Raw genomic sequence first — 72,089 nt, forward strand, 5'->3', positions numbered from 1 at the left:
ACTTAAAAATTAAGAAAAATATTACTATCTAATTTTTACAGCTCTCCTCCCCTACTTTTTTTAATAACAAAATCTGTCTTACATTTCAAGTAACAGCATGTTGAAAAAAAGATAACCCTCCACCGCACACCATCACCACAAACACACACCATATTTTTTACCACTCAGGGACATCTGAAGATCTCTGGTTTCTTGTTTTTGGAAATGCAAAAATATATTTTTCCTTGTATTTATCATTCTTTGCCCTTGAAATTAATATTAGCTTTCAGTTTGAAAAGTCTTTTAAAAAGTACGATGATTTTTTTTTTCTTTTCATAGCAATCTGTGGTTAGGTAATTACTTCTTAGACTAAGTATCTACAAAAATATATGAGAAATTTAATTTCATGTGCAGTTTGGACCATTATTAAGTGGGAATATCATTATTAAATATTATTAAACCAAACCCATTTCTTTCCTCAAATCTTATGTAATATAATCAGATTTATATCTGATTTAATATTATAATATAACAAAATATTAGACATAAATATATAATCTATATAACAATAAATACATGATAGAAATTTATTGTCAGAGAAAGATAAGAGGTTTTTATCAATATCATTTTCTGTAACATTTGTTTATATTACTATATTTTATATATAATATAAATAGTGGTAGAAAATTATACTTACATAAAATATGTAAATATATATTCTATATAAAATATAGAATATGTAATAGTATAATCAATAATAATGTATCTTAAAGTGTTGGATATCCCAATTACCCTGATTTGATCATTACACATTGCATGTGTCTATCAAAATAGCACATGTACTCCATAAATGTACAACTATTGTCTATCCATAATAATTAAAAATTTTTTTAAAGAAATAAACAAATTTTGTCTGCTTATTTCATGCCAGGCATTATGCCTCAGAGCTTTAAATACACTATTTTTAAAAAATACTTATAATATCACCATAAGGTAGGTTTTTCTTATTTCTCTTCTACCTGTCAACTAAGACAGAAAATTTAAGAAATTCACTCAGCTAGTTGCCGTGTCTCCTACTATCCTACAAAACTCTCTAAGATAATGGTTGTCTCAGTCTCTTCACATCACCTCAACAGATTTTTAAAGAACCCAGAATTTTCAGAGTGAGACAGTAATCTCACTCACAAATTCATATTCTCAGAGTGAAACAGTAATTAAGATTCTTATTTTAATTAGAAAATAGCCAATGTCTATTACAATAAAGTAATACGTATCTAAATATCACCACTACATATATTATCATTTTGTGAAAGTTATAGCCTCCCAGTTTCAGAAATGGACATTACTGTAATAGCTCATGAATAGGAAATGTTTGGAAAGTGAAAGGGTTATGAACAACAATGAAAAGAGGAGTGTAGACTTTATGTAATGTTCTATTTGTACATGAAATGTTTTTAGCTAAAGGAGCTAATTAATTGAGTAATAGTGAAATGAAACAGCTTTTTACAAGCAAGTTTTAAAACCAATAGTAAATGACAACAATTAGATTCTTGATAAACAAAGGTGTTATTTACAAAACCTAATTTTTATGCCACCTGTAGTATTCAATTAATGCATAAAAATGTGAAAATATATAGCGCTAATTAATTATGTTCATATAGATCTAATGTGTAATTCACAGAAATACATTCTAAACAATGGTATCTGTTATAGAAAGCTGCATGTATCTTCCAGGCTTTTAAAAATAGGATTTAAAAGTTTATGTTATAGTTTTTCAATTTTCTAACAGAAAAGTTTTCATTATTACTAAGAGGCTTGTAAAGTAAAGCATGTTTACAAGACATGAAGGAAACAAATTTCGATAATTATTGCCTAGAGCAAAGAATCCTGTAATCTATTGGAATAGAAGAATAACACTGAACAACTACTCTCTGTAGTACAAATTTTTTCTAAAATAAAATATGTATTAAAGTAATATTGACAAAAAAGCTCTTGTCCTTCTATGACATCTTATTCTAGAGTTAATGTTGTATTGTTCCTACAGTTACTAAATATGGTACAGAAATGACAGTTAGGGAAGCTTAGTTTTGCTTATTTCGTACTTTTTCTTCCACTTCTTCAAACCTTTCTTTTTTCTTATTGAATCATTATTCATTACAGAAACTTCCACAGAAATAACTAAAATTATAAATATAAACAGGATGACATTCAGATTAGCCTACATCTTCAGGCAAAGAAAATTTAAAAATGGTCTATCTTAGGGATTTTCCAGAAAAAAGAAATGGACTGACAGATAGAAAATGATTACCATAACATATAGATAGATTTACTGATGAATAACTAGATATAGCAACCAATGAATCAATGGCAAGTTAATCAACACCCCACTCTTAACTCTGGAATATACACTCTGCTCATTGTATTGAAGAGAGAAGATAATGATTGCAGTGAAAAGACCCATTTGGGAAGGAAAAAATCAAATGGGAAGCATCATGAATGCAGGATGTGGGCAAACTCACGCTGTGCCTGCCACCAGAAGGTTTGCTGAGGGCGATCAGTCCCTGGCGCTGGGCTCCTTGAGGTTGTCTACTGAGACCTCTAGAGCCTATTGTTAGACGAATGCAGTCTTGCAAGCCTACTCTGGACCCAGCAGCTGATTTCTTCTTCCACTCCCTCTTCTAGCTATCTCTTTTACCAATAGATACAAAGGGCTGTGGAAAGTCTGGGCCCTTGTCCACTAGAGGCAAAGTGCCCCCGACCCCTTCTTCCAAATACACTCTTTTGTCTTTGTCTTTATTCCCATGTTCACCCCCACTTTGTTCAGTCCACCAGGGATCGAGGACAGTAACAAGTGGCGCCCCAGAACAGGGACTCCAAGGATGTCAACATCCTACAAAAGGGGCAAGTGTTTTAGTTTCTTATTGCTGCCATAATGTGTTACCATGAATTTAGTGATTAAAGAAGACACAAATGTACTCTCTTACAGTTCTGGAGGTTGCATGTCCAAAATGCGTTTCAGTGGACAATAATCAAGATATTGTATTCCCAATTAGGGATGCTATGGGGGATAATTGATTCCTTACCTTTTTCAGCTTCTGAGGCTGCCCCCATTTCTTTGTTTTCTCCCCCTTCTACCCTCAAAGGCAGCAAGGAATGGTTTGTTTACAACTAATCACTCTGACACTCACCCTTCTGCCACCCTCCTTAAAGTACTTTTGTGATTACCTTGGCCTACTTGGATAATCCAGAATAATCTCCTTATTTTAAGGTCAGCTAATTAGCAAACTTAATTTGATGCCCTGAATTTCCCCCTGCATGTACTTAACACATTCACAGTTTCCTAGGATTAGAATATGGACATCTTTGGGCTGTTGGTGGTTAATTATTTGGGGATTGCTCTTAAATATAATGACTAATTGGCAATTTTATATTGGCCCATCTGTATCTAAATGTACCCTGTAGCAAGATGAATATTTTGTGTAAAGTCTCAGACGCCTGCATTAAAAAGAAAAGGCAAGAAACTATTTAGTTCTGATATTGTCCATTACATTCCTTTCCTTGCATATCTCAGATCCCCTTGTGCCCCCACAATATGTTTATTCTATTCTATCACTGATCTGTCAGTATCCAGTAATAATTTATCAGCAATCCTATGACAAAAAGAACAAAGCCAGAGGCATCACATTACCTGATGTCAAACTATACTACAAAGCTACAGTGACCAAAACAGCATGGTACTGGTACAAAAATAGACATATAGACCAATGGAACAGAATAGAGAACCCAGAAATAAAACTCCACACTTAAAGCCATCTAAACTTCAAAAAACTCAACAAAATAAGCAATAAAGAAGGGACTTCTTATTCCATAAATTGTTCTGGGATATCTGGTTAATCATATGCAGAAGAATAAAACTGAAACTTTACTGTTCACAATGTACAGATAACTCAAGATGAATTAAAGATTTAAATTTAAGACCTCAAACCATAAAAATCCTAGAAGAAAACCTGGGAAATAGTGTTCTGGACATCAATGTTAGAATTTATGCCTATGGTCTCAAAAGCAATTGTAACAAAACCAAAAACTGACAAGTAGAATATAATTAAACTAACGAGCTTCTGCACAGGAAAATAAACTATCAAGAGAGTAAACAAATGACCTACAGAATGGGAGAAAATATTTACAAACCATGCATCCAAAAAACGTTTAATATGCAGAATCTATAAGGAACATAAAAAATTAAACAAGTAAAAAAATTAAAAATGGGCAAAAAACATGAACAGACACTTCTCAAAAAAAGACATGCAAGCAGCCAGCAAACATGAAAAAAAGGCTTAACATCACTAATTACAGAGAAAGGCAAATCAAAATCACAATGAGATATCATCTCATATCAGTCGTAATGGCTATTGTTAAAAAGTCAAAAAACAATGGATGCTGGCAAGGCTGCAGAGAAAAGAGAACACTTAGACAATTTTGGTGAGAATGCAAATTAGTTCAGTCCAAAACAGTTGGAGATATCTCAAAGAACCTAAAACAGAAGTACCAATTGACCTAGAAATCCTATTCTTGGGTATTTATCCAAAAGAAAATAAATCATTCTACTGAAAAGACATATGCACCTGCATATTCATTGCAGCATTATTCACAGTAGCAAAGACATGGAATCAACGTAATTGCCCATCAATGATGAATTAAATAAAGAAAATGTGGTACATATACACCATAGAGCACTATGCAGCCATAAGAAGTAACAAAATCATGCCGTATTCAGCAACATGGATGCAGCTGGAGGCCATTATTCTAAGTGAATTGATGCAGGAACAGAAAGATAAATACTGCAAATTCTCACTTATAAATGAGAGCTAAATATTATGTACTTGTGAACATAAAGATGGCAATAATAGGCACTGGAGACTACTGGGGGTGAGGAAAGGAGGGGCCAAGGGTTGAAAACTAATTGTTGGACACTATGCTCAGGGCCTGGGTGCTGGGATGATTCATACCCCAAACCTCAGCATCGTGCAATATACCCAGGTAACAAACATGCACCAGTACATTCTGAATCTAAAATAAAAGTTGAAAAAGAAAAAAGAAGACTTACAAAAGAAAAATTAGAGACAAAGTGTACAGGTACAGACACCATTGATCTAGTTGTTTCCAGAAACCAGCATTTATAAACATCCTCCCTTCTCTACAACACATTTTAGATTTCCACTCACACCACTACTTTTTCTAGTATAGATTGGTCTTCTCATGTAAGTAACCCAGAATTCTATCCCTGAGGAATTTGGCCTGTGGCTATTGTTTGCTTGTCAGGATGTGGCTGCTGCATTTGCCTGTTAATGATTATTCTTGAACACAAAACACCAGGAGGCATGTACTTAGTGAATGCCCTGAATTTTAGAGTTAAGTCTTCTGCTCCCATTATGAGTTCACTACCTATTTCCTTATGAAACTCGCATTTGGTTTTTCCTGCCTCTACAGTGACAGGTTTCAATCCTTACTGGTCCACAGGCATAAAAACTGCAAAATCATCAGATGGTAATCCTAACTTTAGATTTGGTGGAAACTTTACTGCCAACCAATGGTGCACCAAGGTGAAGGATGTAGAGTGCTCTTGTTTATTTCTGGGTTCAAGCAATAAGAGGGTGCATTGTATAGAATTAAAAAACAATAATAAACTATCTATATTTAGTCTACTTTTATTATCAAAATGTACCAGCATTTCTAAGCAATGTCAGTAATAAAATACTCTTTTCTTTTGGAATGAAAGCTTCTACCACTCTCCCCCAACATTCTACACCATCCTTCCACAACCACTGCTGTTGCAGGGTTGAAGTTTCTGTACCCCAGCTCCTAATCCCCCCTCCAAGATCCAGAACATATAATTCAATAAAATTGGTTCTAGTACAAATTGTCTAAGTGGGTTATTGAGATTAATGTTTAAGAGAGCCACACAAAATTCTACCTTTTAATATTTTTTCTGGACAAGTATATTTTAGTTGGTGGAGTCATAGCACCATATACTAGACATTGTCTCTCTCTCTCTCTCTCTGTGTGTATATATACACATATATACATGTATATATGTGTATATATATGCGTGTATACATATATGTATATATTTGTGTATATATGTATATATGTGTGTATATATATACATATATACACTATATATATACACACATATATATACATACACATATATATATATATACACACACACCTTCTCAATCATGCAAAGTGTCACCCCCAGGCTTGTACATCAGCTGCCTGCCCCTTTAAGTGTCCATTAGAATGTTTTTCAGGCTTTCATCTTCCAGATAAAGCAAACTATAGTCTTCTTAAATGAAAAAATAATTTTTGTACATTGATTTTATATTCTTAACCTTTGCCGAAGTTGTTTCTCAGTTCCAGCTGCCTTTTGGTGAAATCCTTAGGGTTTCCTATATATAAAATTATATTATATGTAAAGAGAGATTGTTTGACTTCTTTTATTCCTATTTGTTTTCTTTTTATTTCTTTTCCTTCCCTGGCTAGCACTTCCAGTACTACATTGAATAGAAGTGGTGAGGGTGAGCATTCTTGTCTTGTTCCAGTTCTCAAGGAGAATGTTTTCAGATTTTGCCTGTTGAGTATGATGTTGGCTACGGGTTTGTCATAGAAGGTTTTTATTATTCTGAGGTATGCTCCTTCAATGCCTAGTTTATTGATTTTTTTTTTATCATGAAGAGATGTTGGATTTTATTGAAAGCTTTTTCTTTATATATTGTGATGATCATATGGTTTTGTTATTAATTCTATTTATGTGATGAATCACATTTATTGATCTGTGTATGTTGAATAAACCTTGCATCCCAGGAATAAAGCTTACTTAATTATAGTAAATTATCTTTTTGATGTATTATGGGATTTTGTTTGCTAGTATTTTGCTGATGATCTTTGTATGTGCTCATAAAGAATATTGGCCTATAGTCTTCTTTCTTTATTGTATCATTGCCAGGTTTTGTATCAGGGTGGTACAGGTTCCTTACAACAAGATAGGGAGGAGTCCCTCCTTGATTTTTGGAATAGTTTCAGTAGAACTGGTACCAGCTCTTCATTATACATCTTATAGAATTTGGCTGTGAACTAGTCTGGTCTAGGGCCCTCTTTGGTTGTTAGGTTTTCTATTACTGTTTCAGTTTTTGAACTTGATATTGGTCTGTTCAGTTTCACTTTATTCCTTATTCAATCCCGGAAGATCGTATGTTTCCAGGAATTTATTCAATTCTTCTAGATTGTCTAGTTTGTGTAGTTCATAGTTATTTCTGAGGACCTTTTGTATGTCTGTGAAATTGGTTGTAATGTCATCTTTGTCATTTCTGATTATGCTTATTTGGATTTTCTCTCTGTTTTCTTTGTTAATTTATTGATCTTGTTTATCTTTCTATACACCAATAACATTCAAGCTGAGAATAAAATCAAGAATGCAATCCCATTCACAATAGTTACAAAAATAAAATATTAGAAATATATCTAACCAAGGATGTGAAAGATCTTTAAAGGAGAAATATGAAACACTGCTGAAAGAAATAAGACATGACACAAACAAATGAAAAAACATATTTCCTGCTCATGGACTGGAAAAATCAATATCATTAAAAGGTCCGTAATGCCCAATCTACAGATTTAGTGCAATCCCTATCAAAATACCAATGTAATTTTTCACAGAATTAGAAAAAACTTTTCTAAAATGGAGAAAATATTCACAAACCATGCATCCAAAAAAGGTCTAATATCTAGAAATTATAAGGAACCTAAACAATTAAACAAGAAAAAACAAATAACCCCATTCATAAATGGGAAAAAACATGAACAAACAATTCTCGTTAAAAAGTCCGTGGATGAAGCTGGAAGCCATTATCCTCAGCAAGCTAACATGAAAACAGAAAACCAAACACGGCATGTTCTCTTTTTTTTTGAGACAGAGTCTTGCTCTGTAGCCCAGGCTGGAGTGCAGTGGCACGATCTCAGCTCACTGCAAGCTCCACCTCCCGGGTTCACACCATTCTCCAGCCTCAGCCTCCGGAGTAGCTGGGACTACAGGCGCCCACCACCACGCTGGGCTAATTTTTTTTGTATTTTTAGTAGAGATGAGGTTTACACCGTGTTAGCCAGGATGGTCTCGATCTCCTGACCTCGTGATCCGTTCGTCTCGGCCTCCTAAAGTGCTGGCATTACAGGCGTGAGCCACCATGCCCAGCCAGCATGTTCTCACTTATAAGCAGAAGCTGAACAATGAGAACACATACACACAGGGAGGGGAACAACACATACTGGAGCCTGTCGGGGGAGAATGGGGTCAGGGGAGAGAGCATCAGGAAAAATAGCCAATGCATGCCAAGTTTAATACCTAGGTGACTGGCTGATAGGTGCAGCAAACCACCATGGCACACATTTACCTATGTAATAAATCTGCGCATCCTGCACATGTACCCCAGAACTTAAATTAAATTTAAAAAGTCATACAAGTAGCCAGTAAACATATAAGAAAAATGCTCAGCATTTCTAATTATCAGAGAGAGGCAAATCAATACCACAATGAGATGTCATCTCACACCAGTCAGAATGGCTGTTATAAAAAGGAGAAAAACAACAGGTGCTGGCGAGTGTGTGGAGAAAAGGGAATGACCAGACACTGTTGGTGGAAATGTAAATTAGTTCAGTCACTGTGGAAAGCAGTTTGAAGATTTCTCAAAGAACCTAAAACAGAACTATCATTCAGTGCAGCAATCCCATTTCTGGGTATATATGCAAAAGAAAATAAATTTTTCTGCCAAAAAGACATGTGCACTTGCATATTCATTGCAGAAAGCTTTACAATAGCAAAGATATGGAATAAATGTAGGCACCCATCACTGGAGGACTGGATAAAGAAAATGTGGTACATATACACCGTGGACCACTATGCAGCCATAAAAAAAATAATGAAATAATCCATCAACATGGATGCATCTGGAGGCCATTATCCTAAGTGAACTGACACAGGAATAGAAAACCAAATGTGGCATGTTCTCACTTATAATTGGGAGCTAAACACTGGGTACTCATGAACGTAACGATGGAAATAATAGAAACTGGGAACTGCTAGTGGGGTTGTGGGCCAGCAATGATACCATTGAAAAACTATTGGGTACTATACTCAGTACCTTGGTCATGCGATCAATCATACCCCAAACCTCAGCATCATGCAATATACCCAGGTAACCATCCTGCACATGTACCCACTGAATCTAAAAGTTGAAATTATATACATATACATATACATATACATATACATATACATATACATATACATACACATATACATATATATAGAAATCCAGATGACAGAAGCCAATTGTCACATTTCATCTGTCTTATTTCCTTTATTCAAAGTGTTTTTATGTAACATTTTATGTCATTAAATAAGACACTCTAAGAGTTTCATAGAATGCTAAAGCCAGATAAAAAGGAAAAGCTAAATCTAGAATATCCCAGTAAAAATGAAACCCTGCCTTCTCCATGATAGACAAGGTATAGTAAAATTAACTTCACACCAAGAGCTGATTGGTCTCCTAAGAAATGGTACCACATCAAAGACTCAGAAGTAGATTCTGGTCCTGACAGAAGGTGATGGATTTGCTGTGGCTCTCTAGCATGAAAACTGACTTAGCTACTGTCACAGCTGAAAAAGCAATGCCTCATGGACTCTGATAAGTGACGCAGGAGTTTACTATATTTGTGCTAATTTCTATGGGTCCATCCTCAAAACTCCTCCCAGACCTCTTTGCTTTTGGTTTCCTGACAATCTAATAAGGCAACATCCCCCTAATCAGTAGTTAACAGATATACTTCTTCTAGACTACTCCTGTCTCCCTGAAAGATGATGACCAACTGTGTAGCTGAAAGATTTGGAGAAGTTTTCCCTCACACTTAGCCTTTTGGGGCCAAACACTTAGCCTTTTGGGGCCAAACACTGAGTGAAAGGTGTAAAGGAACAGCAATCCATTTTCAGTTCACTTTGGTACATTGAGAACCAACCTCAGGCTTCTCCTTTTCTGGTTGTAGGAAATTCTACAAAGGCAACAGTTACTACCAGAATAGAGGCATTTGTTCAACAGGGATAGGCATCATGGGATCTGGGCTTCTTATTTCTGAAGCTTAATTATGTCTTTGAATCTGCTTGATTTCGACTCTGAATACACCAATTCCATTTTGCAAGAAATTGATGCTATTTGTACTCTATTTTATGAAATGGTGTGTCTTACAATATGCAGCTCACGATGGCCAACTCTGGTACATAGTCAAATGACCTGTGAAGGTCAGAGTCTCTACTATGGCCAAATATTAGGTTGGTGAGAAAGTAATTGCAGTTATTGCCATTCCACTTGGCCTTTTTTATTGTGATAGGTTTTAGTTCACAGGTCAGGGAGCTCATGTAAGGAATCTGTTGTTAAGTATAAATATTTCTATTATAAAATCAGGGTCTGGAGAAATAATTACCAGGTGTTTCAGTAAACCCATAGGCTCTATGGTGAGATAGATGTGTGTATTGACTCTATTGCCTGGATTTTATAGGGAAGGGGCATTGTGTTTTGTCCCTCAGTTAACATTGTCAAGGCATATTCTGCGTCTAATAATCCATGAAAGTTCTGAATATTTTCCTTTTCCCATATTTTCCTACTCTTAAAATTAGGCTTATCTCCCTTTGAGGGATAGTTTAGAAGAATAGTGATTATATATACTTGTTGTGACATTTTTGTGTTAATATTTCCTCAAAAGTCCCTGGGTTCCATTTCAATCAGTGGACTCTAGGCTGAAAAATGGTTTAAGTCTGGAAAACGTTTGATAAATTGTGATTTTTTATTATGATGTTTAAACATCAGCCTTCACTCTTCATTCACTTTCTTCACATTCATTCACCTGTCATCTTTTATGGTTGTTTATGTCAAGCAATAACTTCATTGAGTTCTCATCTATTTTGCCACTAGAAGAGACAACATAGTCTCTTAGCTTGTGTCAGTAACGCCTATAGTTAAAGTCTGCATGATTGTCATTCTGGTCTTGCTGCTGATTATTTTATTAAGTTCATCTTACACCTAGTGAGCTTATATACTGACCCCTAAATTCTGCTTTCCCAGAATCCTAATATCTCTGTAGACATTAGGTAGACACATTTCAGGCTGTATATCTTACCATCAGTCTTTGCCCAAGAGGACAGCCCCCACTAAGTTCCTCAGATATATCAATACCTCCTTTGCTAGTGCATTTCTTGTCTTGTTGTGAAGGAGTGCCTTCTGGGTCATCTTGAACATCATTCTCAGCCACTGGGTTCTCTAGTCTTACATAACAAATTCACTCCACATGCACACACCTCAAATGCATTTGAACCCCTAATTATCCACCTATTTTGTTCTGGCAGCTCCAACTCATTTACTGTAAACCATCATGTTTCCCAAAGTTCAAATAGTTATTCCATATACATATTCCAGATACTTCAGGCCTTGCCAATAAGTTAAATTTTGAGTCATGGGAGAGTGGCCCCATATTGATAAACTTTCTGTCTTCCAGTCTTACATTATTCCTTCTCTGGTCTAGTCCCATTAAGATTCTTACCCAGGCATTATCTTGCAGTTCCTGTCTATACCTATCAACCACACTCCTTAGCTATTTGTTAAATGTTTTCTCTTCTTATAACTGGAACAGCACTTTAGGGCCTGATGATGCTGAAGCTTCATTCTTCATTAATGAAGAAATAAGGAAGGCAGTGGAAAATCTTGAAGAGGATAAATATAATCGTGCAAGGCATCTTTCTCAGATGAAAACTTTGCATAGTCTTCAGGCAATGAGAGGCTTCCTCTAGCAAGGGGGAAAGAGCTATTTCTGCTAATTCAGAAGATTCAGAGAATTTGTGACTTTGAGATTCTCAAGCACTTCCCACAAAATACCAATTCTAGGTCTCTGAGTTCTCCTTTTTTCTACGAGGTGTTAGCATGAAAATCTTGCCAGAGATTTGACTTTAGCTTTCTTTATAATTCCACAACTTTCACTATTAAATTCTGGGCCAGATTTCCATCATAGTCTCCCACCTGCCTCCAGGAGATGAGCGTCAGTTTAAACAGTGCAATCGTGGTCTTTTAGCTTTCACAGTGCATCCTGGATTGATAGTTTGCTGACTGCAGACTGTTACTTTCTTCCTTTGAAGTTTAAAAACCTGGCCATTAACAACTGTCAAACAATTTATCAATGCTTATAATTACCAGTCCCCCATAACTGTCAAGTTCTCAATCTACTGCATAAAATGATGCATCCTCTTCTGTATTTAATCTTCTCCTCAAGCAAAAGTCTTAATAAATGGTGATGCTTATGTATATTAGGGATTATCATCACCCCAGTTATAAAAGGCAATGGGTTCCTTATTATCATTTGATCAGTAAGTAATCTAGTTCTACAATTTCTTTGTAAGAGTCTAGCTTCTAAAGGCACTTCTCTTCCTAAGTGTCTTGGGCAAATCCTTCAATCCCAATAAAGGGAAAAAAGAGAAAGATCTTAAACACTTATCTGAAAACACTGAGTACATGAATAAGTGCAACTGAGGCTCAGTCCTACTTGTACTCTATGGAAGACAGCAAATTACACCTCAGAGTTGTGTGTCTAAATGGTGAGGAGGCTGGGATATATTCCTCTTCTAGGCACAATAATTCCCCCCACAGCCAATCCCAGAAAAGCTCAAGTCGTAACCCTATAATCTGTGAATATTTTAAGTTACACGAAAAAGAATTAAAATTGCAGATGAAATTAAATCACATTACTTTAAATTAGGAAGATCATTTTGGATTATGCAGATGTGTCCAGTGTAATCAATTACCAGGATTCTTAGAAGTAGTAGAGGCAGGCAGAAGAGGACAGTCAGGTCAGAGTTATGAGATGTAAGAAGGACATAATCCACTCTTGCTAGATTTGAAGATGAGGCACAGAGGACATAAGCTGAGGAATGTAGGCAACCCACAGAAGCTGGAAAGGCAAAGAAATAGATTAGTCCCATAGTCTCCAGAAAGGGCATAATACTGCCAGCACATTGATTTTAGCACAGTTAGACTGTGTCGGGCTTCTGACCTGCATAAGTGTAAAATAATATATTTGTATTGTTTAAGTCACTACATTTGAAGTATTTTGATATAGAAACAATAGGAAAATAATACAATCCCCAATACTTACGTTCTTCTCTGCACGATGACTGTACTGATTTCTGCAGCCACAGAAAGCTCTCACGCAGAGTTTCAGGTCCTTCCAGAAAAAAAGCTTATCATAGATAGGGTGACAACAGTATCTGCTATAATATGAATGCCTGTAATTATTTTTATGAGGTAACATTATTTTGTAATAACAGTTAAAATGGTTAAACAGGAGGAAATAATGAAAAAGGCAAACTCATTAGTTTTTATTTTGACTGTTACATAATAATTGTGCATATATCTATGGAGTACATATTATATTTTTATATAGGCATAAAATGTATAATGATCAAACCTTTGTTATTTAGCATGTCTATCACCTCCAACATTTATTATTGCTTTGTGTTGGGAATATTTTGAATCTTCTTTTCTAGCTATTTTGAAATATACAATATGTTTTAAACTATAGTCACCCTACTGTGATATTGAACGCTAGAACTTATTCCTTCTAACTGTATGTTTTAATCTAACATTAGATTAATGTGTAATCTAACTATAAGGTTTAATTTAACACCAACCAATCTCTCTTCAGCCCTTTCCCCTGAGTCTTTGGTAACCATCATTCTACTCTTCATCTTCATAGGATCAAATATTTTTAGCTCCCATATGTGAGTAAGAACATGTGGCAAATTCATTCTTATCTGCAGATGATATGTTTGTGTACCTGAAAATCTAAAGAAAAAGAAATTTAATTGTTTTTGCTCATTATGAGGTGATTAAGAGAAATAATTGGGCACAAAAATGGGCCCTGGAAATAAGTAACAAATAACAGCCTCTTCAAAGATAAAATGGATGGACATTCCTGTGTTAGTTTTCTACTGCTGCATAACAAATTAACACAAACTTTATGGCTAATGATGACACCCACTTATTAGTTCACACTTCTGTTTGTTAGTCCGGCATAACATGGCTGGCTTCCCTGCTCAGACTAAAATCAAGGGGTCAGCTGTCTCCATTCTCATTTAAAGCTCAGGATCCTTGTGCAAGCTTATTCCTGTTATTGGCAGAGTTCAATTCCTTGCAGTTGCCTTATAAAAGTCCCTCTGCTCCTGCTGGCTTTTGGCCAGAAACCACTTTCAGTTCCTCATCATTACCTGATGAGCCATTTCATCTTGAAACCAGCAACACAGTGCCAAATCCTGATACTTCAAATGTCTGACTTCCCCTTTTGTGACAGCTAGAGAAAACTCCCTGCTTTTCAAGGGCTCATCTGATCAGTCAGGCCTTCTCTCCTAGGTTAATCTCTCTTTTGCCATATAATGTAATAAAATCATGATGGTAACGACTCATCATATTCACATGCTCCACACAGGAGGTGAGAAGGGATTATACAAAGTAGAAGGTAATCGTGATCATCTTAGAATGCTGCTTAACACAATGCTTATTTACAAGAAGAAATGTTAAAATTTCTAAGAATAACTTTAAAACATTTGTAATAGCATTATAAAGAGTCTTTAACATGCTACTGTGTAGAACAGAAAGAATATTTTTAAGAGGAGAAAAGTCTACCCTTCTGTTGGAAAAAAAAAAATACAGACTCATAAAATAAATGTGTAAAATACTTTTAAAATTACTACTTAGTGTTAAGATTGATTAGCGTTAAGAAACATTAAGAGATTCCAATAAAAACACCTATACTCTTTCCGCCTCAGAGCCCATAGAGTCTCATGGGCTTTGCTGTGGAAACACGCCTGTTCCCGCACCTCCCTTCTTAGCTAAGGGAATGTGAACATTGACTGTTTAAGACCAATCACTGCTCTCCAGAGAAATGGCGGAGTGGGAAGACACCACCGAGTCATATGGACAGCTTTCCAAAGGCATTTTTGGGAGTGACTTCACCAACGTTAAGTCAGAAAACTAAGAAAAGTAGGCTAAAGGATGTGAAATTTTTGAAAAATAGCCCTGGTTATGAAGAAATGCTTCATGGACATAAACTAGAAGTCTACATCAGGACTTAGCCAGGCTAACAGAGAGTTTCAGATTTCGTCACGTATGGTTGCCCTTTGGAAACGTTTTTATTGAATAAAATATAAATCTCCTTAACATCTTATTGAGAGAAGTTATAAGAAAAGCAACATTGTAATCTTGCTGTTAAAGGCATTGCTAATTAAAAGCATCTTTTTTAGTAGGTAACTTTGAGAAAAAAATAATTTCTCACCTTAAAATGAGCAGTTGGTTTATGCTTCGCAGTCATTGGACATTATCACTGCTCAGTTTCTCATTTTGCTGTGATTTCTAACACCTACAGGCAAATCTGTGGTCCATTTTATATATTGAATTTTATTATGCATTTGTTACTGTCCTGATTGATGCCCCACTTTTTAAAACACCTCCTCTTCTTTGTATGATTGTCTTATGTTAGCTGTATCTTTAAATATTTTATGATCAACCTTATAGGGGAATGCGAGATGCAAGAACAAAGTTAAAGTATAGGCTGTCAGAAATATAAGATGTTCTATTGAATTTGGACTAATTTTAGGGGATATTTTAATATTCTATCACTCTGGGTCACATGCATCTCACCTTCCATTGTAGCTCAGAAGGCTAGACTATTACTCAAGGGCTCTGTGTCTAACCCAAGATTATTGAACTGAATGAGCAATGATAGATTTTTCTCATCGCTCTAGACATTCTAAAAGTCTGAAAATATGTTTTTTCTACAATAATTTCACAAAAGACAAAGGCTAAAATAATAAAAAATCCAGGGCCTTCAAATTTATTTCCAAACTAACATTATTTACTTTTCAAGATCCAGCATTTTGTGAAATATATAAAAAGATGCCTTCAATTCAGTAATGAATACATAGGTACATACATACGCACATGCATATATCCATTTGTATTTGGGTCCGCTGTGTGTGTGCATATATATATATATGAAATTTCAATTAGAATGTTTTTGTAAACATCATAAAACCAGGTATGTAAGTGGCAGAATTTAAAGTACTTCAATGCAAATTATACCAATCTCATCTTATTTTAGATGATAGAGCATATTACTACTATTCATCAAATAGTAATAGTTAACTGAGATGCAATCACACATCTTCACATTAAGTTAGCTGTCAAAATACCTATGGCTGCATTTATACAATTTGCAAGTGTAAAGAGAAAGCATATGAAAACCCGTTGCACAACACAGTTGTAGAATATGTGCTGTGCTTGTTTTTGCTGTGTAACATTTGGGTTCTTAACAATAAAACTAAAATATATGAAGCTTATTACTATTATGTTTTGTTACAAAACATAAATAACATGCTATATTGTAATTACTAGAGATTGGGAGAAGGAGAGCAATGATCAAGATAAAGCAATAATAGATAAAATGTTGCCTCTATGTTAAAAAACCTTGCTTATTTATTCCATTGCATGAATAAGCAAAAACAGAAAAAAATTAATAAAGTGAAATGCAGAGGATTTAGATTTATAACACAGTGAATAATGGTAAGATTTTTATACAGAACTAATTCAATCTTTAGAATTAATTTACTTAGATCCTGCGTTACTGTGTCTCAACCATTTTCTAAATTGCAGCTTCCAAAAATTGAAATAAATGCAAAGGCACACAGTAGTAAAATAAGTGAGAAAGAGAATGCCTTCATATGGTTCTGTGTAAGCATTGTAAAATGAGGTATTTCTTGTTAAATATAACGAACTTTAATGAATTATTTCATTGGATGCAAATTCAAGTTACTTTTCATAATCTAAGTGTATACAAATGACTATTTTGTATGAACTACAATTTATGATTATTTAATTACTTAAACTTTCTCAGTTCATTGTCTCCTTGACAGTGTCTAATGAAATTTCTTATTTAAACCATTTCATTATGGTATTTTGTTTGTTTGTTTCATTATTATAGAGAAACTCCTCAAAATAGTGGCTATACTTTTGACCATGTTTGAGGAAGGGGATATAATTTAATTGAAAAGAGATGTAACCTAGTGACCTAGAAAATTATATTAATAAAGCTGTTCTCAAATCCAAAGTTTATTGTAATTTATATATATGTATTTATATAAATAAGAATGTAATAATAAAGCTTGCTCAATTAAAAGACATGAAGTTATAGACTTTTTGAGCCAGAAGAAACCTTAGACACTATGAAATGATGATTGCTTTCTTTTCTGGTAGTACTCTCTAAGTCATAGTGTGTTTTAAAGTGATATTTTTTAATAGAATACACCAAACTTCATAAAATTAGAAATATGCCGTCTCTCTTTCTTTCTAATTCCTGTACACACACACACACACACACACACACACACAGACACACAGAGTGCTTGTTAAAATTCTTTGATGCCAGCAGGTCATTTGCCTCCTTCTTCTCCAGGTAGAATAAAAACAAGTCCAGCTCCTTGACCTCCCCAGTAAAGTGACACAGATGCTGTCTTCACATCAAATCAGCGATTTATAGACTATAATCACATTGCCAAGTTGTTTTATTAACTTTTCTTTCTCTATGGATATTAGTGTCCTTAAATTTTTCTACACTAAGTAAAACATGACCTCTAATTTCTACTTTATTTTATTTATTTATTTAATTTATTCATTTTTGAGATGGAGTCTCGCTGTGTCACCCAGGTTGGCGTGCAGTGGCGTAATCTCAGCTTATCGCAACCTCTGCCTCCCGGGTTCAACCGATTCTCCTGCCACAGTCTCCTGAGTAGCTGATTTCTACTTTATTAATAGAATGCTTTTACAAAACGGCCTTCCTATGTGTATAGAAACTGTTGTATGTAATGTTCTCTAATTGTGTTGCTATTATGTGCAGAACAGCCCTCACTACTGCAGCATTAAATTGCATTATGAGATAATTCATAAATTTAAAAAAATCATTGAAAATTCTACAAGCATGATATCTGGCAACATATATTCTCTGAGTTTAAATATAATAGAATGTGAGTTACAATTTTAAAAAGTCACTTTATTAATGTTATACAAATTGTTTGGTAATCTAGTATATATTATAATGAATGTTTGGCCTTTCTTATGAAATTTTTGTGGCAAGACTGGGTTCTATTTTAAGATCCCAGTTTCTATCATGCCCAGCTTGGAACGTAGTCTTTGGATCACTCTGTGTTCTACTTAGACTAGATAGTGTGAGACATGTGGAGGAAATGAAGGGGCAAAGCCATGGTTACAGTACAGATTATCTAAAATCTTTGAAACCTCCAGCTTAAATCTTTCCTACATCTAACTATAATAAAACAACTTCTCCTTCATGCTATTTGAGTTCCATTTTTAAAAATCCCTTATTTTAGCCTAGGGAAGATCCAAGAAGCAGGAAGTGAAAAGGAAGTAAAACTCAGGTTGGCAAATTAAGTTTTATTATTGTAAAATATTCATAACTTACAGTGTAACATTTTATCAATTTTAAGTATACGGTTCATTGATATGCAGTACATTCTCAGTGGTGTGCAATCATTACCACTATACATGTCCAGAAATTTTTCATCATTGCACACTAACGCTGTATCCATGAAACAATAACTCCTCATACTCCCTCCCTCTAGCCACTGGTAACCACTGTTCTCTCTGTCTCTATGAATTTCACTATTCTAGGTACCTCATATAAATGGAATCACATAATATCTTTTTGTGTCTTGTTTATTTCACTTATCATAATGTCCTCAAGTTTTATCTGTGTTGTAGCATGTATTGGAAATGTATTGCTTCCTAAGGCTGAATAATAATCAATTGTAGGTACATATCATATTTTGTATATCTTTTTATTTGGGAATAGACATTTGGATTGTTTCCACCTTATGGTTATTGTGCATAATGCTACTCTGTACATTGTTGTACAAATATCTGTTTTAGTCCTTATTTTCAATTCTTTTGTCTATATGCCCAGAAGTAGAATTGCTGAATAATATGGTAATTCTGTGTTTATGTTTTTAAGGAACCCCTTTTTTTTAACAATAGAAGCTTGTTTATTTTATTTAATATTATGAATTCTGATTGAAATGCTTAAAATGCTGTTGTACAATTGAGTTTCCTAAAAATTATTATATACAGTGCCAGCACATTAACATTATGTGGCCAATATGTATCTTTATAAAACTGAATTGAGTTTTTACTGCACTGGCCTAATACAGGCATATGTACTGTGTATCAATATACCTAAAATGTAGAGTTGAAGAAGGGCATGCCTTGATAGAGTGAAGTTTGTATTTGGGTCAAATTTATAGATTGCATTGGAAGAAGATGATTGGTAAAAGTAAGCAAGAATCCAGTAGCTATTTTGAAGAACAGCCACATATCATATAGACAAGACCCAAAGACAAAGGACATTGAGATTCTATGTAAATCATGCTTCATATTTAACACTGATAACCTGAAGGAAACCCATTCTGTTTATCTAGCCAACTTGACGTGTGATTACTTTTACCACTCAGAGCAGTCTCCTCACACTTCGCAGATTTTATTATGCTCCAGATTTTCCAGCAAATAAGCATATAATAAATGGAAGGCCTCTGTCCAAAATAATAAAAATGGCTAAAACACACTCTTGATTTCTCTTTGTATTGAAAGCTATAAAAGTCATTTCACGATTTTTTTCACAAGTATATTTAAATATTGTTTAACTTATTGCCTTATATTTGCATGTTTTATGTAAATCCTACACAAAACCATATGTAATAGTAATTTGGTAGTACCTGAAAATAATGTCTTTTCATTTTTAAGATAAAACACTGAACGTGAAAACATATAATTTTTAGTTTGTATCCTGCAAGTTTTCATCCAAAAAATTGTGTTATATAAGTCTTGCTTAGATTGCTTATAAATCATTTTATTTATACAGATTAATTAGGGCCCTTACTTGCATTCATACATTTGAAAATATATATACTAAATATAAATGCTGTTAGTTATGTTTATTAGTTAAAATACATTAATAAACAGTTTCTATAATTTTGTTGGTCCAAGTATGTTGCCAATACTGTATTTATTGCTCATCAATTCTTTTCTTTTTCTGTATATGTTCAACACACTTGATATATTAAACAATGTGTGAATATGTATCAATGATTCAGTGACATTGCTGAATTTAGTATTATCATGAGTAAGCAAAACCTCTACAGATAACCGTCATTCCTTTTGTGGCTATTAACTGACACTCTGAAGAATACAGAATATTGTTTAAGAAGATATCAAATACAAGAAACAAAATAAAGCAAACAAGCAACTTCAAATATGTATATTAAAGAAAAATTATAAACCTTACATTGAAATTCACTAGAAATGACACATAACTTCTGAGATCTCTTGACCTCTGGGAGATCTTTCTTTCTCATGAAAAAAATTTATTCTTTCTCCATAAGAAAAATCTTGAAAAATAGAATACGTAAATAAAAGTTGAGCCAATGGTTACTGATCTAGTTTGGCTCTGTGTCCCCACCCAAATCTCATGTTGAATTGTAAGCCCCACGTGTTGCAGGAGAGGCCTGGCAGAAGGGCGACTGAATCATGGGGGCAGACTTCCCCCTTGCTCTTTTTGTGGTAGAGTTCTCAGGAGATTTGGTTGTTTAAAAGTGTGTAGCACTTTCCTCTTCACTCTATCTCTCTCTATCTCCTGCCACCATGTGAAAATGTGCTTGCTTCCCCTTTTCCATTCTGCTGTGATTTTAAGTTTCCTGAGGCTAGCCAGCCATGCTTTCTATATAGCCTGCAGAACTGCTAGTCAATTAAACCTCTTTTCTTTATAAATTGCCCAGTCTCAGGTAGTTTTTTATAGCAATGTGAGAACAAACTAATTTCAAATTATTAACCATCATAAGCTCTGTTTCATTATTTTTATATAAGGTATTAGGTACTAAAGCATATCTTTGAACAATAGCATGTGTCAAGTAATAATTTAATAGTTTTCTATGAATCGTAGCATATATCATATGGAAACTCTGATCACCAAGAAAATGTGTCTCAGCATGAAGTAAATATAATTGCAAACAAAAGTAAATAAAGATGTAAAAGTAAAGTGTAAAGTGTACCTTGTTATTTCTGTTGTGCTTATTGAAATGAAAGTACTTTGAGAATATCCATTATTCTTTTCAATGCACTATGGGAACCTGAAGCCTCTGGGCTAGAAATCATTGGAATTAGAGTTATGTGCTCACATAAGCAGATTCAGACATGTAATTGCTTTTAAATAATTCTCCAATCTATTGCACCTATTATAGGATGCATATAAAAAACTATATATATATATATATATTAGATGGAGTCTTGTGCTGTCACCCAGGCTTGAGTGCAGTGGCATAATCTCAGCTCACTGCAAGCTCCACCTCCTGGGTTCAAGCGATTCTCCTGCCTCAGCTCCCCAAGTAGCTGGGAGTACAGGTGCCTGCCACCACGCCCAGCTAATATTTTGTATTTTTAGTAGAGACGGGGTTTCACCATCTTAGCCAGGATGGTCTCGATCTCCTGACCTTGCGATCTGCCCGCCTCGGCCTCCCAAAGTGTTGGGATTACAGGCGTGAGCCACCGTGCCTGGCCAACAAAATATATTTTTAAAGATAAGAATAAAACTGGAACTATGTCCACGATAAAAAGTGTAGATGTTCATGTTCTTTTTTTTTTCTGAATCCATTGCTAATGTTTGCATTCTTGAGGGCTACAAGAATTTCACTTTAATTGCTCCCATCACCATTCTTTGCAACATCATTTTTTTCCTCTGTCTATTAAAAAGAATTTTATTAAAGTATAATAGACATACAATAAAATTTACTCATTTAAGTATACTATTCAACAATTATTAGTAAATTTACAGAGTTGTACAATCATCAGAGCAATCTAGTTGGAAAGCATTTCCATTACATCAAAGAGCTTTTTGCTGACCATTTGTAGACAGTCCTTCTCACTGGCAACCCCAGGAAAACACTAATCTTTACTCTTTCTGCCTCTAGCAGCAGATGTTTCATGTAAATAGAATCATAGAATATATGATCTCTCGAGTCTGGCTTCTATTAGCATTATATTTTGGAATTCATCCATGGTTTATTATATATCAGTAGTTTATTCCTTCTTATGCTCAATAGTGTTCCATTGTATTCCATTTTATTAGTTTTCTAGGGCTGCCATAAAAATGTACAAAAATTTGGTGGCTTAAGAAAACAGAATTTTATTCTCCACAGTTTCTGAAAGCTAGACGTTTGAAATCTAAGCATCAGTAGAGCCACACTCTCTTTGATGGTCCAAGGGGAAAATCCTTCCTTACTCCTTCCTAGTTTCTTCTAGCTCCTGTTAATCCTTGGGCGTTTCTTGGCTTGCAAAGGCATCATTCCAATCACTGTCTCCATCATCTTATGGTATTCTTCCTGTTTGTCTCTGTGTCTCTTGTGTTTGCTCTTCTTATGAAGAGACCAGTCATTAGATTAGGGCCTACTTTAATCGAGTATGACTTCATTTTAAGTAATTACATATGCAAAGACCCAATTTCCAAAGGAAATCACATTCTAAGGTTCCAAATGAACATGGATTTTTTGAGGAGATATTATTCAACCCAGTAGATACATTTTGTTTATGCATTCACCAGTTGACGTACAAGTGGATTATTTCCAGCTTTTGGCTATTATCAACAATGTGGCTGTAAATATTTACATGTATGTGGCTGTGCAGACTATATTTTCTTTTCCCTTGAGCAAATACCTAGGAGTGAGATCACAAGGTGGTATGATAAACATATTTTACTTTTTATAAAACTGTCAAATACTTTCCCAAAATGGTTGCACCATGTTGCATTCCTAAGAACTGGATGAGTTCCAGCTTTTCCCCCTCTTCACCACACCTGTTATTGCTTGTCCTCTTTATTACTGCCATTTGAGTGGTATGATTTTCCTTATGATGTGCATTTCCCTAATGAATAATAATGTTGAACATCTTTTTAAGTGTTTATCAAACATACATATGTTTTCTGTGGCAAAATTCCTGTTCAAATATTTGGTTAATTTTTAATTGTATTATTAATCTTTTCACTATTAATATCCAGATATACTTATTTTCTCAAATATATAACTTGCAAATATTTCTCCCAGTTATGGTTTGTATTTTTATTTCCTTATTGGTAGTCTTTCAAGCACAAAAGTTATTTGTTTTTTTTAAAGGCCCCAGCGCGTTTTATTAATAAAAACTAACAACGCCAAGTTAAACAAGTCAGACAATTAATGTCTCTTCATATTCCATAAAATATTACAGAAAAGTTTATTTGTGTTTCAATAAAAATACTATCATTTTAGAACAGGCAGCTAATAGCAACAGTGCAGCTAAAGGGTTTTGTGAATAAATTTTAAAAGAGGTAGACTACTGCCTGGTCTTAAATTCCTTTCTTTTTATTAAAAAAAACCTATTAAAAATGTTTGACAAATTTTGAGTTAAAAATTATTAAAACATTCTCTGTATTTAATTTCAGTTTTATAGTGGATTACAGGAAGATGCTTATGAAACAAATACAAGTTTCAAGTACATGTCTTTAAATTATAGATTTATAGGTATGTAAACAACTATATAATAAAAGGTTTCCAAAAGCTGTCTGTAAGAAATCAGGCAAATTTTACCATAAGCAATAAACCATTCCAAGCCATCCAGACAGTCTCCATAGCTGCACCAGTGTGGCAATAAGCCTTAACCAAACCAAACGAAAATGAACAAAACAAAAGCGCTTTGCAATTTGTTGCTGCAAAATAGGGAAAGAAAAGAGTGTATAAATCTGATGGAATCACAACAGTCAATATAATTTAAGGGAAAATAAAGTCAATAGGGTTGATGTTGTTTATTGTTTAGAAAGTCGAATTCTGGCCGGGCACGGTGGCTCACGCCTGTAATCCCAGCACTTTGGGAAGCCAAAATGGGCGAATCACGAAGTTAGGAGTTCGAGGCCAGCCCAACTAACATGGTGAAACCCTGTCTCTACTAAAAATACAAAAAAATTAGCTGGGTGTGGTGGTGGGTGCCTGTAATCCCAGCTACTCAGGAGGCCGATGCAGGAGAATTGCTTGAGGCCAGGAGGCGGAGGTTGCAGTGAGCTGTGAACATACCACTGCACTCCAGCCCTGGCGACAAAGTGAGACTCTTGTTTCAAAAGAAAGAAAAGAAAAGAAAAAAGAAAGAATGAATGAAAGAAAGTCAAATTCTGTTGTTTTCTTGGGGCTCTGGACACCGTACCAATGAAGAAATGGAAAACTCCACAGTGTCGCTATATGCCAGCTGGGGTGCCAACCAAACTCACGGCAAATAAACGGCATCCAGTGCTCACCATCCACACCACAACAGGAGGGCATTTTATTTTAATGGATGTGGATGAAATGCAATTTCTTCAGCAAACTCGGAGAAAACTTTTCAAAAATGAACTCAGCACTTAAAGAAAAATAGAAAATGAAAACACAAAATCCTAAGAAGTAAATAAATGCTCTGCATCAGCACACCAGTATCAAAAGTTGTTAATATGTAATACAGTCAAATGTATTCTTTAAAAACAAGATCATGCTCTAGCATTTCAGATTCAGAAATTCTAATATTTATAATAATCTGTGAAAAAAGTATTGTTTACTACTTTGTACAAATGATAGAGAACCTTACTCATATTTTTAAAAACTACTATATAATATTGTGTGATGAAAGAAGGTTAATACTTAGCTAGTTTGTATCTAGCTACACATTTTGCATATTTTCATTTTTTATTTAGCCTTTGGACATTATGCTTTTGGGACAGTTTTCCAGACCCCACAGATTTGTGCGTAATTTTTGTGTGTGTGGTTGTGTGTGTGTGTGTATGTGTGTATTCACCTGCATTATAGATAAATACCTCACGTATTAAAGGTTACAGTTTTACTTAAAGATGTATATGTGTGTCTACATATATGTAGGTATTGTGTGAGAGTGTGTGTGTGTATGTGTGTGTTTGGGTAATTCATTCACCAACTCTGTAAACATTATTGAGCACCTACCATGAGACAGATGCTATGCCTGGTACTGGAGATTCACCAGTAGACAAAATAGATAATCTTATTTATGGAATGTAAATTCTAATCTGAAAAACGTGGAATGAGGGATTAAGATGGCAGATAGGAAGCAGGACTAGCTTGCAGCTCTCGCTTGGATGGACAGAGCAGTGTGTGGAGACTCACATCATGCATCTTTGCTCCAAGAACTACCACAGGAACATACCAGGAAAGCCAAGAGAATCCACAGACCCTTCGAAGGAACTGGATCACCACTGCAGGCTTCCTGAGATGCCAAAAAACTGTGAGTTTCCTTGCTTTCTCAACAGAGAGGCTCGTGGTCTGGAGCCAGTTCTCAGCCCTGGTCACTGGCTCCTGGAAATAGACTCAGTGCTGTTGGGAGGGCATGGTGGGAGTGAGTTCGGCTGTTAGGACCATGGGCTGCCTGGAAGCGGTGTGAGGCCTATGATTGCCAGCTTTCCCCCACTTCCCTGGCCACCTGTATAACTCAGCAGAGGCAGCCATAATCCTCCTGGGAATATAACTCCATTGGACTGGGAACAACACCTCCATAGCAGTTGCAGAAAGCCCTGCCCAAGAAGAGGCTGAGCTCAGATACACCTATCCCTGCCCTCATCTGGTGGTCTTTCTCTACCTGCTCTGGTAGCTGAAGACAAAGGCCATAATCTCTTAGGAAATCTATGGCCTTGCTCACTGCCTTAGAAACCTGAATACTTAACCAAGTATTCCTAGGGCAAGTTTGCATCCTGCCTATAGGACCACAGCTTATACGTTCTTGAAAACACTACCTCCTGATTGGAGGCCAACCAACACAAAACAAGTACACTGAACAAACACACAACTGAGGACCCTCACAGAGTGCCCTTCATTATTCTGCTTCCTCCACCAGAGAAGATGCTGGTATCCACAGCTGCAAGATCACAAGATAGATCACATCGCGGGACTCTTTGCAGACACTCCCCAGTACCAGCCAGGAGTCCAGCAGCTCTGCTGGGTGGCTAGACTCAGAAGAGCAAAAACAGTCATAGTTTGGCTCTCAGGAAGCTCCATTTCTAGGGGAAGCAGGAAAGCACCACATCAAGGGAGCACCCCATGGGATGAAAGAACCTGAACAGCAGCCCTTGAATTCCAGCTCTTCCCTCTGACCTAGTCTACCCAAATGAGAAGGAACCAGAAAAACAATTCTAGGGATGTGAGAAAAAAAGGTTCTTTAACAACCCCAAAAGATCATACCAGCTCACCAGCAATGGATGCAAGCCAAGATAAAAAGCTCTGAATTACCAGAAAAAGAATTCAGAAGGTCGATTATTAAGCTAATCAAGGAGGCACCAGAGAAATGTGAAGAAATTCCATTAAATTCCATTCCATTCCAACTTAAAGGAATCAAAAACATGATACAGGATATGAAAGGAAAATTCTTCAGTGAAATAGATAGCATAAATAAAAAAATCACTTCTGAAAATGAAGGACACACTTAGAGAAATGCAAAATGCACTGAAAATTCTCAGCAATAGAATTGAACAAGCAGAAGAGAAAACTTCAGAGCTCAAAGACAAGGTTTTTGAATTAACCCAATGTGTCAAAGACAGGGGAAAAAATAGATTTAAAAAAATGAGCAAAGCCTCCAAGAAGTTTGAGACTATGTTAAATGTCCAAACCTAAGAATAATTTGTGTTCCCAAGGAAGAAGAGAAATCTAAAAGTTTGGAAGATGTATTCAAGGAAATAACTGAAGGAGACTTTCCAGCCCTTGCTAGACATCTAGACAACCAAATAAAAGAAGTTCAAAGAACATCTGAGAAATTCATTGCAAGAACATCATCACTTAGGCACGTAGTCATCAGGTTATCTAAAGTCAAGATGAAGGAAAGAATCTTAAGAACTGTGAGGCAAAAGCATCAGATAACCTATAAAGGAAAACCTATCACATTAAGTGCAGATTTCTCAGCAGAAACTCTACAAGCTAGAAGGGATCAGGGTCCTATTTTTAGCTTCCTTAAACAAAACAATTATCAGCCAAGAGTTTTGTATCCAGTGAAACTAAGCTTCATAAGTGAAAAAAAGAGTCTTTTCCAGACAAACAAATGCTGAGATAAATTGTCACTACCCATCAGCACCACAAGAACTGCTAAAAGAGCTCTAAATCTTGAAACAAATTCTCAAAATATACCAAAAATAGAACCTCTTTAAAGCATAAATGTCACAGGACCTGTATAACAATAACACAAATATAAAACAAGGTATTCAGGCATACAATAGCATAACGAATAGAATCCTACCTCACATCTCAATGCTAACATTGAATGCAAATGTCCTAAATGCTCCACTTAAATGATATAGAACGGCAGAATGGATAAGAATTCTCCAGCCAAGTTTCTGCTGTCTTCAAGATACTCACTTAACACCTAAGGACTCACATAAACTTAAGGTAAATGGGTGGAAAAAGATATTCCCTGCAAACAGACACCAAAAGTGAACATGAGTAGCTATTCTTATATCAGACAAAACAAACTTTAAAGCAAAAGCAGTTAAAAAAAAGACAAAGAGGTACATTATATAATAGTAAAAGGACTAGTTCAACAGCAAAATATCACAATTCAGAATATAGATGTACCTAACACTGGAGCCCCAAATTTATAAAACAATTACTACTAGACCTAAGAAATGAGAGAGATGGCAACACAATAGTAGTGGGGGACTTTAATACTTCACTGACAGCACTAAACAGGTCATCAAGACAGAAAGCCAACAAAGAAACAATGAACTTAAACTACATCCTACAACAAATGGACTTAACAGATATTTACAGAACATTCTGTCCAACAACTGCAGAATATACCTTCTATTTATCAGCACATGGAACATTCTCTAAGAGAGACCATATGATAGGCCACAAAATAAGTCTCAGTAAATTTAAGTAAATTGAAATGATATTAAGTACTCTCTCAGACCACAGTGGAAAACAACTGGAAATCAACTCCAGAAGGAACCCTCAAAACCATGCAAATATATGGAAACTAAATAACTGCTCCTATGATCATTGGCTAAAGAATGAAATCAAGATGAAAGTTTAAAAATTCTTTGAACTGAACAATAATAGTGAAACAACCTACTGAAACCCCTGGGATAGAGCAAAAGCAGTACTAAGAGGAAACTTCATAGCAATAAATGCCTACATCAAAAAGTCTGAAAGAGCACGAATAGAAATGTAAGGCCACATTTCATGGAACTGGAAAAACAAGAACAATCCAAACCCAAACCCAGCAGAAGAAAAGAAATAATGAAGATCAGAGCAGAACTAAATGGAATTGAAACAAAAAAATACAAAAGATAAATAAAACAAAAAGCTAGTACTTTGAAAAGACAAATAAAATTGATGGACCATTAGTGAGATTAACCGAGAAAAGAGAGAAGATCCAAATAAGCTTAGTTAGAAACAAATGGGAGATATTACAACTGATACCACAATGATACAAAAGACTATTCAAGGCTTCTATGAACATGTTTATGGACATAAACTTGAAAACACAGAGGAGATGGATAAATTTCTGGAAATACACAACCCTCTTAGATTAAACCAGGAAAATATAGAAACTCTGAACAGACCAGTACCAAGCAGTGAGACTGAAATGGTAATAAAAAAATACCAAAAAAAAAGTGCAAAACCAGGCAGATTTCCTGAATTCTGTCTGACATTCAAAGAAGAATTGGTACCAATCCTATTGACACCATTCCAGAAGACAGAAAAAGAGAGAATTCTTCCTACACCATTCTATGAAGCCAGTATCACTCTAATATGAAAACCAGGGAAGGACATAACAAAAAAGAAAACTACAGACCAATATCCCTGATGAACATAGATGCAAAAATCCTCAACAAAATACTAGTAAAGCAAATCCAATAGCATATCAAAAAGACAATCAACCATGATCAAGTGGGTTTCATATCAGGGATGCAGGGATGGTTAAACATACAGAAGTCAATAAATGTGATATACCACATAAACATAACTAAAAACAAAAATCACATGATCATCTCAAAAGACACAGAAAAAGCATTTGGCAAAATCCAGCATTCCTTTATGATTAAAACTCTAAGCAAAATCAGCATAGAAGGGACATACCTTAAGATAATAAAAGCTATCTATGACAAACATACAGCCAACATTATACTGAATAGGGAAAAGTTGAAAGCATTCCCCCTGAGAGGGGAACAAGACAAGGAATGACTTTTATCACTTCTTTTCAACATATTAATAATACTGGAAGTCCTAGCCAGAGCAATTAGACAAGAGAAATAAATAAAGGGCATCTACATTGGTAAAGAGAAAGTCAAACTGTTGCTGTTTGCTGATGATATTATTGTACACCAAGAAAACCCTAAAGACTCAATCGAAAAGCTGCCAGAAATGGTAAATGAATTCTGCAGTTTTAGGACACAAAATTAATGTACACAAATCAGTGGCTCTGTTTTACACCAACAGCTACCAAACTGAGAATCAAATAAAGAACACAACCCCTTTTTAAATAGCTGCAAAAAAATGAAATAAAATACTTAGGAATATACCTAGCCATGGATATGAAAGGCCTCTACAAGGAAAACTACTAAACACTGCTGAAAGAAATCATAGACAACATGAAAAAATGGAGACAAATCCTATGCTCATGGATGGGTAGATTCAATATTGTTAAAATGACCACAATGCCAAAAGCAATATACAAATTTAATGCAATTCCAATCAAAATATCACCATCATTCTTCACAGAACTAGAAACAACAATCCTAAAATTAATATGGAACCAAAAAAAGAACCCACATAGCCAAAGCAAGACTAAGCAAAAAGAACAAATCTGGAGACATCACATTACCCAACTTCAAACTATACTATAAGGCCATAGTCACCAAAATAGGATGGTACTGGTATAAGAAATAGGCACATAGGCCAATGGAACAGAATAGAGAACCCAGAACTAAAGCCAAATACTTATAGCCAACTGATATTTGACAAAGCAAACAAAAACATAAAGTGGGGAAAGGATACCCTATTCAAGAAATGGTTCTGTGATAATTGGCAAGCCACATGTAGAAGAATGTAATGGGATCCTCATCTCTTACCTTATACAACAATCAACTCAAGATGGATCAAGGACTTAAATCTAAGGCCTGAAACCATAAAGATTATGGAAGATAGCATTGGAAAAACCCTTCTAGACATTGGCTTAGGCAAAGACATCATGACCAAGAACCCAAAAGCAAATGCAACAAAAACAATGATAAATAGATGGGACTTAATTAAACTAAAAAGCTTCTGCATAGCAAAAGAAATAATCAGCAGAGTTAACAGACAACCCAGAGGGTGGGAGAAAATCTTCACAACCTGTACATCTGAAAAAGAACTGATATCCAGAATCTACAAAAAACTCAAATAAATCAGCAAGAAATAAACAATCTCATCAAAGAGTGGTCTAAGGACAGGAATAGACAATTGTCAAAAGAAGATGTGCAAATGGCCAACAAGCTTATGGAAAAATGCCCAACATCACTAATTGTCAGGGAAATACAAATCAAAACCACAATGTGATAACATTTCATGTCTGCAAGAAAGGCCATAATCAAAAAATCAAAAAGTAATAGATGTTCGTGGGAATACAGTGAACAGGGAACACTTCTACACTGCTGGTGGGAATGTAAACTAGTACAACCACTATGGAAAGCAGTGTGGAGATTCCTTAAAGAACTAAAAGTAGATCCACAGTTTGATCCAACAATCCCACTACTAGATATCTACCCAGAGGAAAAGAAGTCATTATATGAAAAAGAAACTTGCAAATGCATGTTTATAGTAGGACAATTTGGAGTTGCAAAAATATGGAATCAGCTCAAATGTCCATCAATGAGTAGATAAAGAAAATGTGATATATCTATGTGTGTGTGAAAATGTGATATATATCATATATTTTATATATATCACATCATATATGTACGTGTATACACATGTGTATACAAATATACTGTGTTTAGTTAGGAAAAATAGATCATTAAATGGATTTCACCTACTTATGTACATGTTTTTATTATTATTACATATATACACATATATATGTATATGTGTATATATGTGTATACAGGAATATTTGTATATGCGTGTATATACATATATACACATATATGTATATGTGTGTGTGTATATGTATACACACACACACACACCATAGAATACGACTCAACCATTAAAAGGAATGAAAAAATGGCGTTCTCAGCAACCTGGATGGAATTGGAGGCTATTATTCTAAGTGAAGTAACTCAGGAAAGGAAAGCCAAACATTATATGTTCTCACTTATATGTGAGAGTTAAGCTATGAGGATGCAAAAGTATAAGAATGATACATTGAACTTTGGGGACTGGGGGAAAGGGTGGGGGTGGTGAGGGATAAAAGACTGCATTGGATACAGTATGCACTTCTTGGGTGATGAGTGCACCAAAATCTCAGAAATCACCACTGAGGAACTTATTCATGTAATCAAACACACTTGTTCCCCAAAAACCTACTGAAATACAAAAATAATTTTTTAAAAATGTGAAATCAGTGATGATTACAGTACAAAGAAGAAAAATGGTGCAGTGTAACGTTAATGGGAGTAGTGGGAAAAGACAGAATATTGGACATGGATTGAGAGATGTTTGGTAATATAGATGAAGTAATTTGTGAAAATCTTCTGTAATGATTGGACGTTTTAGCAAAGATGTGAATGATGTGAATAGCAACTTATGTAAAGAAAAATCTGAAGAAAGAGTATTCTAAACAGAGGAAATAGCAGGTTAAGGTCATGAGATGGTAAAAATGTAACGTATTTGAAAAGAAGGAAGAAAGGCAGTGTGCCTGGAGAAATACAGATAAAAAGGAAAGTGACAGATGATTAGAGTCAAGAAATTAACAGGAGTTAGTCAATGTAAAACTTTGAATGCAATGATATAATTCTTACACTTTCACCTCAGGGTGATAGGAGTCATTTGAAAAGATACAGCATTTTAGTGATCTGATTCAAAAAATAAGTATTTGATCATAACAGGAAATTCAGATCCATATACCTTTGCAGCTGTGCTATCTAATATGGTAGTCTCAAACCACATGTGGCTATTAAATACTTGAAATGACGCTGCTCTGAATTGAGATATTCTGTAAGTGTTAAAAACTCAGTGGATTTGAAGACTTAGCAATGTCTGATACCTGATACATGGATGCCTGTCTATAAATAGTTGTTTAGTAAATGCATTAATCATTTTTCTAGATTTAATTACTGCCCACAGATGAATACATACCTATCCAGCATGATATGTGCAAGATTTACCCAATAATATTTCTTTCTTGCCTCAATTACACTTGGTCTGACCCACCTAGTAGTCCCATGCCATCTGATATGGAGAAAGTGGGAGAAAATTATTTTCTAGGGGGTGACTATTAGTTTAAGAAGTATGAAAGACAATAAAATTTCCAAACTTTGACTGTCAAACTAATAAGTGAAGAAAATAAAACAAATCACCCAAGAGCAATTTCTGACTAAGAGTTAAGGTATTTAGCTCTAGCAAGGAGTATGAATGCATTAATTTGAAAATAAAAACAATTCAATTTAATATGACAGGAACTGAAATAAATGTGGAAATGCTTTTCTCTAAAAACACAATTATGACTTATCCGTGGATTTTTAACTATTCATCTTTTCCACATCACTCATGATATTGATAACGTGTTTTAAAAGAGGAGAAGGATGTTTTCCAGAGAAAAGTATCTAAAAAGAGGTCTATGATATTTAACTCTATATATTTAAGATAATGGAGCTCACAATGACTTGAAAGTTTTGACATACCCTGGTTAAACTTAAGTAAAGTTTTCTTAGCTCAACTTAATAAGGCTCTCATTTTATATATCTAGGGAATTTTTCTAACTCCTCTTCTCAATGCCTATGACTTTAATCATAATTATTTCCAAATCAGAGAAAATACACAAAACAAACTCACAAAATACCAGAGCAATTCAAGCTGACTCCCACAGTTCCCTCAGAACTGTCAAAAATATATTCTTAATAGACCAATTGTTTTCCCCCTTCCTCCTATTTGCACCTCTACCAATCTTGGATATGTTTACAATTGCCCTTATTTATCTCTCATTTACCATTTATCTCTCTGCCTTACCTGCAATAATCATCAAAAAAAAAATCCTGTCCGGGCCCGGTGGTTCACGCCTGTAATCCCAGTACTTTGGGAGGCTGAGGCAGGTGGCTCTCGAGGTCAGGAGTTCGAGACCAGCCTGGCCAACATGGTGAAACCCCGTTTGTACTAATTAGTAGAAACACACACACACACACACACACACACACACGAATTAGCTGAGCATGGTGTCACGTGCCTGTAATCCCAGCTACTCGGGAGGCCGAGGCAGGAGAATTGCTTGAACCCTGGAGGCAGATGTTGCAGTGAGCCCAGATCGCGCCACTGCACTCCAGCCTGGACGACAGAGCAAGACTCCATCTCAAAACAAAAAACAAAAAACCACCTTAGTGTGTTACTAAAAACAGGTAATTGTTAGCAGTTATTTAAATTAATATTTGTGAGTGATTCATCCCTACACTAACCTGTTTCATTTTCATCACATCTGTCTATACCTTTTTATCCTGGAGAAGAAAACATTGAAGACTGTTAAAAAAAAAAGTGATTTTTTCTAGGTCATATAATCTAATAAGTGTACATATTTTCAGAGATTCATTAAATGTATAAGTGGTCAATTTAGTTAATGGTGTAGTGGAATTGGAAAAGTCTTAGAAACTCTCAAAAACTATTTCAACTCAAAAGACATTCCCATATTTACCACTAATTCTCTATTTACTATTTGACTGATATTTGCTGTTGACATTCTCTAGGTCATACAAGGTGATTCTCTAGTATACTCATGAACAAGTGCTCTGTCTAATGAAATACATGATTTGATTTTGTTTGATCAGGTTACTTTGGTATTATTTTTTAAATCATTCTTAAAGAACTCACCTTGATATTATAGATGGCATTTCAGAGGTGTACTTTATAAATTAAAGATGAAGAATAATAGCTATTATTAAGACCAGATCTAAGTGAAAATTAGTTCTATATAAAAGATTATTGAATGATTGAACTTTTTAACGTTTGAATTAAAAAAACAACATTTACAGTATATGGCATAATATTGTTAATGATTCACTGCTCTAACAAATGTTTCAGACAAATATTAATATCGATGCACATGAAGTGACAATTTCTAAAACATACATAAAGTAGAAAATGAGAGGATAGGTTTAAAATAAAACACAGTAATGGAAATAGGGAGCCCTTTTAGGAGACTTGACTATTATAGAATAAGTTTAGAGTTGTGTGTGAAAAATGTCATAGAATCAGGTGTATAACATAAAGATGTCAGATTACATTGGATGATTTCTTGAGGACAGTTAGGATTTTGTTACTCCAGAATAGCAAACAATTTATCTACTTCAGTACATAAAATAACATGTAACAGACTGATAAATATTTTTGGTCTGAGTAAACTAATATAAAAAACTAGAAATATAAGGCTGCCTATAAGAATAGAATCAGCTGTAAGTAAGGACAACTAGAAAGCAAGGCACTTGCACATAAATTTGTAAATCAGATGTTGTGCTATTAAATGTCTATCTGTTCTGCTTATGGCAGTACTATAAATAAATAACTGTATTAACAGTCTGTTTTCCTTTAACATGAGATATGAAAGGGATAAATATTCAAACTATATCAAGAACTAAGACTGGCTGTTAATCAATTAAGATAAAGTTCTCATGTAAGATAAAATTGAACTGTGTTTTTTTTAATCACACAATTGTCATAATACTCTATTGTCTTTATCTGCCATTCTAGGTCAGAAAATTCTTGCCATCAGATTGTTGTTCTGTAAGATCTTGTTCTATAAGATCCCACCGCTCTTTCTGTGTAACTGCTTCTGCTGTATTACTTTGAGTTTCTTTGTCCTTGTAACCAATTACATTACTGGTTAATAATAGTCCAATTTCCTGTTACAAGCTAAATATTCTTTACATTAAATGTTCCTTTTCCAAATTATAGTCAACCACCTCTCTTTCTAGGTTCTGAATCTACAAATTCAACTATGTGTCAAAAGTATTCAGAAAAAATGTGGATAGTTGTATATATACTAAACATGGACAAACTTTATTTCTCTTGCCATTATTTCCTAAACAATATAGTGTAACAACTATTTACATAGCACATACATTGTATTAGGTAGTATAAGTAATGTAGAAGTGATTTAAAATATATAGGAGAATGTGCATAGATTATATGCGAATACTACACTATTTTATATAAGGCACTGAGGATCCATGGATTTTGGTATTCATGAGGTGTCCTAGAACCAATCCCCTGTGAATACCATGGAAAGACTATACCGTGATTTGTTTCCTGAATTTGTTTCCTGGATACATACTGTTACACAAATGGACCTTCTTTATTACCAATGAAATCAATAAAGTCCAGACTCACAATTTTAGAACAACAAATTTTATTCCACTATGAGTTGTTGGATTGCTACTCAAGAGTTCTTTCAAATACTACCTTAGAAATAACTGCAAAAATGTTTATCTATGTTGCATCAAATTACGTTATTACCATCTTCCTAAACTATATTTGCATAGAAATAATATATTTATTATGGAAGCTACATCCATTTAAAATGAAAAATGTTAGGAATTTTATTTTTGTTTACTACTATAAAACCACCACCACACAAGATGTAGAACATGTCTTGTGCCCCTAAAAAATCCCTTATTTCTCATTACAAACCACCCTCCTTCTAGCCTGAGTCGTAAGCAACTGCTTGTCCTTCTGTCACTATAGATCACATCACATTTTCTAGAAATTTATATGCATCTGGCTTCTTTCAGTCAGTGTAATGGTTTTGACATTCATCCCTATTGTGCTTGTTTCAGAGCTTTTCTATGTCCCTTGGGTAAGTAGCTAGGTGTAGAATTGCTAGCTTATACAGTAGGTGTTTATTTAATATTTTAAGAAATTGCCTAAACATTTTTTAAAACAGTGAATAGTTTACATTCCTACCATCAATGTGTAGAGTTCCAGTTGCTCCATATCTACATCAAATATTTGCCTTGTCAGTCTCTTTAAATTTTCACCAAAAAATAGATCTGACCAGATATTTCAATAAAGTCCTTGAAAGACAAGTGATATTCAACACCATTACTTAGGAAAAGCAAATGTAACTACATAGAGACACTACTACCAAATGTTTACCAACAAATTGCTTTAGCATCTGTGTTGAAAATTAGCTGACTATATATGAGTGGGTCTATTCTGGAGTCTGTACATTTTTCACCAACCTGTAGTCTATTCTTTTGTCAATTCCACAGTCTTAATCAAGAGCAGCAAACTATGGCCCATAAGCAAATTGGGTCTGCTGCCAATTTTTGTAAATAAGGTTGTATCAGAAAATAAACTTATTTGTTTATGCATTTGTCCATGTTGCTTTCCTGCTACAATGACAGAGTGGAGTAACTGTGAAGAGTACAGATGACATGCAAAATCTAAAGTATTTATTATATGCTTCCTTTCAGAAAACGTCTGTGAACCTAGAGCTTTGATTACTGTAACTTTCTATCTTAAACTCATATGTAGTGTTTTTTTCTCCAACTTCGTTCTTCTATTCTAAATTCACTTTCTTGATTTTAAGTTGTAAGTTTATGTGTTTCCATATCAATTTTCAAATTTACCTATCACTTTTTAAAAAGTGTGTTTTATTCTGATTGGGATTGTTAAGAAAAGATTCTGAGATTTTTGGAGGAAAAAGGAAGAGATATATTTTCTATAAAAAAAAAAATCTGCAGATTGAAGAGGGCGAGGACAAGTGAAAGTGTGCTCTCCAAAGAACAAAGAGTCTGGCCTAAATAGAGAAAGTTTCTGCCACTGTTCTTAATCAGGTCTGTTTATGCAAATAAAAGATTCAAATTAGTCACAGTAGTTGAGCTCTGATTGAGTGGTTTCCAAGTCCCAAACTAGAAGTCGCTGTCAGATGTTTCTTTCAAACAACTTGCTATGGGGAGTGGGGATTTCTTGCTGGTTTATCTTAGCTTTGGTTACAAGAACTGTTCTGGCCCAGGAGCATAAAGCAGAAAGTTTGTCCAGAGCTGCCTTTCTGAGAACAAAGGTCATGCAACTGCTCAACTGCTCTTGTCTCAACACACCACCCCCACGTCCACTTGGTTCTGTTCCATAAATTTCAGTGGCTTCACCAATGACAGGTAGTCCATCTCATCTGGAGTGCTTTAGGTCTTATTACAGTGTATAAATATATTATAACGTCATGTTCATTATTTTTCTGAAATAAAATTTTTCTGAAATTATTATAATTAATCCATGTCAAAATTTAACCTTTTTCTCATAGTGTTTTATGGTAAAAATTATTTAGACATTCTTTATTCAAATTTGCCTATTTCATTTTATTTATTTATATTTATTATTTTATTATTATATATATATATATATATTTTGAGACGGACCAGTGGCGCCATCTCGGCTCACTGCAAGCTCCGCCTCCCGGGTTCACGCCATTCTCCTACCTCAGCCTCCCGAGTAGCTGGGACTACAGGTGCCCGCCATCACGCCTGGCTTTTTTGCATTTTTAGTAGAGACAGGGTTTCACCGTGTTCACCAGGATGGTCTCAATCACCTGACCTCATGATCTGCCCACCTCTGCCTCCCAAAGTGCTGGGATTACAGGCGTGAGCCACCGTGCCCAGCCTCCATTTTATTTATTTTTTTAAAAACGTCAAATGTTTTTCCCCTCTCTTTTGGCCTACATAGTTTCTTCAGGTAACTCAGAGATTAATAGAATCATTGCTTCTTTATATTTAACATGTATTGTTTTCTCCAATTGATTTCAAGAGTTGTTGGTTTTTTAGTAGTTTAACCTTATGTGCTTGGGGTGTGTGTGTGTGTGTGTGTGTGTGTGTGTAGGGGTGTGTATGTGTGTGTGTGTGTGTGTGTGTGTAGGGGTGTGTATGTGTGTGTAGGTGTGTGTGCGTGTTCCTAATTATTTCAGTTTAGACTTGAGATTCTTGAAGCTGTAAGTCTGTTTTTGTTCATATATTGGAATATCATCAATTGTTTATAGAAACATTTAATTTGTTCAATTCTCTCATTTTTCTTTTTTGGTCCTTCAATGGCCTATTTATAGATAAATGAATGAATAAAACAATCAAAACCTACAGGAGACAAAATATTCACAGCTTCCAGGGGCTCCAACGATTTTATTAATTTTTCTCCCTTGTTTTTAGATTGGATGATATTATCACAAATAATCTATGTTCAAACTTACTGAAACTTTTGTCTGACATATGTTTCTCCCATTACACTCTGGCTCTAAATATTTTATTTCAGAAATTTCATTTTTCCATTAAAAATTTTCCTTTTTAAAATATTTTAAATTGTTTCTATTTCTTTGATAATATTTTTCAATATTTAATTCATTTTCCTTGATGACAAATACTAGGATCTCCTTTAAATTCCTCATCTGGATAACATCAACATAGGTTATTTTGAAGTCTGTTGATTTATTTTTTTTCCTTGATAAAGATTCTACTTACCTGGCTTTTCTTATGTTGGGTAATTTGGGATTATATCCTCAACTTTGTGAATGTTGCATTGTGGGTATTCTGAATTGTTTTATGTTTTTCTGAAGGAAGTTGATGTTTTTGTCTAGCGAAATCTACAGTAGAGCAAAAATCCTGCCATACCTTTGGTAAGTAGGAACTCAGATCTCAAATCAGACTTTCTGTTTACCCTACACATGCATACAATCTGAGTAAACTTCTTCCTTGGTGCTTTCTCCTTTCCAAGGTTTCTTGATAGTTTTAGTGACCTTGGTTCTCCAGGCTCCTTTCTCTGGTTCTTCCAGCCAGAAATACAGCTTGATTCTATTGTTATTTTGGCTACCCAGTCACAGGTGTCCTAAAACGGGAAACATATTCACGTGATTCATTTTATTTAAGGTTTAACTCTTCTCCAGAATCTGTGTTTATTCCCTCTTCAGAGCCCTCAAGTAGTTTTATTTTACATTTTGTCCAGAGTTTATAATTTGTATCGTCATCCAAAACGATTGTAACATTTTAAATATCAGAATAATACACTATTATTTTAGACAGGAATAGAGTTTCAGTTTAAAATAAGTAATAAGTGATCACTGATTTCTTAAAAATCAATAAAGGACATTGACTTCAAAATTAATATTCTTATGGAATGATAGAAACCTAATGAATGCTGGCAATAACAAAATATTACATACGGACTGCCCATCTTGATATACCTCTTGAAATCATATGGAAACAAGGTAAGTCTGCCTCTTGTATGTTTATTGTTCATTCAAAAGTCAAATAGATTACCAAGATCCTTCAGAACGTTATATTATCCTAGATTTTTAAGTCTAAATTGTATTATCCTTGAGATGTCAAAAGTTACTCCTTAAAAATCCTTGAGGTTTATTATTTAGTACACATTAGATTATACAAATGTATTTAATTGAGGATCACTTATAAATTAAACTTGAATCTATCTTTGAGACTCTCGACTTCATATCAGAAAAATGTCTTAGTAAGTAAAATAATTAGCAAAATATCTAATATACATCAAATGGTATAAACTACATACATTTTCTCTTCAATACTTTTTTTGAAAGCCCATAATAATATGAAACTGCCTCATTTACTGTATTCTTTTTAGAGAGCTACCCTTAAGATTTTTTCTTGATAATGTTTCTAGAAAGTATACTCATTTCCATAGCCTTCCATATTTTATTATTGCTCTGAAATATATAATATTTGTTAAATACCAAGCTCAGTTCAACATCTCGCAGTGGTAATACGAAACTCTCTCTCTTCCTGATTCCTTACTGTAATTTAATATCCTTATTGTCTTGCTTCCTTGCACCTGTTGGTAATTTCCAAACATTCAGATGTCAGGTGGTTGGGTTTCCTAGCTGGGAGGGCTTTTCATCTTACTGTAGGTAGTTTTTCGCCCATTACTAGGTGTGCTTCTTTTTATGAGCAGGATAATGATATTCATTGGAAACTGTCTGCTAGAGAACTAGGGTGAACATTGCAGCAAATCTGCGTCACAATGCACTGCCCTTCTTTTACTACTGTGAGATAGAAGTAGAGCTTTGAGGACATTTATTATGACCTTTGCTGCGTAGTTCATGTAGAAAATTGGTTTGGGATCTGATTATCAAGGAGAATATCTCACAAGAATATTAATCAAGTAATAGCATACAAAACTTGTAGCGTGCATTTAAAAAATTCCTTCTCAACTCCCCATCTTCTTTCCCTCTTCTTTTTTAAACAAAATATTTCCCTTTTGAAAATTAAATAGAAATAGATCAGATACAAAATGATAACTTTTACAGAACCATATAAGCACATATGGTTCTATGCTGATATAAAAAGAGATAAAGCAGTGATTTTAGGAAGAAACAATATGAGAGAAAAGAGAAAATCACTTTATTACATTCTGACCTGGCACAATATAATAATCATCATTTTGTAGGTCATTTGAGAGTCCACACGCCCAATTTCAGGACCGCAGTCATTAATTTTACGGATATATGGCATGTAGGTAGCTGTGAACATGTTCCAAGCCAATAACAGTCCAAGAATTTTTTCAGGCAAAATATTTACCAGTGAACACATATTTGTCGATTCCAGGTAATTAATTGGAGCCAAAAATTCGATGGTGGATACAACAGATAGAGTCCCAGGCCACAGGAAATTTAAAGCCACATATAATAAACAGAGTTGTTTAAAAATGCCAAGTTTAAATTGCAAACTGTGATGACAGCTATGAAGAAAAACCATAGGAAACTATGAAGCCATGTGACTAGAGCACCTGCTTCAGTCCTAAGCTTAATGAAGGCCCATTTGAGGATGTTACACTTGAGCTGTGAACTGAAGGCCAGGTAAAATTACCAAACGGAAAAATTATAGATTACAGTCATGGAAGTAAAGAATATATTTGTAAAGACTTGAAGTTGCACTGGTCACAGCATTCTTGAGAAATTTCTAAGAGGTTTTTGTAAATTAAAAAATAAAAAGGAGAGCACATGGAAAATAAACCCAAATTGGCCACCTGATACAGAATTCTGAATAAAGATAAAGGTTTGCATTTTTATTCTGTAAGTCATGAGAAAGCTTTGAGAGTTAAAAGAAGAAAATTGACATGCTCAGATTCACATTTTCATTTGATCTCTATGGCTTGAGTGTAATGATGGTATTGGTTAAAACGGATAATGATATGTTTAGTAACCTAACTAGTTAGGAGGTTACATAAAGATATGTTTCGTAACCTCTTAAACTAGGTAGGAGGTTATTAGCATTAAGAGGAGATCTGCCTTGATGATACTTTGAACTAGCACAGTGGTGCTGTAAGGAGAGCAAAGTTGATTAATTTCAGAGGTATTAATAAATGTGATAGAGTGGACATGATGAGGGCAGCTCATTTTATAAGCAGACCATCATCAGGATTATAAGGTTTCTAGCTTGAAAAACAGTTGGCGAAGCAAACCTTCACTGAGGTGAGAAGCACCCTCTCAGTGTTCCTGATTCATTGGTACAGTTTTGGCTATGGTGAAGCCATAGAATTTGGCTAGAATCATTGAGATATTCTAGTGATAAGTTAATGGAGCCATTGGCTATATAGGTATTGTATTCAGAAGAGGTATCTGGGGTGGAGTTATAAATACAAAAGTCATTCATGTGCAGGTGGTAAATGAAGTCGTGACTATAAATAAAATCTTCTACAACACCCTGTCTCAATTTCTAAAATAAGCCAAACCTTGAGAAGAATTTAAAGAAAGGAACCAGTGAAGAGCAATGAGTCCTGTTATATATAGCAAATACCATTATTTTCTTACAACTATCTGCAGGGCCCTGAAGAAGTTGAGGCTAGGAACTAAAACTTAGTTACAATTCTTCCCTTCAAAACATTGTAGTCCAGTAATTTACAGTACATACATGTGTAATTACACATGAATTGAGGCTGATAGAAACAATTCGCATTACATTTTGCATTTGCCATTTTACCTGTATCCGTCACACTTAAGAGAAGTTACAGGTGAGCTTTTGTGCTGTCAGAAATATCCGCACACCTAGGTCACTATGTAGGTTTGCAAATGATAAAAATCCAAAATTAATGCTTTAGGTGAATGCAACTGTATTCGACTTCAAACAATTAGATGTCTCACAAGATATAAGTCACAAACAACAACATGTAATTATAAATATGGGTCTCTGCCTGACCACAGACCTGATTAGGCTAAATATCACTTTATCACATTATCACAAAATCAGTGGAAGCCTGAAATTGTTCTAACTTTGATGGAAATAGATAAAATGTATAGAAATATGTAAACTCAGTCTTAGCAGATTTATATAACTCTGATCTGTATACAGTTTACTGTATTGCAACAGGATATACACTGCCCTGTACTTTGGGTTTAATGTATTAAAAAAACACAAAAAAGTTTGGAACCTACCCTCATCGTTGTTACCAATATCAGCAATAATGAAATATTACTTGGGGACCAATTTTAAGTTACAACAGAAACAAACCAGAATTAAACTATTGCATGTAAATCATGGGGGAAAAGCCACACTTTATAAAAAAAAATATCAATCACCAAGTATTTCTTTAGGTGTGTGCACAACACTGTGAGAAGAGCAAACCAAAAATGACATTCTTGGGAATACTGTAGGCAAGATTTTAATCAGTCTAGCTTCTTCCTCGGGGAAGAGTAAAATATGCAACTAAGTATATCTCATATCACAAAATAAAACTCCCTGGAAAGTAAAGAATCATGTTTTCCCAGAGTCACAGATAAATAAATAAATGGATAGATAGATGGAATGCTGATGTTACTAGCCCCAGTAGAGTAGTCTAAAGGATATTTGAGTTGAAGTGCTGAATTTCTGTTATGACTTGTTATATTCAGTAGGCTGTGAAACTGGAGTATGAGTACAAGTAGATTTAAATGCATCCTGATAATTGATAAAAACAATTTCTCCATGTTGCACAAAACTTCCATTATGTTAATATTCCCTTTTGGATCAAAGACGGCTAACAGTGGCTCATGCCTGTCATCCCAGAACTTGGGGAGGCTGAGGCGGGCAGATTGCTTACGTCTAGAAGTTCGAGACCAGTCTGGGCAATATAGCAAAACTCTGTCTCTACTGAAAATAGAAAAATTAGCCGGATGTTGTGGCATGTGTCTGTAATCTTAGCTACTGGAAGGCTGAGGTTGGAGAATCACCTGAGCCTGGGAGATCAAGGCCACAGTATGCTGAGATCATGCCACTGCACTCCAGCTAATATCCTTTTATAAAAATGAGAATAAAATTCCATGATAAATGAATAAATCAATGTTATAGACTTAAATCCTCTGATCATTCCTTCTGTTATCCAAAACACTCTAATGATTCCCACTATATATAATTGACAGTTATAAAATCTAATCCTTGTTTTCAAAATTAATATAAACTGACAGATTATCTGAGTCAAAATTTTTAAATAGGTCAGTAATATGCCACAAAAAATCAAGAAAAAAGTATAATTTGATAAATTTTATAAATACTTAAATGTATTTAAATAACTACAGGACTAAAGTTACACAAGTATTTCCATGCTAAGAACATAAAGAATTTAAAACTATTTTTAACTATAAGGTATATTTGCTATAAATATTTGACTTGATTACAAGAAAAAAAAAACAGTCGCCATGCCAGGCAAATGTTTCATACTTGTCAAATTTCCAAATGTTTGTTATAAAAAACTGATTGTCTTTTTTTTGATATTATACAAAGAGTCAGATACAAAGGCATTTGTTTTATTAATCTAGACTTGCTTTACCATACTGGTATTTTCTCAAATATAGGCAAATACTTTAAAATCAATACTCTGCTCCTGAAAACAAATGTACTGTAAAAAATACAAACCAGATGTTATTTATCATATTTTAAGTGGAGGAAATTATAATGTGTTATATTTTAACCCCAAAGCCTCAAATAATTTACTAGAGTAAGTAAAACACAGAACATATAAATATAAAATCTATCATGCTAGTATGAAAAACGCTTTCACAAATAAGCATTTTCTGTTCATTAACCATTTGGTACAATTGCTTTTTAGGCAGTAACACTGTGATACTTCTCTGAGAGCCAGCAATGTCAGAATATAAACAAGTAAATTATATAAATGATTACAATTATATAAATTAAATAACTATATAAATTAAATAACTATATAAATTAAATAATTATGGCAGTCAGAATTAGTCAATGAAAGAACTATGAAGCATAGCTAAAGTGTGAGAAAGACAAGTTAGTGCATTTTAGGACTTTAATGGAATGCATTTTAGGACTTTAATCAGAATCAGATGCATTCTCTATGGTTATTGTTACAGCTTTACACATACTACCTTTTTAGGTTATAAAACATTTGGAGAAGGAGCATTACTTTACAGATGAGGAAACTGAGGCAAGGAGAGGTAATGAGTCTTCTGCATGTGAAAGTTTCTCTGATCTTAAATGTGAGGTTTGTTGTGGATGAGATATTGAAAGCACTAAAAGAATAGTGGAATATGTTTAGAGTTTATGATTCCAGAAACAGAAATGTAGGAAACAATTAAGGTCCAGAGTAGAATTTTTGAGGTATGTAGTAGAGTGAATTAGATGTAAAAATTACTGCTATTGAAAAAATATCAGTGGACGCTATCCTAGTGTTTTTGATGAGTTGTCCTGTATATTTTGAAATTTATGTTATTATGGTAGAAGTTGGTTTTAAAAGGAAAGTGATTAACTGGAAAGCTAAATATCAAATTAATATTGGAGATAAAAAAATGTAGAATGTGAAGTAGTAAATCATGTAGGATAGTGATCATGAGGTTGGGCTCTGAAGGCAGATCTCCTAGATTCAAATATTAAATTTATCATTTACTCATTTTATCACCTACTCTATAGCTCAGAATTTTTATTATTATAATGAACGTGATAGTAATTATTTCCTAGGATTAAGTGACTCACTATGTGCAATGTACTTAATTTCGCCTAGGTTCGTATTAGGGACTGAATATATTATTAATAATAATAGTGCTACGTTGTCAAGGTTGGATGGGTTCCAAGCAGAGGGTTTTAATAGGAAGTTGTAAAAGTAGTGATTAGGAAGAATGTTAAAAAGGAAAAATGAATGAAAATTTTTCTTGTGGCTCTAAATCAAGATATGTTAAAATGAATAAAATTTTCTGCTAGAGCGAGCTGGCAGGCAAGTGAACTCATTAGGAGAGATCCAGGTATCAGCTAGGAATGTATCCAAACACTTCAGAAACTATTAAAAATATATGGCAAACACTATTTTAGATGGTAGGAAATCTAAAGAAGTGAAATTCCAGAGATCAAAAATAAAAAAGCTGCTAAAATTATAGAGGTGAATCCTTGACCATATTTTAACTGGCTCTTGGGGATTGTGTGGAAAATGTAATGGCCACGCAGGTATGGAAGACAATGCTTTGGAACCACTTGAACCAAAGCTAGGATCCTCAACAGCTACTGGGTAAGTGAAAGAGGGAATATGAATTAAACCTGCTTAGAAAAACAAAAAAAAAAGGAAGTGGAATTAAAGCAAGTCTATCTTGACCTGAGATCTTAGTGAGAAAAAAAAAAAAAGTCTCAGTAAAAATTCAAAATCACAGAGCCTATCATCAAATGGGTTTTGGATTACAAATTATATCATCTATGTCATCAATCAAATAAAAAGCTAGAAAATTAACATAAAAATGTAGTAAGAAACTAGTTAATCCCTAGATCACTTGGTAGAAGCAAGCAAACATCTCTACTGGATCTCACAGGATTTCCACAGATTAAAGCAACAAAATGTAATATCACAGTTCTGAATTACAAAATGAACAATAAAACATACCACCATGAAAGGGAGTCAGAGTAAACATGAAATAGCTGAATTGTAAATGTCAAAGTCCAGAAAATAAAAATATTGGCTATAAATGAAAAAGATAAATATACAAAATAATTTTTAAACATTAGTAATATATAAAACATGATAAAGTAAAATACCATATAAAGTGATAGATATTAAAAAGACATATAATCTGTACCTATAAAACATATAATCATTGAAATTCAAAAAATGAATGCAGGGATTAAGTACCTGTTTAGATATAACTGATGATATAATTAAGGAAATTAGTTTTAATTATTCCTATAATTAGAAAATAGATATAAAAGCTTTTTTTTTCAAAATAGAAAACAAAGGAATTAAGAACTGGAAAAATTTAAGAGAGCTTTAAATAAAAGTTTTATGAAATGAAATAAATAGAAAATTTAGGGGAAAAAAAGATCAAAATGTGTAGGGAAGGAAATATTCAAGAGAAAACTGGCATGTATCACCAGATACTAGGAACTTTTACAAATTCCAAATATGATAAAGAAAAAAAACCACATCTAAATAAATTGAAATGAAACTGCTAAACACCCAAAAGAAATAAAATATTTAAAATAAAATTAGAGGCACACAAATAATTGCTATTATACAGTGTAGAAAACTTTTAAAGAGAAAATATTGAAGCTAGAGTTGAGCAGATAAAGTTTTTCAAAGTTCTGAGCAAATTTGGCAAATTGGAATTTTGAATTGGCCAAAGTATCATTCAGCTACAAGAAATGGACTGAAGGCATGCTTGGACAAATATTTTTTTTGTTCAAATAACTTCTAAAGAATGTTCTAGAAGAAGAAAACTGAACACAGATAATATGTAAGATAATAATAATGACTAAATTACTCAAAAAAATTGGAATTCAATACTTGAAAACCCTAACATTTGAATGGCAATGAGTGATATCATTTAAATGATTCTAAGGTATATATGTTACTCAGATGGAAGAAAAAAATTGTGATTAACTTTTAAGTATAGAAATCTTATATATATTTTAAGTTGTAAAATCTAAGAGAAAGATAATGAATATGTTCCAGAAAGGTAAATCAGGTAAACAGAAAGCACAAAAGAAATCTAAGTATAACAAGAGACAAACTATATTAGAAATGGTCTAAACGTCTGTCTTAGTGATCAAAATTATTACAATTGAATAAATTAAAAAAGAGAGATAAATAGCAATGCATTTTACTAGGTGCACTCAGTCAATATAAAGAAGATTGGTCAGGCACGGTGGCTCATGCCTGTAATCCCAGCACTTTGGGAGGCCAAAGTGGGTGGATCACGAGGTCAGGAGATCGACACTATCCTGGCCAACATGGTGAAAACCCGTCTCTACTAGAAATACAAAAATTAGCTGAGTGTGGTGGCAGGCGTCTTTAGTCCCAGCTACTCAGGAGGCTGAGGCAGGAGAATTGTTTGAACTCGGGAGTCGGAGGTTGCAGTGAGCCGAGATCATGCCACTGCACTCCAGCCTGGGCAACAGAGTGAGACTCCATCTCAAAAAACAAACAAACAAACAAACATAAAAAGAATAAAGATTTAGCTGGGGAACAAACAAAATCCAAAAATAAGCATGAATTGATACATTAGGCAAAAATAGATTTAAAGAAAAGTGAACATTTTTAGGTATATCAAGCTTTACATGATAATTATATTGTTAACTAATATTTGTGTTTCAAAACAGGTAAAGTAACAAAGGAAAGAATACCGCTAAAAATCAAATTCCCCTTCATAATGAAAGATATTAGTACACTGCTCTCTTTAAGTGATAGATCAAATAAGCAAAAATATAAATTAAATTTAGACATTTTTAAAAACAAAAATTAAACAAACTGATCTCCCAAAAGTCAAATATAAAAATTTAAATCACAAAATTAGAAAATACACAAGCTTTTCAAGCACATGCAACTTTAGTAAATACTATGTACTAGGACCCAAATATATTAAAACTGGAGTTTTTAGACTGAGATTTTTGTTACAATTATGCCTTTAAATTAGAATTTGAGGACAAAAATATGACAAGTGAAAAGAAAATTCTATAATTGAGACCTTTGAAAACATCTAAATATTTTGTGAGTCAAAGTAGTAACAAAGATGTAGCTTATAAAATAATCAGAAGTGAATGATATTTAGAATATGAAATGTCAAAACATTTGTAAGATTAGTAAAGTGTTTGGTACAGAAAGTAAAATGCATAGTGCTCAGCCGGGTGTGGTGGCTCAAGCCTGTAATCCCAGCACTTTGGGAGGCTGAGGCGGGCAGATCATGAGGTCAGGAGATCGAGACCATCTTGGCTAACACAGTGAAACCCCGTCTCTACTAAAAATACAAAAAAAAATTAGCCAGGCATGGTGGCGGGCGCCTGTAGTCCCAGCTACTAGAGAGGCTGAGGCAGGAGAATGGCGTGAACCCGGGAGGCGGAGCTTGCAGTGAGCCGAGATTGCGCCACTGCACTCCAGCCTGGGCGACAGAGCAAGACTCCATCTCAAAAAAAAAAAAAAAATGTTTAATGAACTAAGCTAAGCATACAGCTTAATCAATTTGTAAAACACTAATGTGATAAATTTAAATAAATAAAATACATAAAAATATATTTTTGAGAATATGAATTAGTAAATCCTAAGATCTAGATAGAATACAGAATATCAACAAAGGCAAAAGACGTTTCATGGAAACAAATGAAAAAAATAAGCTTTGTAAGTCATTAATCAAGAAAAAACATAAAAGCAGGAAAAGCATAAATAGAAATTAAGAAAGGAAAGATGCCATTACTGTAAAATCATGGTGAGTGGAAATATGACTAGGGTTCAAGATAAACTTATTGCCCAGTCATAAAATCATTCAGTCTAGTAGATAATTTTCTTTAAAAATAATTCGTAAAACTGTAAAAGTTCTTTATCAAACTGACAAAGGAAGAAATAGAACACAAAATAGCATTTGCCTGTTGGTTTCTCCAATTTTGGAAGGAATCGTTTGCCCTGTGACCCTACCTGTCAAACAGAAGAAGAGTTGTTGATTTTTCAGTTTGTTCAACTTTTTGTTTGCTGTTAGGACACTATGGTGATTTCTAGCTTTTTACATGTAAGGCTAGAACAAAAATTATTATTATAACAATTATTTCAGAATAGGTAAAATTTGAAAATGACCTATATGTTCATCAAAACAAGAATAAATAAAAGAGATATTTATACAATAAAAAACAATTAATTTGATTGAACTCTCCTTAACATACATGTGGGAAAGATCTCAAACTTATAAGTGGAGTATGACATACTTTGTTTATATCTCAAAAGCATTCAAAACAATATTCCATATTACATAGTTCATATGCATGGGAATCCTGTGTAAAATGTGTATAATTATGATAAAAACTAAATGTTTGTGATGTCCTTTGCGAGAGAGAAAGAAAAATTCAGAAAACTTCAACTAATAATTGTAATATTTTAACATTAACTTGGTTGGTAAATATGCAGGTATTCACTATATTATTATCTACACCTTTTACTTTACATAATTTCTTAATAAAATAAAAAAGTTGTATAAATCCTCTACAAATTGCTCTTTAATAAAATTAATTATTAAATAAATTTTTAGTACATATTTACTGTTTCACTGGTAAATAGAAAAGGAATAGATTTGTATTAGAAAATACAGAGTTGCAACAAACAGACGATATACATATCAGAAAACTAGAAAAAGGAGGAAACTGATGTCTTTGCCTTTAGGAACTGACAAAAGATTACAAGGTAAGAAACCTAGGTAGAGATGTTTAGTTTCAAACATCCTAGGTTCACTATAGACTACTAGGTATCAGAAGTGACTACTGGATCTGGACAATATCTAGGATAATTTTTCTGACTACTGATTTTCTTGTTCAGAGTAGTGATGGGAGAGAGCATGTGAATTACAGAACACATCTAAAATGTCACATTTTAAAATATGAGTTGTCAATGAGTGAGACTGACAAACATAGAAGGTATATGGGGTACACACATTGTGAGTATTATGGCCTCAAACTAGTAGGTGGTGCTTGTGGGTAACAGCCAGCTATAGAAAAAGCAGATTAATATATAGTGGATCTTTGTTAGTCATGAGGTGCTCTCTCTGTTGTTTCAGATAATAGGCTGGACAGTAGAATGACTGGTGCCCTGAGCTTCATTTTCAGTGATGGGGTTGTGGGGATGGTTTTGTGGAGCTGGGCCACCTGGTTTGCATATGGATACCCAAATGATGAACACAGCCACCAACCCTGACAGGGCATCTGGGAAAGCTACTGAAAAAATGTGCTAAGGTCTCTGTGGAGGTTGAGGTGGCACCAGCTCCACATCCTAGATTGTCAGGAACATGATCTGTTTTCATAACACACCCTTATCCCAGGGCTCTTGGCTCTTGGTTCAGACACACACTGTTGTCTACTTCCAGGCCACAGTGTAGATGAGAGCCATAGGAAATGACTGCCCTGAGGCACTCCGCAGAAACGATTTTGGGACAAGGACCTCTTCGCTCAGCCCCGTACAGGCATATTTGTGACTTCCTGTTCTCCAATGAAGTAACACTGCTACTTTGTATAAAGAAGGGAAGAAGCTCTACCTTTTGGCATGTGCAGGTGGGTGTCAGGTGTGGTGATTTCAGCTGATTGGATTGGCCCATCCTCAGGCCCCAAGGGACTGACCAGGTGCAAGCAACCTTGGACTGAGCTCAGTAATACTCCAATTCTCAGGCCCCTAGATGGCCAACTGAACAGCATGTGCAAGTCCTGAAAGGATTAGACAAATATCAGTTTAGTGGATTTGTTCTCAGGGCCCCAGAATTCAGGTACTGGCTTGATAGGTAGGGTTGGGCTATTCCTCAAGCCACCAGCAGAACTCTCAGGCAGGGGTAGGCAGAATGCTCAGCTGGTAGCAGAATTGCAGAATGCTCAGGTGATTACAGGCCTATGTGGGCTGGGCTCTCAGAAATGCTTTGTGCCACAGCTGAAATGGTCAGGTAGGAGCAAGGTGGCTGCATTATAGGGCTTTCATTGGGAAATCCAGGGTCACCTCAACTGGAACTATGGAGTCTGGAAGCTGCAAGGTAAATGGATTACTCACACTCACTCCCCCACACATAAGTAGCAATGCACTGTGCTGTTAGGGCTACACTTAGGTACCTGGCCTACCAACTCCCTCCTTGGCCCAGGGTTGGCAGGGACAATAGAAGCAGTGGCAGCAGGTACCGTGGGAGCCTAAGGGCATATCACCAACCTCTGGGAGCAGGGCTCTCAGAATAATGTTGGCCCACAGCACTACTTCTCACATGTGGCAAGGGGGCTATGCTGGGGACCTGATGCTGAAGTGGGCAGACACTGTTTAGTGAGGAGCAGGGGAGGCAGAGCATTGTGTGGTATGTAGTCTGCCTACTCTTCCATACCATGGCTGCAGTATCTGTTTGTGTGGCACATGAAAATGTCCGGCTTCCTTGCTCCACCCCTGGCAGGGTGGTAGCAGCTGGCATCAGGCTGCTCAGTAATCAGATTACTGTGGTATTCAACAAGGGCTCTAGCAGTGCCTCTGAATAGTCTCCAAGTAGCTATCTGTTGGTCTGGAGGCCTGTGAGGTCCAAGGGTTCTACTCTGTGTCTAGGATTGTAAATGTCCATGGAGGAAGTGTGGAATCCCAGAGGTCTCTCCCTCACTCACCCCTTCTCCACATTAGGAAGCCTCTCCCAGCTCCATGCTGATCCCAGCAGGCTACCGGGCTTCACTTTCCTCTGCTTTCCATGTTCTTGTCATTTCTCCAATTGATTCCAGTGTACTTTTTAAGATGATCTCCTTGAAGTGCTAATATTTACTTGCTGTTTCGATTCATTTCCAGGAGAAAGGTGCCCATTAACTGCTTCTAGTCTGTTTCTAGTCAGAAACAAAGTGTTTTTTATAGCAGATCAAATTTATAGCAAAAAATATATTTTTATTATGAATAAAATTGATAGGTAATAATCAGAATTTCAAACAAAATAACCCTACTTTACAGCAAACAATATTAGAACCCAGCACTCCCAGATCATTCTGTCATACATCATTTCCTAAAAGAAACAATAAAAATAAAAGATCACTCCCGGGCACACAAAACACATCTAATTGAAAAGTTCTTGTGAAATATTTAAACCCAAATACATAGTACACTACATCAGTTGTACATGCTCAGATATAACATAAACGATCTCTAATAATTAAACTTAAAGTTTAGCCCTTGAGAGATCATTTATTTTATAGTTTTTTTAGAATAGAAATTCACTTAGATATGGTATTTCTAATAAATGGCAGTAATACATTTGAAATTATATGTTTTAATTTCTCCACATTAAATTATAAATTAATGTCCTTATATAAAGGTACAAATACTTTCTGTAATTAACATATTTAATAACTTAAAGCTTCATTTTAATTGCCTGATTTATAGTTATTTCTACAAATCTTGGCTTGCTGGAAATGGATGGTTAAATTTTTACTGCAAAACCTGAAATTAGTGTCTCATAAACTGATTTCACAAATTTAAAATATTATAAAAACCTTTAGGATTCATAAAATTATTAATTATATACATTAATATTTTTCAAAACAATTGCTCATTTTAAAGTATATGTTACTTAAAAAATTGAGTTTAGGCTAAAAAATTTACTAAATGATGTAGGATTGGAAGCAGGGGTCATAAATGAGAAAATGTTTTACCAATAATAATGAAAAATAATGCTTATAATTTAAAATTAACAGAACACCTGGACAACTTTAAAGATAAATATATAGCAAAAGTGAGTTTTTAAAATATATTTATTATTTAGAGAGTCAGCATAGTACAATTGTTAAGGAATCAGGACCTTACATATTCTGACAATTCACTCATCAATATACTGACTGTTAAATGTGAGTAATAATATTTACTTCATAGGGTTTTTACATGTATTAAAAAAGTTAATGTGTGGAAAGCACTAAATGGTTTTTAGCAAATAGTGCATACTTAAGTTAATGTCAGATGTAATGCACAGTGTGTTGTTCTGATTTGGTAAATGAAGTCATGTCTTTAAAATAATACCTCTTCCTATAAAGGTACCCCTTTATAGGGTACAAGGAAGCTCTTTTTTCATGCTTAAACAGTTCTGCATTTTTATTGTGGTGGTGGCCACACAAATCTTGGGTGATAAAATTGTATAAAACTACACACACACACACACACAATTGAGTGTATATAAAAACTGTTAAAATGTGGATAATGTCTACAGATTGTATCAATGTCCATTTCTTTGTTTTGATATTGCACTATAGTCGTGTGATTTTATCATTGGGGAAAGTTGGGTGAATAGTATACATTACCTCTCTATACTAATTTTGTAAACCTCTGTGAGTCTATATTTGTCTTAGTCCACTTTTTGTTGCTACAACAGACTGCCATAGGCTGGATAACCTCTAAAGGTTAGAGGTATACTTGGCTCGTGGTTCTAAAAACTGGGAAGTCCAAGATTGGGCAGTCACATCTAGTGAGGGCCTTCTTGCTGTGTTATCTCATGGCAGAAAGATGGAAAGACAAGTGAGCACATGCAAAAGAGAGAGACACCAGGAGCTCACTCTTGCTATAGCTAACCTGCTCTTGCAATAACAGCATTAATCTAATCATAAGGACTTGGCCGTAATATACCAATTACCTCTCGTTAGTCCCCACCACCCAACATTGTTGTGCTGGAGATTGAGTTTCCAACACATGCACTTTGGGGGAACTCACTCAAATCACTGAAATAATGTTTTCAAAATAATAAATTAAAAACAGAGTCTAGAAAAGTCACAAACAGAATTCCAGTTTTCTGTATCATTCATTATATTTGATACCTTATAAGAATTAAGCCAGATTGGCTACTTAATTTTGAGAGCCCAGTGAAAAATGAAACTTCAGAGGCCCTTGTACAAAACAATTAATATTTTAAGGATAGCAACAGCAAGCACTTAACCAAGCGTAGGCCCATTCCAAAGGTAGAGTTGTGTGAAATTGACTACACAGGTTGCATGACTGTAAAGCAACCCCTGGCAGCATTTTGTTAAATAAGAAAACCAAAAAGTTCATCTGGATATGTGGACAAAATGAAAATATCTGAGATCATCAGAAACTTACCAGGGGATCTAGCTAAATCTGAGAACAAGTGTTTATCCAGAAGATAAAGACAGACATTAAGTGCAGAAAACCTCCTTTGTGCTATATAAATTACAATGTTTTGTAAACATTCACCAAAGTGGCTTTGGCAACAGTGTCACTAATGCTCCGTTTTATCTACAAGGACTGTATTGAAAGATAAGGGACATGGTAATTGCAGTCCCATTGAAAAATTTAAATACCTTAAATTAGAGCAGATTTAGATAATATTTGGTAACTTTTAAAACAAGTAATAATAATGAAATAAAGCCTCTTTTATGTAGTTTTCCTAGGGCTTTTTCCATCTTGAAAGAAACCAACGTTGGATGTCTGTAATCATGCACTCATACACTTGTCACTTTTCTTGTCATCAAATTATCTTATAAAGCTTACTCAGTAATCTGCTATGATGATCAAAGTTAATTGTTAATAAATCATACATATTTTAAATATATATCAAAAACTTCTAGATATACAAAGCCTAATCAGAATCTATTTAATAATGGAACATACATGCAAACCAACGATATGTGTGGATATATTTTTAAATATCAATATTAGTGAAGGAAGGCTGTGAAACAATGTGAGAATGAGTAACTCCAACTCAAACCTTTTTTTCCCTTTCCTGAGCAGTAATGAATTTCAAATTCATTTCAGAAACACTATTTTTAAAGATACAAACTTTACATCACCATACAGGATCTAATGAAATGTCACAAAGCATAAAAATGGATATACAATCACTTAACTAATTTACACTGTGAAATTCACTACAAAGGTAGCTTACTGTGAACATTAAGAGATACTTAGTTCCAAAAACATCAGAAAAGTCTTGTGTTAATTCAAGTTCAAGAACCACATGTTAACAGACTGGAGTATGTAAAAGTTAACATCTATAAGCCTACATATTAAATATGTAAGGAATACAGAATATATTGATCAACATTTCAAGGTTATTACTTTTTAGCCAAAATTATAAATATTTTTATTAAATTATATAAATGACTTTATTAGTTTATAACAAAATACTTTATAATGTTATTTTATATCAAGTTATGATTTACAACATTTGTTAATATTACTTCCTTTTAACATAACTTTCTCTAGCTTCTTTGCCGATCATTTTAGCGCTGGCTTAAAACCTGGGTGATGAAATACTATGTATGACAAATCACCACCATACATACGTGTTTACCTCGGTAACAAACCGTCACATGTACCCCCAAATCTAAAATAAATGTTTAAGAAAAGAAACTTGTTCACAGAAAAATGTTGTGAGCTATTTAAATTGTAAAAATAATGACAGGATATGTTTATAATTTTATACGCGTGTGTGTGTGTATAAATTGAGCGTTTCTGACAGTGGCATTTTTATCAATGTCATTTAGGGGAAAACGGATATACAACTGGGTTTTTTAAAAGTACAGACAATAGTTTCCCAGCAACTGCTCTAATGTCTGCCTCCTCCACCACTCTGGTGTTCACGCAGTGCAGAGGTGTCACCTGCGCCATCTTCCCTTCCACCTCACAGGAATTCACAAGTTGGCCTAACACGCAGAACATGTGTTTGGAAGCAAAGACTAAGACTTGGAACACTGGCTTCTCCCAGAACCCGATGCCTTAACATTACTGTATCATTTTTATCTGAATGTGCAGCTACCATTTTCTCTAAGTGTATTGCTTTCAAAGGAAACGTTTTATTAAGTGCAAGTTAAGTCCTCTCTGAGTATTTATATATACAGTATATATACATATGTAAGGAGATAGATATATATAGCTCCTTATGGATATGTGTAAATATATCTATTGTATATCAAGGATGATTATGTGTAAATGTATTTATTATGCATCAAGGATGTGTGTGTATGTGTATGTTTGCATAAACCCAAGAGAAGTGCGGGGAACATCACACACCAGGGCCTGTCGTGGGGTGCGGGAAGGGGGGGAGGGATATCATTAGGAGATATACCTAATGTAAATGACAAGTTAACGGGTGCAGCACACCAACATGGCACATGTATACATACGTAACAAACGTGCACGTTGTGCACATGTATCCTAGAACTTAAAGTATAATAATAATAATAAAAGAAAGCTGTTGTCATTTCTTAAAGGAAAATGGCTCAGCCAATCAAGCAGGAAGTGCAGCGGGTGGAAGAGTGGGTGGCTTCTGGGAACAAAGGGCCACACCTGAGCCTGGTTCTGGTCGATAATAATCCTGCAAGCCATTCCTATGTCCTCAACAAAACCAGGACAGCTGAAGATGTAAAAATTGACGTTGAGACAGTTGTAAAATCAGCTTCAATTTCAGAGAAGCTATTGTTGAATTTAATCAATAAACTGAAGACTGATGATAATGTAGATGGCCTCCTTGTTCAGGGGCCTATTCCAGATCACATCAATGAGAGAAAGACGCGTAATACTGTTTCTTCAGACAGGGATGTCGATTGCTTTCATGTACTTAATGTTGAGCGAATGTGTTCTCACCAGTATTCCATGCTACCAGGTCCCCCATAGGGTATGTGGGAAATGATGAAATGAACCGGCATTCCAGCCCTAGAGAAGAATGTAATTGCAGCTGGGAAATAAAAAAATGTTGGGATGCTCATTTTAATGTTATTAAACACAGATGGGGTGCATGAAAGTCCTGGAGGTGATGCCACTGTTACAATATCTCGTCAGTACTCTCCCACAGAGCAGTTGAAGAAAAATATAATTCTTGCAGATATTGTATTATCTGCCTCAGGCATTCCAAATCTGATCACAGCAGATATCAAGGGAGGAGAAGCAATCATTGACATGAGAATACATAGAGTTCAAGATCCCATAATTGCTAAACCCAAGTTGGTTGGAGATGTGGATTTTGAAGGGATCACGAAAAAGCTGATTACATCATTCCAGTTCCTTGGGGTGTTCGTCCCAGGACAGTTGTGATGTTAATGAAGAATATGATTATTACTGCCAAAATATTGCTGAGGCCTGGAGAGCAGTAAGTGCTGAAGTCTAAAGAGCTTGTAGTAGCTACTCATTAACTATTGTGTCTTCTATGTCATGAACAGCACTCCAAGCCAGTTCAAGAAGCAAAGCAGGTCAGCAGTATTTTTTGTTTCTTTTATACTGAAATAGATTAAAATGATGCTTTGTATTCATTGAAACCTTAAGTGCTTGGGTGTTTGCACACATAACTCTGCAATACCTCACCAGGGAACATTCTAGGATCATGCAGGGTTATGCGATCTAGTCAAGAGCAGCCATTGACCTAGTTAGTAACATGGGAGTCACTGTCACATTGAGAATGGATGCTTAACTTTGTCAAGACACTTCAGTTAAAAACTGGCCTTTTCTAGGACTGCATTTCTCAAGTGCTATTCCAATAAGAGCTAATACTCATTCTAGTTTCCAAATCTTGTTAGTTCAACTGCTCAAACCGAAAGAAAACTGTTTCTGGAGAAAAGTAGGGAAAAGGTGTAAAGAAAAAAAAAATGGTAGTAACTGAGTAGAAAAAACATTACTCATATATATATATACATATATATATGAGTATATATATATGAGTATATATATGTATATATATACGAATATATATATACGAGTATATATATGTGTATATATATATACGAGTATATATGTGTGTATATATATATATACGAGTATATATATATATATATCCAGATGTATCCAAGTAGAACCAAATTGGCTAGGGAAAAAGCGAAATGCATTAAACCACACATTCAAGTTGAAAAAATGTGGATAATTTTCCTAAGCTGTCTTTTTGTGGCTTAGTCATTGGGGAAACGTTTAGAGTTGTTTTATTTGCTATTAGTCCTCATTTTAGGTATGTTACCCTTAAGTGTGTGGTCTCCCCATTTCAGTTTTCTAGGATTAAAAGTCTTGTTTCATAAATTATTCATATTTATTATCCTATTTGGCTTTTGCTATATATTTAAACTTTGTTGTTAAATTTTTGTATTGTTAGGGGGTATTTGTATAGCTTCTTTGAAATTTCTTGAAACCTAGTTCTGAAAAACAAACTCAGCTTGATAATCATTTGGGCAACTTGTATAAGTCTGCAACTTATTTTTCCACCAAAGAGTTGTCAGCACCTGTCTGTTTTTCAGTGATGTACCCCACTGATTTTCCCGAAAGACTTTTAAGAGCTGGAACTAATATTGAATTTTTTTCCAACATTCTGAGTAGAGGGTTTTTTTAAATGTTTTAATAACACACACACACACACACAAATAAAGTGCAGACAATACTTTAAATAATAAATAAAAGTACTATAAATACATATTGTATAAATCTTTGCCTGTTAATGAATATATAAATTAATTGCCATTATTTTTAACAATACAGCTTTCCTTTTAGAAATATACCATGATTAATTTAGTAAGTCTCCTATTGAAAGACATTTAAGTTGCTTCTGGTTTTTCGCTGATATAAGTTATTCCAATATATCCTTTTAACAACACCTTTACACACTTGTCCATTTTTAACTTGAGATAAGTTGTTGGAAACAAATTACTAGAATGAAAGACATGAACTTTGAAAGCTTTTGACAATAAATGGGGCTAAAGGAAGTTTATACTTCTGCACCATAATCTATGATAGTGTGTTACATTTTTTATAACAGAAACTTTGCAGGCAAAACTATTTTTTCTTTGCTTAATTTTGTTTACAAATGTGGACAAATATATCTACAAGTGTGGTCAAATATATTACATGTGTTTATTTGCCTTTTGCATGTTTTTTTTTCTAATCCAATTCCTATGTCATTTCCCTCTTATCCCACATAAAATTTTATATTGACTTATGACATCTCCTTATTTGTTAAGGATATTAAGTAATGCTTTACCTGTGATACTGACTGTGATGCAGTTGCTTTATTCAGTTTTTGTTGTTTTTGTTTCTTTCTTGCATTTTGGTTAGAGTGGCTTTTGTTGTCACATTTACTGTTTTTTCTATGCAGATTTTTATTTTTCATGTTTTGCTAAAAAAATTATATGGTATTAATAGTGATAAAAATACATTAAACTTTATTGTATTAATTATGGAGTTCCATTTTAAATTACACAAATAGCCTTGTTTTAACTTTGATTCGTATCAAATTCATTTTGGTTAAATTTTGAAGTAAAGCACATAACCTTTAGATGCAATGCCTAATGAGTGCCCTAATCTCACTTTTGAATATCTAATTTTTTTTCTATTAATGTTGGACTTTTTTTGGTTGTTAGATTTTGATTTCTGTTTCTTTGGTTTCAGTTTTTTCCCAGGGCCAATAGCAGTCTTAGTAATATAGCCTTTTCATATATTTTAATATCTGTTAGGAGAGGCTCCCTTTCACTTCACTGCTCATACACAATAAACTGAGCTAGTTTTATCCATTTATTTTCCCAAGACACACGGGCAGAATGAACCTCTTCATGCTTAGCATATCTTGTGAGAAGGGAAAATATCAGATATTAGGAGATGCATTTTTCCAAAGCAATTTTAAAATCTCATCCTTATGAAACTGAATATTACAACAACATACATTTTTTTCCAACGTAATTTCTAATTTAAATACACTTTTCACCAATAAAATGGACTGTTTTAGAGATAAAAATAGAAATCTAATGTTCATGTGAAAACTAATGTTAAGATTGTAGACTTTACAACAAATATGTTGAGGTGAATGGAGGGGTAAAAAAGTTAATTGTAGAAAAACAACATTTAGAAAAATGCTCTGAACTCTAACCACATGTGACAATAAATCATCCCAAGTAACTCAGACTCTAATTATAAAAGCCTCAGTGGTAAACTTAGCCAAGTATATAGAATTAATTTGTATAATTTTTATCTGACTTCAGATATATCACCTGGAAATTAGATTACATCTATTGAGACATTTATTTCCTCTAAGGAAAAATTCAAAAATTTCACAGTCAAAAATTACTATTTAAGATAAATTATCAGCTGAGGAGTCAAAGGTCTAGAAAATTTAAGTGACTTTCTCAAGGGCACAAAAATATGAGTGCTCAACAGGGAGCAGAAACCAATCTAAATCTAGGTGCAATTTCTATTGCACTTCGCAGGGCCTTTCTACTTGATCTTTTATATTACTTTTTTTTCCACCAGTTTTACTGCAACCACGCGGAGAATAACGATTTTTTTCCCTCCATGATAATTCAGATATAGTTGGGCAAAGAAAGGAGAATCATGTATGATTAAATGCCTTAGGTACAGTGATAGTGCCATTATAATTGGTAGCTAGATATTAAAACATTTCCAAGTGAAAAATAGAACCTTGGGGACATAGAAGGCCAATCTTAAAGAAGGCTGATGAATTCTCTTGAGGAATATATTAAGAAGACATCCCACCACATTCATATATCAACACTTTGAATTCCTTTAAAATATATTTTCAATATGCTTAACGTGATCAAGTTTCATCACTTATAATTTCAACCATAGAAAAATAATAAAATAAAATGCAGTATATATGTTTTTAAGAATGCCATACAGGTTATTAAATTGTGTTTTGAAAAAATATTTAATGGTACAGGGGAATATTTTAGATAAAAAACCTTAAGTGAAATAATTTTACATTGTATGATCTTATTTTTAAAATAGTTATATATTAATGTGAATGTGTATATGTATATATTTGAAAATATGTGTTTAGATATGGATATAACTAGAAACTTATTGGAGAAAATTAGCCATGTTAATTTGTAGATATTTTATGGTTGAGACCCTTATAAAATACTTTCTGAGGTCTATAATTAATATGTATTTTCCATTCATGAGAAAAATAATATTGAAAACATATTTCCCCACTTGTGGGGAATATGCAGGACTAGAATAATACCTTGATAATGCTTTATATTTGAACTGTTTTAAAGTTTATGAACTTTTTCATATATGCTATATATTCTATAATTGAAAAAAATCATTACTTTCAAAATTGCACTGGAATTGTTTGAGAAAAATCAGTAAGCTTTAGTCAATGAATTAAAAATAATAAGAACAATAAAATTAATTGATATTGGGAAAACTAGATATGAATTAAGAGAGATGAATAAACCACATAGTTCAAGCACTAGAAAAGTAAAATTTGTTCTCTTATTGTATAAAACTTTTGCAAAATTGTTTCAGTTTTAACTGCCCGAAATTGTAGAAAACATGTTGTTTGTTTGTTTTTAAAACATGGGAGATTTGGTGAATGCAAAAGCATGATAATGTGTAATAATAATAATAATCATCATCATCATGATCAGTAGACCTTGAATCAATTAATGCTTCAATAGAGAGATGCAATGTAAGTAAGAAAAGCCAGTGCTTCCACAAACTTCAGAGAAGTTGGATTCATATCCATGTATATTGATATAGAACGTAATTCTCCTAAGGAAAATAATTACTTCCTTATTGCATCAATCTCATGTGATTTTGGAGATAACTAAATGAGGCAATGCTATAAATTGCTTATCAGAGTGCTTAACGAATAAGTATTCAGTTCAGTACATTAGGCTATCTTTAATGCTATCATCATTATTATTTTCCCTGTGTATGGATGATCTTTGTAGTCTTTGCTCAAACCATAATAATTTTATTTATTTCACTGTTCATAGGAAACTTACAGAAGAAGTGTAAGACAGTTTATATCAAAATACACCTTATTTATCCCAAGTGATTTTGTTTCTTAAATATCATTTTCTATGTGTTTTACTCTTTTATTCAATAATACATTTAAACTTAAGAAAAATCTAATACAGAAACAGAGAAAATGTATATTCCTCTTGGCCACAAGCTGAGTATTCCCTGACACAAGCAAGTTGAAATGATCTTAGGGATTTGAAATCTTTTTAAGAACTTGAATTAAAATAAATAATGTTTATTATTTATTTATTTAATGTCCATTTACATTTCTTACCACAAAAATCTCTAATTTCCAAGCCCCTATACATCAATATTGACGCCTCCTAAACTAATTAACTCTTGTTGATATGGTCATGAAACTATAACCAGTTATACCCCTGAAATCTCTGCCATAGCATTCAATATATCCAGTATATATAAAAAATTCCTTCTGCCTTGTGGTTATCTTAAATATTTCCACAAATTCTTTGATGCTGCCTATCAATAAGTGTTCTTATCATTTAGCTCCCACATATAAGTGAGAACATGCAGTAGTTTTCTATTCCTGTTAGTTTGCTAAGGATAATGTTGTGACTCTCCATCCATGTCCCTGCAAAAGACATGATCTCACTCTTTTTTTATGGCTGCACAGTATTCTGTGGTGTATACGTATACATTTTCTTTATCCAGTCTATCATTGATGGCCATTTAGGTTGATTCTATGTCCTTGCTATCATGAATAGTACTGCAGTGAACATAAGCGTGTGTGTGTCTTTATAGTAGAATGATTTATATTCTTTTGGGTATATACCCAGTAATGGGATTGCTGAGTTCACTGGTATTTTTGTCTTTAGGTCTTTGAGAAGTCACCACATTGTCTTCCACAATGGTTGAACTAATTTACACTCCCCAGCAACAGTGTATAAGCATTCTTTTATCTCCAAAACCTCAGCAACATCTGTGGTTTTTTGATTTTTTAATAGTAGCCTTCCTGACTTGCGTGAGATAGTATCTAATTGTAGTTTTCATTTGCATTTCTCTAATGATCAGTGATATTGAGCTTTTTTCCATATGATTGTTGGCCACATATATGTCAACTTTTGAAAAGAGTCTGTTCATGTTCTTTGCCCACTTTCTAATGGGGTTGCTTTTTATTGAAGATTTGTTTAATAATTTGTTTTATAGATGCTGGATATTAGGCCTTTCTCAGATGCATAATTAGCAAATATTTTCTCCCATTCTGTAGCTTGTCTGTTCACTCTGATGATAGTTTCATTTGCTGTGCAGAAGCTCTTTCATTTAATTAGACTCTATTTGCCAATTTTGGCTTTCGTTGTAATTGGTTTTTGGCATTTTTTTCAAAACATCTTTGCCCATGCCTATGTTCTGAATGGTATTGCCTAGGTTGTCTTCCAAGGTTTTTATGGTTTTGGGTTTTACATTTAAGTCTTTAATCCACCTTGAGTTAATTTTTGTATACAGTGTAAGGAAGGGGTTCGGTTTCAGTCTTCGGCATATGGCTAGCCAGTTATCCCAGCACCATTTATTGAATAGGGAGTCTTTTCCCACTGCTTGTTTTTGTCAGCTTTGTCGAAGATCAGATAGATGTAGGTGTGTGGCCTTATTTCTGGGTTATCTATTCTGTTCTGTTGGTTTATTTGTCTATTTTTGTACCAGTACCCTGATTTTTTGGTTACTGTAGCCATGTAGTATAGTAGCTACCATACTACATGAAGTCTGGTAGCATGATGCCTCCAGCTTTGTTCTTTTTGCTTAGAAAAATTTTAGATAAAATGGCCTTGGCCATTCGGGCTCTTTTTTGTTCCATATGAATTTTAGAGTAGTTTTCTCTAGTTCTGTGAAGAATGTCAATGATAGTTTAAGAGGAATAGCATTGAATCTATAAATTGCTTTGAGCAGTATGGCCATTTTAATGATATTGATTCTTCTATCCATGAGTATTGAATGTTTTTCCATTTGTTTTTGTCATTACTGATATCTTGCAGCAGCAGTTTGTAGTCTCCTTATAGAGATCTTTCACCTCCCTATTTAGCTTTCTTCCTAGGTACTTTATTCTTTTTACAGCAGTTGTGAATGGGAGTTCATTTGTGATTTGGCTCTCAACTTGCCAATATGCAAAAATCATGTTTTCTATTTTAAGTCACTATGTTTTAAGGCACTTGTTTACAAAGCTTTAGATAATAGCTCTTTTTATCCTGGGAGTGGGTGTTAGGGTAGCAAAACACAAACCTAAACAAAGAAATCCAAATCCTGCAATATTGGAGTGGATTTAGAAACCAAAAAGAGTTTGAAGAAAGTATATGTGAGAGCATCAAGATCCTTGAAGAAGGTGAAAATTTTATAAGCTTTAAGAATACCACAGATGAGGGCTTAAAGAAAGTATGAAAAATCTTACTGGAAACTGTAGGAAATGGGATTTTTAAAATATAGTTAAGAATGTTTGGCAACATTGTCACCTATGGTAAGGTGGAAAGTAGAAAACTAACTTATCTGAGTGATCTAGCAAAAATATTTCTTAGCAAGGTGTTAAAGTGTCACTCTATTTTGTCTTAATGCTTAGAAAGCATGATCAAAGAGAGATCAAGAAGGACAGGAACCAAAGAGATACTCACACCAGGTATATACCCACACGTATAATTACTTAATTTTTGGCAAATGTGTCCCGGTTAGTCAACGGATAATGGGACGACTTTTGTAAGAATGGTTCTGAAATATGAGGGTGTTAATATGAAAAATAATAGCACTGTACCCATACATTATATTACTTTAAAAAATTAACATGAATTCATAGACCTAAATGTTAGACCTGCAAGTATTAAAAAAAAGAATACTCTTGCAGTTTTTGGTTAGGCAAAAAGGTGTTAGGATGCAAAACATATGAATCACAGAAGATAAACTTAATAAACTGGACTTTATCAAATTTAACTTATATCAAAATTCAAATTTAAAAATTTCATGAAAATGTATACCTAAAATAAGTCAGTTCTACTGTATTTAATTATACCACAATAAACCTAACCTAATAAAAATAATTAAATTCCATGAGAAGAATCTTTTCAATGTTGTTATTGATTTCTAGTTTTATTACATTCCGATTGGAGACTATTGTTTATAAAAATTCCATCTTGTTAAATTTATTTGCCTTCTTGCTGAATTTTAATATATAGTACATTTCATGTATGTTTCATTTGCTCTTGAAAAGGAATATCCTTTATTATCGGAATGTAATATTTGATATTTCTCTATATTATCTACCTTATTGCTATTGATTATATGTTCTATATGCTTGCTTACGTATTTGTCCTCTTCAGCTATTTTCACACAAACTTGCAAAGAGTGATAAATTTTCCTAGTTTTTTTCTATGTATCTTTCTGTGTCCTCTAGGTTCTACAGTATAAGGATGATTTGTATGTTACTTAGTAGGAGGCTATCTATGTCTAATATATTTTGATTGTTAATTGTATCATTTTGCATCATAAATAAACTTTATTGTCTAACGTATTGAGTCCTGAGGGCTTCCTTGTTTGATGAAAGACTTCAAACTGGCCTGCTTAGTAGTATTTCCGTTTGCCTGATAGCTTGTTGCTCCTCTTTCTCTCTCTTTCTCCTTTCCTCTTACTTCCCTTCCTCTCTCTCATTTCTGAATCACTTTTTTTTTAGATAGATGTTTCTCATGTGTCTTAGTTCTGGCTGCTAAAACAAATTACCATAGACGGGTAGTTTAACAACAATCATTTATTTTTTACAATCTGGGAGGCTAGAAGTGCAAGATCTAGGTGCCAGCACAGTGCATGGTTGGGTTCTGATGAGGGGGTCTCTTCCAAGTTGCAGGCAGTGACTTTTAGTATCCTCGGTTGGTGAAAAGAAGACAAGAGAGTCTTCTGAGGTCCTTTTTATTTTCTACATACTATGCATGTTATTTTATATTTATTGCGTGTGTGTGTGTGTGTGTGTGTGTGTGTGTTAGAGAAAGAGATACAGGTGAGTTTTTCTTTAGGTGGTATATCTTTTTTGCTATTTTTTTTTTGAAATCTATTTTAGAAGCAATGAAAAGTTTCATTGTTTTTAGCAGTTACTTTCTTATTAACATCTTTATAATATCCTTATTTTTTCCTTTCAATTAGTTTGTTTTCAGCTTTAAAACATGATTTAACTCTTATCTATTCACTAATTTCCTTTTTGTTCTCTGTAGCTAAGTTTTTACTTACTCATTGACCGACTTATTTGACATTCAATAAATTTTTCCATTTTCCCACTTAATATTTTCCTTCTGTTCTCACTTTTTGACATAGTATATGGCATTTTTATTTTGCTTTTTTCCATCCTTGTCATAGCTTTGCTTTTGTCTTTATTTATTTATTTATTTATTTCAAACACAAGGTCTCACTGTGTTGTCCAGGCTCAAATGCAGTCTGCCTCAGCATCTCAAATCACTTGAATGGCAGCTAGGCTCTGAGGCTTTTGTCTTAGAATAAAATTACTGGCAATCCTTTGTCTAGCACTTACCTAATTACTTCTTAGATGAAATTCATCCTCTAGTACATTGCTGAAGGAAATTCCTTGCTTACATCACTGAAAGTGTTTTCAAATGTATAGAATTTTGTCTACAGCTTCTTATTGCCTAGCTATAATATTATGGATTCGAACTTCCTTTCCTGGTGTTTCTTGAACGATGCTCCACTGTTTTTGTTGTCGTTGTTTTGTTTCTCATTACTTTTCAGATGCCTAATTCCAACAAGTGTTATCTTTTTTCCTTGGTAAGCAGCTTATGTTTTTGTTTTGGTTTGGTTTGGTTTTGCACAGGGGCTTCTTAGATATTTTTTAATATCTTTAAGTTCTGAAGAATTTCTAGAATACATCACAGAGTTGATTGTTCTATGTCAATTTATCTGGGTATACATTCCTCCTGTTCAGTTAGTCATTTCGGGACTTTTATTCTCGGAGTTGTTTTTTTCTCTTTCTTCTTCTTGCCATTATCAACAGAAAAAAGTCCTTTAATTAACAAAAAGACAAGTCTATAACTATTTACCCACATATCCTGAAGCTATGGAAAATAAAGAAAAGTTGAGCAATGACTGACCAGATTGTGAATTCTTTTCAAGAACGGTCAGTAATTTCATTGCCATGTCAAAAGACCCAAGAGCATATGATCGACTGTATTTTTCTTGATAGTCACGAAATTCTCAGGACGAAAGACTTGGCACTAACTCCCAGTATGAGCTTCATTAACATTTGTGAATTGTATAAAATACTCTAGATAAATGCTTTTCAGAAGCAGCCTCCCTACAAACTGTATTAAAGATTTTGTCTTTTTTCCACAATGGTTTTGCAATTCGTCCCTGACCGTGAAGATGGAAGTTCTGTTTCGGTTTGTAGAGCTCATTGCTTTCTCCCAAGTTTAGTCAATCTGGACAGACGGCTGGCAATGTGGATGGAAAAGCACTCCTACATGCAAAGATTTTAAGGGATTTGTAGGTGTAGGACAGGTCAAGGGTTAGCAACAATTATCTCTTATGATAGACTATTTAGTAGTTGTGAACAAAGAATTACTTCAATTTTGCATTTTTCCAAATTTCCCAGATAATTTTTGTGCATTCTAATGTCTAAACGAAGGTATTTTAGCAACTGATATCTGAAGGCAAGTTGTTCCTCAATTGTTTAACTCATTTCATAAGGACTGTGTGAAATCCTTTTTGACCACGTTAGTATTGACATATAATACTTGATGTATTCTCGGGGTGCATCAAGTTCTCATTGCAAGGCTATCATACACTATCTTTGTAAATTCTAATTGTGCCATTAGAAAAAGTATGGGTTTTGTGAATAGACAGATCTGGCTTTGAATGCACAGTATGGCTCACTGTGTTATTTAGAACAAGTTATGTATTCTCTATGATAAGTACTCTTCAATTAAAAATTGACTTAAAATAGTCACAGTTCAGTTTTGAGATCTATATACAATGGTTTTACGTATTTCATTGGTGGAAACTGAGTAAAGCATACACAGAATTCTGTTGTACTTTGAACTTCTTACAACTGTATGTGAATCTACAATTTTCTTAGTAAAAATTTCAATTAAAATGTATATATTTTGTCTTTTTTTTTAGACAGAATCTCTAACTCCCAGGCTGGAGTGCAGTGGCATGATATTGGCTCACTGAAGCCTCTGCTTACCAGGTTCAAGCAATTCTCCTGCCTCAACCTTGCCAGTAGCTGAGATTACAGGCTTATGCCACTATGCTCAGCTAATTGTTTTTTGTATTTTTAGTAGAGACGGGGATTCATCATGTTGGCCAGAGTAGTCTTGAACTCCTGGCCTCAAGTGATCCACCTGCCTGGGCCTCCTAAGGTGCTGGGATTACAGTAGTAAGCCACCATGCCTAGCCTATATATTGTCTTAATGTATCAAAAATATTCAATGAAATGCTGATTCTTTCTCCAAAAATCAACACCTATTCATTAAAGCCCAGATGTGTTCATTTTTTTTACAGTTACCCAAGAAAAACACTTTTTAATAAACAAGGAAAATATAGGACCACATGTTATCTTAATTTTAAAGACAGTGTGTATATGTGTACATATATAGTCACTTTGAGCACTCAACTTGGAAATTCTCCTGTTAAAATTTTACAACTGCACAAATTTTGATAAAAATGAGCTACAATAAAAGTAAATGCATGAATGGTTTTTGCTACAATCTATTTTAGCAATGGCAAAAATTACTAAGAAATCTGCAACTATCTCTATTAAACCACATTCTTGTCTAGGCTGTAGTTTAGAAAAAGGCTTTTAAAAGACTGGGCTTACCCTGGATTAAGAGGTAAGAATGGTGATTTATTGTTTTTTTACTCAGAGTAAGTTATGCAATCATGCTAATTTTCCTATGTAGTTTGGTCACTGCCTAATCCTCCACTTGTTTCTGTGAGTTACCTAATAGCCACTAATAAATCCTTACTGGGGCCAGGCATGATGGCTCAAGCCTGTAATCCCAGCACTTTGGTAGGCCAAGGAGGGCAGATCACCTGAGGTCAGCAGTTCGAGACCAGGCTGGCCAACATGGTGAAACCCCATCTCTACTAAAAATTACAAAAATTAGTCGGGCATGTTGGCAGGGATTTCTTAGCTAAGCTACTCAGGAGGCTGAGGCAGGAGGATTGTTTAGATCCAGGAGACACAAGTTGCAGTGAGCCAAGATTGTACCACTGCACTTCAGCCTAGGCGACAGACACTCCATCTCAAAAAAACAAACAAAAAACATAAAATAAATAAATAAATCTTTACTGGGTCTCATACATAACCTGAGTGCTGGCCTGGTTGCTTTATTTGGAAACATACATAGAAAAAATAACCTCAATACACATATGCTCAAACTAGAGAGCATCTTTAGCTTCTTTCATTTTTTTTTTTTTCATTTATTTTCCTACAGGTTTGGGGTCAATATAGCCAACAGGGCCAAATTTAAAATAGTCCATTCCTACAGTTTGCTGAATTTAAAAACTCTGTCCCCAGAGTGTACGGTTTTCTAATTAGTAAATTAAAAACAATGAATTTTACACGTTTAGATCAGCTTCTCATAAATTTTCCTTTTGGAAGGGTGTAGTATTACTTTCACTAAGTAAAAGTTCCCTTTGCTCCTCAAGTTAAGGCATCCGATATGGGGAAACTGATTGTGTTTCTGACTAATGATGGGAGTTAATAGTTAGAACCTTAATTGGCTTCCACGATTTTAAAGAAAACATCTTGCTCCATCTAACTTATTCATTATTTTAACTCACAAGAGTTTCAGAATTCAAGAAAAGAGGCATGCTATTTATTTGATACCTCTCAAAATGCTCAAACACATATCAAATAACCCCAAGTATTTTATAGTCCATATGGACAATATATATGAAGGATATATTTTTGTATGTATTCTGAGAGTATTATTATACATCAGGACATATTTGTGGATAAAGTAGTCAGTAAAATAAACCTTGAATTCTTAAGTGGTCTGGTATTAATTTGTTTGGTTGACCTGAACTTGAGCTTCATTGTGGCCTCTGGTAAAATTGGAACTTGGATGCTAAAAATGAATTTGTATTACATAAGTGAATTAATTAAAGAAGTTAAAAATGTTAGAGGAACTGTATCCTGTATCGTTATATTTTATTCAACCATAGCCTACCATGTCCCCTGAATGTTTTCATGAACTACCACTTGAAGGATCCTATTGGTGAGGCAAGTAGCAATATGACAAAACATACTTTTACTGGTTGTTATGTGTAGCCTGAGGATGTAGATAGAAGATTAGACCACTGAACCCCTGTTTCCTGAGTTCAATGAAGTTGGTAAGATTCTTAGGTAGCAAAGGCAAAACATGACAGTTGTCTGTCAGAGGCAATGTAGAATGGAAAATGGCAATAAAAATTGTCTAATTATAAAACCTTTTAAGAGAGTGTTGATGGGATCCATAGGACATTTACTACTAGATTTTTAAATCATAGGCCTGGATACCCGACTAAGGCTATGATGGTAAATAGTTAGAGCCCCTCTGTTAGAAACAAAGTTCGGAGTTGTAAAGAAAAACAGCACTTAAATAAACGATTTCTCAGCAAAGCAAATTTAATTTTGTGCAGAAGGGTGCTTCTCATAGGGCTGGCTGCCACGAAGGCACCCTGAATAAAGGAGAGTACAAGCTTTTATTTTCTTTTAATATTTATTTATTTATTTGAGAGAGTTTCGCTCTTTTTGCAAAGGCTGGAGTGCAATGATGTGATCTCGGTTCACCACAACTTCCGCCTCCTGTGTTCAAGCGATTCTCCTGCCTCAGCCTCCTGAGTAGCTGGGATTACAGGAATGCACCACCATGCATGACTAATTTTGTATTTTTAGTAGAGACAGGGTTTCTTCATGTTGGTCAGGCTGGTCTTGAACTCCCGACCTCAGGTGGTCCACTTGCCTCAGTCTCCCAAAGTGCTGGGATTACTAAAGGTGTGAGCCACCGCGCCCAGCCTGAAGCTTCTATTTTTACTGCGACTTTTGACCCGGTGTCCTTTTCTCATTGGCTGGTGTTGGACTGCACAATCTAAAGCAGACTCAATTGGCTAAACATTTAAACTTTTTTAGATAAGGTGGGCGCGTAATGGGAGAGAGGGGAGAGGAGGAAGGGGTCATCTACAGAGGACTAGAGAGCCAGTCTATTTTCAAATAAGGAAAGGAATGTGAGTTGGGTCTGTGGCATGTCTGGGCATGTAGTAAAATCAGAAGAAAAGGAGAAGAAAGGTGGCGGGCAGGGGGGCGGGTACTTGGAATTAGAGAATAAGAAGTTGATCAGGCTGTTTGAAGAGAACCCTTGCCATATCTCACACCCTCTCTTTGCCATGTGTGAACCACAAACACTGTTCTTTGAGGGAATTGGAGCTTGCATACTTCTGAGAAGGATCCTGCTATCAAGTTTAATGTATAAATATTGGTATGATAGTAAGTGGATTTTTAGCGTGAATCTGCCTCTTGATCAATACATTGGGACCCCAAATTCATACAACGGTTAATTTTCAACTGAGCATGTAGTTGGAATAGATATTTACAAAAATGTAAAATTCATTCGTTGGTTCCATGATCCTTGGCATAAAGAAACTTTTGGTATAAAGAGCCAAGAATATGTGCTTAGAAATCATCTTCCATATCAAACAAGTAAGCAGGCATACTGCCCTACCCTGGGGCAATCATAGTGTTAGAATCACATCCAAGATTTAAAAGTTTTAGAGTGGTTATGCCTATAATACCATCATTTAATCTACCTACTTGTATTCTGAAAGAGATTGATAGGTCTTAAAAGATAAAAGTGGATTATCATAAACTTAATAAAGTGGTATTTCAGATAGCAAATTTGTCAAGTATCAGTACTCTTGCATACCGTAATTCAGTCTAGATAGACACTCACTGTCATAATTCCATAGGACTTCAGAATGTGTCACTACAGAGAGGATACTATAAAAATATAGCTGGGCTTTCACAGTAACATATTTGATTATTAAACAGAAGTGGTAA

The 72,089-nt window shown here is 34.4% G+C and overlaps 1 pseudogene; it reads left to right on the plus strand.

Annotated features, from left to right (window-relative positions):
- The first annotated feature begins 28,667 nt into the window (after nt 1-28,667).
- LOC116481288 (bifunctional methylenetetrahydrofolate dehydrogenase/cyclohydrolase, mitochondrial-like) lies at nt 28,668-57,453 on the plus strand (annotated as a pseudogene).
- Nucleotides 57,454-72,089: the final 14,636 nt, after the last annotated feature.

The sequence above is a fragment of the Hylobates moloch genome, unplaced genomic scaffold, assembly GCF_009828535.3.
Source record: "Hylobates moloch isolate HMO894 unplaced genomic scaffold, HMol_V3 SCAFFOLD_3, whole genome shotgun sequence".
Taxonomy (NCBI): domain Eukaryota; kingdom Metazoa; phylum Chordata; class Mammalia; order Primates; family Hylobatidae; genus Hylobates; species Hylobates moloch.